A 57994-nucleotide genomic window follows, 5' to 3' on the forward strand; every position below is an offset into this window, starting at 1 on the left:
TGTCTGGCAGGGACATGGGTCCCTGCAACTGCTCAGTGCCAAATTCGAGATGTCTCCACTGTCAGGACCAAGACTCTCATGCCCCCCTGTTTGTTGACATAGAACTTGGCAGCAGTATTGTTGATAGTTATCAGGTCACATTTGCCATGAACTAGAGCTGCAAGAAATTAAAGCATATAATATTGCCCTTAGTTGCAGGAAATTAACATGTAACACGTGCATACTGCAATGTATTCCCCAATCCAATAAGGAAGCATCTGTGAATACCTCTGTCTCATAAGGTTGGGTAACAAACTCCCAGCCACACATGCTAGACTTTTGAGATCACCAAGAGGGAGATCTTAAGTCAGACCTGGGGATAGAAAATTTCTTCTGCTGGGAGTCTTATTGAGCATTAAATCTACAAAGAAACCAATTCTGTAAAGGTCTCATATGTAGGCGGGCAAAGGGAACAAGTGCTGTATTTGATGCCATTAACCCCAAAAACCTTTGAATAGACTTGGAGGATTATTTTGCCACCATGACCTGAATAATACATGCTTTGTCCTTAGGAAGGAAAGCACATCTGGCAACAGAATCTAACCAGGCTCCAATAAAGGTATAGATTGTGTGGGGATTAACTCAGATTTTTATTCATTAACTATGAGGCTCAATGAACATAGAATAGCCAAAGTTAGATTAATATGATCAAACAAGGCTGATTCAGAAGGGGATTCCAAAAGCCAGTTGTCCAAATAAGGATACATTTAGTATACACAGGTGGGCTACCACTACAGTCATACATTTAGTGAACATCCTTGGAGGTGTAACTAAGCCAAAAGGAAGAACAGTGTATTGGTAATGCACTTCACCACTTTGAAAACGCAGGTATTTCTTGTAATTCTCATGAACTGATATGTGGAAATAAGCATCCTTTGGATCAATGACTACAAACCAAGTGTTTTATTCTAAGAGGGAAAGAGCCTCATCCAACATAGCCATCCCAAACCTGGAAACCTTTAAAAACTTATTCAGATATCTGAGGTCCAAAATAGGCTTCTTCCCCCGTCTTTTTTATCTATCAAAACTTACTTTTTTTAGTCCCTGCGGAGGCTGCACCTTGGGAATTTCTAGAGGTGAAGTAGCCAAAATCTCCACTACCTCATCATCAGAGGATGGTGGATTATCTTCCACTCTCAACGGTTGATAGAATGTAAGAGGTGGTGCCAGACAGACAGACCAGCCTTAGAAGGTACCACGTGGGTGAGTTCTTGCCTTTTTGCTTGGACTTTGTCTTCGCCTTCTCAGGTGGTACTTGAAACCAAGGCAGGCCTCTGAGCTGATCAAGGGGCCAGTTTCGAGACCAATACCAAGGGCACTGACCCCATAGGAGTATGGGCCCTTTTCTCTGGATCCGAGATTTTCTTTGTGGATTGTTGGAGCTCCAAATGCTCTTTCTCAAAAAAAAGCTTTTAAACACAAGTCCCGCTCTTGGCAGCAAACATTACAGTTCCCAGCACTGAGGGCCTCCCTCAAACACAAGACACAACTCATGGTCATCTGATTGGGCCATTTTGGTGGCGCACTCTGAACACTTTTTAAGAAGTGCCATGTTGTCTAAGAAAGGAGAGAAGGAACCATGGAAAGATGAGGATATTGTGGTTGCGAGGAGGAGGGGAAAAGGAGATAGTGAGAAGAATGTGATATGGGGGAAGTGAGGAGCCCCCACAAGTCCTTGCAATAGGGCTACCAACTCTGGGCTAGGAAATTCCAGGAGAATTGGGGGTAGAGACCAGGGAGGGTGAGGTTTGGGAGGGACTTCAGCATGGTATAATGCCATAGAGGCCACCCTCCAAGCCCCCCTTTTTTCCAGGGTAACTTATATCTGAAGTCCGTAGATCAATTGTAATTCCACGAGGTCTCCAGGCTCCAACTGCAGGATTCCACAGCTTAGAAGATGCCGTGGTAAAACCCGGAAGGGACTATGTCACTCTTTCATAAAATGCATTATAAGTACAGATAATAATTCTATAGAAACATTTTGTATGTAAAAATAATGTATTGATAATGGATTGTATTTATTGGTAGCTGGAATGTCCAGGTTTATCTTCTGAGGAAGACAAAGAGTTGAAACAGGAACATATGTACCGGAAATCTGTTAAGAGAATAAAGAAAAGATATTAAGAACAAGAGAACAAGTAAAGGAATAATCACAATATGATGAGGACATTCTCTTTGGGCATTCATGTGAATTGTAACTCCTATGGTGGAAAATACAAATGGAACGATCTTCAACAAGGATGTGTTAAAGCCACCTGCAGTAGCATTTGTCCTGCTTACATGCATTGAATAGAATTATTTCCATGAACGGATATTTGTAACTCTGCATGGAATATTGTTGTTTGTTTCATGTGAATCTTAGTTGCAAACACTGTGAGTAACTTTGGAGAATTGGTAACTTTTGTAATATAAGTTCATGTATGTTTAAACACAGCCTGAGTTGTTTGGTTCCAACTGCAGGTTGGCAACCCTAGCTTGTGGATTCCCACCATGCAACTGAGCCCAGCCTAGCAGCTGGCACCACACAACTGTGCCCAGTTTGGCAGCTAGCACCACACAACCGGGACTTAGTTTTACCAGCTAGAGGCTCCAAGGAGAAGGGAAAGTTGGGGGTCAGATAAAGGTAGATTGGCTGGTGGGTGGGAAGGAGAAAAGGAAGCAGGAAAAGGGAGCAGCTATGGGGGGCTCTCAGGGAAGTGAAAAAAATATGGGGAAATTTTAGGGTTGCCAACCTCCAGGTGAGGCCTGGGGATGTCCCAGAATTACAACTGATCTCCAGAAGACAGGGATCAGTTGCCCTGGAGAAAATGGCTTCTTTGGGAGAGGGCATCACACCCTGCAGAGGTCCCTCTGAAATGCCTGAAATTTTTATGTTATTGAAAATGCATTCTTTCACTGAAGAAATGCATTCATTCACTAAAAATGTATTGGAAATGTATTCTCTGATTTGAATTATATTCTTTGTAATCAACAAAGTATACTCTGCACTTATGAATATGCCATACTCAGTGTATCAGAGTTGGCATCTATGATTAAAGTCACACCAAGCACATATATTATGTTAAAGGCCTTGCGTATAAGAGGCCCAGCTTTGCTCGTTAGAAGCTAATTAGAGAATCGTAAGCTGGCTCCCCACTCATAAGGGCCAGCTAGGAAAACTCCCTTAGTTAGCCTTGGCAGCTGCCAGGGCCCAAGATAAGAAGAACTGCAGTAATTTAGGATCAAATAGAGAAGCCCCTAACCATGAGGGTCTTCACTGCTCATTAGTGAGAACGAAATCACCACTTCTGTGTAACGCCTCCAAATCTCTAATAGGGTATTCAAATCCTTAAATATCTATTATTGGTTGTATGTATTGACGCCATGGATTACGTCTTTTGCACCTCCCATTACCAAAGGTTATATCCGTGCTTGCACTCCTTTGATGTTTGTGTGAATTGTCCTGCGCATTTGGGGCAATTTTCACCCGGTGTGTATATATTGGGCCTAATAAACAAACTGCTTTGAACTCTCAACCTCCTACTGTGTTATTCTCACTGGGAATTGATACAATAATGCAGGCATGTCACCTCCCCTCCCCAAACCATGACTTCTGTAGGCTGCAGCCCCAAATCTCTACGAATTTCCCAACCTGGAGTTGGCAACCCTAGGAAATTTAGATGCCCCACATATCCGTGTGAGTCCACACTTGTATCTTTATAAGCACCAGTCCCTTTTTTTGTCGTAATAAAGTATTATGCAAAATTCCCGTTTGGATTTAAAAAAAAAAAACAGGTTGTGTTTATTTATTGATTTGCAGCAGTGCCGTAGAAAATTTTTCTTCCTCGCGATTGTATTACTTTTAAATTTTCTCACAGGCACCTACCCCCCCCCCCCCAAAAAAGGCGGTAAATGCCGTTACGCGCCACCGCGGCGTGTCTAACCTTCCCGCGCAAATTTGGCGCCAAACGGCTCTATCGTTCTATTAAGGCGGGAGGACGGCTGGCAAGACTTGGCCACGGTGGGCCAGCAGGGGGCGCCGCTTCCTCAATCACGACGGCGTCGGCTTGCCCTATGGAGGGGGCGGAGGGGGCGGGGCCTCGTGCAGAAACGGCGTGCGCGTGGGAGGCGGCGGGTGCGCGCGGTTTGTGTTGCTGCTGGAGGCGGCGATGAAGGAGACGTGCGGGTAAGGGGTGGCGGCGGAAGGGGGGAACGGGGTCGTGCTTCCCTGGGTGGTGTTGGTGCAGACCAGAACCAACTGGGGCTCGTTCTCCTATTGCAACCACCCACTTTTTTTTCTTTCTTTTTTTTGGCGTGGGAGACGCTCCCTCTCCTTGGCCATTTATTCATGGAAGGTTTTGCATTGGATTTGTCACGCTATAGATGCACATTTCCCCCATCTGATTTCTCAAAACTCTGCGTGGCGGCTTATTGTTGAGTTTTGAGAATATGGATGGGGGAAAAGTGCATCTAAAGAGTGGCAAATCCAGTGCAAAACCTTCCATGAATAAATGGCCCTTGTCTCCCTGGATAAAAGCAGCGTGGGTTTTTTCTTGGTGGAGGGCTGGGCAGGCCAGCGTTTAGGCAGCCCCCTTCTCTTCCCCCCCCCCCCCCACCGACCCGTTGCTCCCAATTAGGTCTTCGTGGGCAATGGCTTGTCAGTGGGTCCGTTAGTTTCGCATTGCTGCTTTTCCTGTCTGCTGTTGTTGCTGTGTTGGTGGCGCAGCCCTCCTCCGTCCCCTGGAGGGTGGCGCCGGGGTGGTAGCTGTCCCAAAGAGGCACACCCGTCTGGGGCGAGTTTTATTTTGACGGCGAGGCTGGTATCAAAAGGGCCAGGTGGTATCCTCGGGTAGGTTCTGTGGTTCTTTTTTTAGTTTTTTTATTAATAAATTTTTTATTATTTTTCCAAAATTATTAATCACATAGTTTAACAATAACAAACAGTAAAAACAAATAGGTAACATTGGTTCTGTGGTTCTTGACTCCACGTGTGCATGGCGACTTAACCCCCCAGGCTCTGCTCCTCCAAACTGCTTAAAGCTAAACTTTCAGGTGGTCCTGGAGGTGGTTCCCAACCTTTTTTTTGACCAGGGACCACTAGGACTTTTTTGTTCGGTGCAGGGACCCCAAGGTTCAAAATAAAAATTCAAGAATTTGAAAATAAACTATAATCAGAACTGTTAGTTCAACATTAAACTTAGAATAATATTTGAATATATATTTTTATAATAGAGAACTTTTAATTGAAAATATTAATTTATTATGGGTTTATAACTTTGTTTCGCAGACCTTAATTTAGTTCTCGCGAACCCCTGGGTGTCCACGGACCCCCGGTTGGGAACCAGTGTAGGACCAAGTCTGCCTGCTTGGATTCAGGGTTAATGTGCCCTGTTTCTTTCACCACCACTATCATCCCACCTGATTGCTTTTCTTGCAAGCTTGGTATGCTTGCTTTTGCTATCTTGCAGCATTCTTTTTATTGTTTCTTAGCAATTGACAGCAGGAATGTATCTTTGCTACTATCCTGGTAGCCACCCACAATTAAGGGCCCCTCTCCTTTGTTTTGCTTTGGGGGGGGGGTTGCTGCTCAAATTTGATGGAAATTGTACCACTTTGTGTAAAGAAAAAATAAGGATTGCAATCTCTCTCTCTCTTTCTATATATATATATATATATATATATAATATATATATATATAATATATATATATATATATATATATATATATATATATATATATATTAATAAGGTCATAGACAAGCAAAAGTTACAGCAAAGTTCAAAATGGGGGAGAAAAAAGGGAAAAGCATACAATAACGGAGAAATCTAGATCACTTTAACATCTGATCATGTAATTGATATAAAAAATGAAAAGCAATGAGGCCAGAATACAACCTTGTTAGGATTGCTGTATTGTTCTAGTTCTTAATGCAGTTGCTTTTCCTTAAGAAACTTATGCTGCCTCCAAAGGCTTCAATTTCTGCTAGTGTGTGAATTTTTGCAAGCTACCTCAGGAGCTTTTTATACTGAGTCAGTAGGATGAAAATATTTTTTAAAAGTAAAAGGTTGATGGTTTGTTAAAACACTGGTCAGTAAGACTAGATTTTAATCATGGTTTTCTTTGTAAACAGCACTTCTCATGACGATTCATTCGGGCCACCAGGCCTTGCATTTCTTGCAGTGTTTGTATTTTGAATGCATGCATGCCTTATCCATAGGTAGAGGAACTTCATTAGAATATTCCCAAACTGGGTCTCTTTTACAGCTTGCAGCCATTATAGGTTTTCTCCTCCAGTGAGGGAATAATGTGATAAACCTCAGGATATACACACAAAGATCCCAAGACTTCTGGAGAATTCTGCTCAAAAGGTTTCACTATCATTTTTACTGCTTGCCCCTCCCTTGTCACACTTAGTTCCTTGTGCAGATCTATTCCACTCCAGTCAATCTTGTATTCATTGAACTTCTTGAAACTTAGCACTTAAGAGGTAAGGGTGTACATTCGGTGTACATAGATTTGCAAAGAAACAATGTGATTAAAGTCTTTTTCTCAACTCTGTATGTTTATTTTATCACATTTTTGCTGTGAAGAAGAGGCATGTTATCTCCGCAGGCACAAACTCAGTTTTGAGAACTGCAAAACCAGGTATCTGAAAATATCATTTAGATAGAAAAATTGCCCAAAATAATCTTACAGAAACTTCTGGAAGAGCATGACATTGTGAATGGGTTAATGGAATTCATTTACCAAAAAATGTAAACATTGCATCAATATACAGTCTCATGCTACATAATTAAAAACTAATCCTTATTTCATGATGAATAACCTTTGGACTATAATAACCTTTGGAAAGAAAACTATCTTTAGATAGATTTGTCCTCAAAAAGCATTTTATTTTTTTAAAAATCATTTATTTTTATTCACCCTGCTAAGAATTGAAACTTTTGCCTCTAAAGCAGATGCTCCGCCATGGAACAATACCATCCCTCGGGAATGCTTTTTTACTTCACAGCCCTCAAAAACTTGGAGATGGGCTTATACTCATGCTGACAAGTGTTTCTGTGCTTCGTGTTCTCAACACACTAGTTTACATATATGTGGATGTCTTGCAAGAACAGAACAAGAAAACACTTTTAACCTGGGGGAAGAAAGGATTGCCAGCCTCCAGGTGTGGCCTGAAGATCTTCCAGAATTACAGCTGATCCTCCAGGCCATACCGATCAATTAACATATATGGGTATATATGAGAGGTTTGAGCTGAAGTTGTTAGCTAGTGACATGGAAACATGTTATGTGCTTATTCACGTAAAATCTGATAACCACGAAACTAGACAAAAAGCTACTGCTACAGTTGGCCAACTAAGAGTGAAAAGGTTAACCTAACCTGAAAGCCAGATGAAACAGCGTAGCTTTCACTTGTTTTCTGAGTGATTTCATTCAAGAGGACACATGAGCCTCCCTTGGGAAGGAATTTCACAATATTGGTGCTGCCACTAAGAAAGCTCAGTCTGATGTTGCCATCCACCAGACCTTAGATGGTTTGTTGCTCAGATCAGTGACTGAAATGTGGGTTGGAATGTTCAGGTAGGTTCATAGAGTTGGAAGGGACCATACAGGCCATCAAGTCCAACCCCTGCTCAATGCTGGATCAGGCTAGAGCCGTGTTGGCGAACCTATGGCACGGGTGCCACTTCCGGCACTCGTAGCCCTATCTGCCGGCACGCGCGGTTCCTCCAAGCCGCTGGCCTTTCCGGCTCTGCCCTGCCCCGGATGGGGGAGGCTGTAGCCCAGGGGTGGGGAACCTCCGACATCATTGGCGGTGGCCCCCGGACTCTCCCACAGAAGCTGCCGCCATTGCCGCCACTGGAGCGTGCGTGGCCGGCCAGGTGGGTGGGAGAGCGGGGAACAGAAGCCGAGCGCCCACACTCGGCATGGCCGGCGGCTTCTCCGGCGCCCTCTGGGCCTGTGCGGGTGGAGGGGCGTGGCTGGCCGGTGGGTGCGAAGGAGGCGTCCTCTGCCCTACCCTGCTCGCCTCTCACTAGCCTGCCGCCGCCGCCACGCCCCACCGAGTGGCAAATCCAAGGCAAAACCTCCCATGCATAAATGGCCTCTTTCTTTTTCTGTCTCCCTCTGTCCTTTTCTTTCCCTACTTTTCTTTCTCTCCCTTGCTCCATTTCCTTCTCCCTTTCTCTCTCTTTTTCTTTCTTTCTCTCCCTCCCTCCCTTCCCTTTCCTTCTCCCTTCCCTTCTTTCCTTCCTTCCTTCTTTCCCTCCAGCGGCTTCTCCGGCGCCCTCTGGGTCTGTGCGGGCGGAGGGGCGTGCAGTCCTATTCCACCTTTGAAGTGCCCACAAGCCATCCTCCAAACACCTTTCCATTTGTCTTGATATGTAGAGAGAAAACACTAAGGAACTAGTTGCCAATCTCCAGGTACTAGCTGGAGATCTCCTCCTATTACAAGTGATCTCCAACCAATAGAGATCAGTTCCCCTGGAAAAAATTGCCACTTTGGCAATTGGACTCTATGGCACTGAAGTCCTTCCCCAAACCCCGCCCTCCTCAGGCGCAAAAACCTCCCACTCATGGCAAAGAGGAACTTGGCAACCCTAGCCTCTCCCTCTGGGCCCCCTCTGGGGGTGGTATTCAGGTTAAATTGCCGCATTGGCACTCGGCGATAAATAAGTGGGTTTTTGGTTGCAGTTTGGGCACTCGGTCTCTAAAAGGTTCGCCATCACTGGGCTAGAGCATCCCTGACAAGTGCTCATCCAGCCTCTGTTTAAAGACTGCCAGAGAGGGGAAGCTCACTATCTCCCTCCACTGCTGAACTACTGACTGTAAAAAAAATTTTTTCCTAATATCCAGCCAGTTTCTTTTCACATGTAATTTAAACCCATTATTGGGAGTCCTATCTTCTGCCAACAGGAACAGCTCCCTGCCCTCCTCTAAGTGACAGCCTTTCAAATACATAAAGAGAGGAACCATGCCCCCCCCTCAACCTCTTCCAGACTGAACATTCCTAAGTCCCTCAGCCTTTTCTCGTAGGGCTTGGTCTCCAGGCCGCTGATCATCCTCATTGCTCTCCTCTGCACCCTCTGTATTCTGTCCACATCCTTTTTGAAGTGAAGTCTCCAGAAATGCACACAGTACTTCAGGTGCAGCCTGACCGATGTGTACAGCGATTTAGGACATCTTGTGAGTTGGATGTTATGCCCCTGTTGATACACCCCAAGACCGCATTAGCCTTTTTGCCACTGCTTCACACTGAATGCTCATATTCAGCTTACAGTCCACCTGTACCACCTAGATCTTGTTCATATGGGAGAAGGTCTGGTTAATGTGTTGGGCTTGGATCAGGGCAGCCCAAGTTTGAATCTCCATTCTGCCATGGAAGCTTACTGAGTGACTTTGGGCCAGTCATTCACTCTTAGCTTAGTCATTCACTCTTAGCTTAGGATAAAATAGAGTACAGGATAACTGTAAGCTGCTTTGGGTCCCCACTGGGAAATTATATGTTAAGGAAAATTTATGCTGACTTTTTATTAGGAAACTTAGTGTCTTACAATAGGAAAGTACTTTGTGTGTTAACTTCTCTGGTAGCATGCCACTTCAAAGCACAGATGTTAATTGCGATTGCATTAATAGCTTATATTTAGTTACATGTGGCTCGAAACAGAGGTGAATTGTTATTTCAATATATAGCTAGTGAGATGGGAAGAAACTTTCATCCTCATCCCTGTTTTAATGTAACTTATTTATACAGCAGTTCTGTGGTGGAGAACCAGCCACAAAGGCACTACGGAATCTCCTCTCCAATTAGCCTGGCACCTCCAAGGGAAATAGATTACATCTATACACAGAAGTTGATTGAGGCCATGGAGCCGTTTGGTGTATTTGAAGATGAGGAAGCGCTAAATCGAAGGTAATGACAAAAATGTCATGTAGTTGAACCAAACCAGAAAGCTTCAAATAACTAGGATTGCAACAGTAATAATGATATTTGTGTTGGCTTTTAAAATCACAACATACGTTGTAAAACTGTTCCCAAAACATTTTCTCCCTTCCCTTGGCTATTACAGGTTAGTTGTTCTCAGGAAACTGAGTAACTTGGCCAAAGAGTGGATTGTGGAAGTTGCCGAAAAGAAGGTAAGTATTTTGTTGTCAGCATACCATCCCTTTAAAAAAAGGGTCGGCCTGCTTCAGGAGTCCTCAACCTTTTTTGAGTCAATGGGTGCTTTTGGAGGTTTGAGAGGGAAAGTAGTAGATCTTATCGCAGAATGGCTGCCATGGGAGTCGTTTTAAAAGGTTTAAGTCCCAAGACAAGCACCCTCTTACGATAGTTGCAGCTTTTTCTTCGTTGGTGCCCCTGTAGACCCAAAGATGGTGCTTCCTGGTGTCTTCTGAAGCACTTCCTGCTTCAGTGAGGAAGAGGAAAGCCAGGAAACACATCAGTGGGCACCATGGCACCCATGGGCAGCATGTTGGAGATCACTGGTCTGCTTTATCTTCTGTAGTTAGGATTCTTTAGTTCTAGGTGCTGCTTTCTAGATTTCTCTACATCTGCAAAGGTGAGCGTACTGTTGTGGTCATGGCTCTGTCTCTCCAACATACACATCCACTCTCTGCTAGATATCATAGGCGATCAGAATGGGCTTGAAAACATCGTGTATAAGCAGACTTTTGTCTGTGCTTGCAACAAAATGTAGTAGCCCTTAACTGACCTTTTGGTGGCATGAGCCACCATCTGCAATGGTGTCTTTCAGATTTTTTGACATATTGGGTTCCATAAGGGTACATGTGTGAACTCCACTACATGTAAGCATTGATAGATTACTTTTGCAACTACTATTAAAATGACACAGGTTGGTCAACCAAAGACTGTTTTCTACCACCACTACCCTCCACTGCAGAAACCTCCTCATCCTTCACAAGAAGGCCAGAGTCCAGTATAATGCTGGCTCCTTCCTGCTCCTTCAGATGTTGACAGCAGTACAAATATTCGTGCTTCGAGTTGCACAGGAGGGTGGATGGACCATGTGCCTGATGACACACTTGCTGAAACAATACACTAACAAATGGGGCTGTTTTTGCTAAGGGCCAGAAATACCAAATTCTTCTCATCAATTCAATACTCAAGCTTATGGAATGAGATTTCCAAGGTAAAAAATCTTTCTGTATTACAGAACCTCCTGTCTTCAGTCACGTCAAGTTCTGGGGGTAAAATATTTACATTTGGTTCCTATCGGCTTGGCGTCCACACCAAAGGTATGCTGCTCACAACCAGTGTTGATTTTTATTATAAATGTACAAAAATAAACAATACACAACCTATGTATTACAAGCGCACAACGTACTTATTGCTACAAAATACGTTAAATTTGCATTGCTAATCTTACAAAAAATTACGCTTATACATAATTCCAAATGAAAGTATCTTACGTTTGTTATGTTTTGTCCTATTTGTATTTCTTTTTCTTAATGTATTTTCAAATGGTTCCAGTCCAAACACTACATCATATTCAGTACTTCCTTCTTTGCCTCTTCATAGGAAATTTTTATTCCAGAAATAGATAAACATACTGGCGCTGTGCGAATAATTCCAGGGTATTATTCTTTTTACACCCCTGTTTTAATGTTTTGTCCATGTTGATAAAAAAACACATTTTTCTCAACTAGATTTCATAATTTGGCAAACGAGTATGCTTCTAGTACTTTGCTATCAGCATTCTTGCCACTACCAGAAAGTGCAATATTGTGTACCACAGCTTTTGCGGTAGCTTTTCTGAATTATAGCTCAGCAGGCACATACATTAAGGTAGATGTTTTTCTTTAATATTAGATCTATCCCTTTTTTTGGTACCATTTTCCAAACCCCTTGTAGCATTCTGCAGTCCCACCACATATGGAGGTTGGAACCACTGTGTTTCCCCTACTTCCAGCATAGAGCTGAGAGATTTGAAAACATTTTTGCTAACTTTTTTTGGTGTATAGTACCACCTGTAGCATCATTTATTCTTAAGGATCTGAGAAACGTTTAAAAAGATGTTTAACCACATCTTGGGTGTCAGCTCCTTTCTAAGTTTTACTTCCCAGCTTTTTCTGTACTTATGTCTGGGATTTCCATTTTCTTGTACTAGATTATATATATATGAGTCACTGACCCTTTTTTGTTATGGTGGATTATATAAATAACCATTTCTCCATTGTTAATGGCTTATTCAGGCCTTGTCCTCTTGCTGTTTCACTGAGAAATCTTGTGCAAGCAGGTACTGTAGCCACAAAATATTGCCACTGCTGTATTTTCCTGTGTTCACACGTCAGCAAATCTTAAAGTCCAGCCTTTTTCCATTTTGAAAAATCACTTTAAAAGCTAGCTGGACCAAACGTTTCACTGCCTAATAATGGGGTTAATACTGAAAAGTGACCCACTAATTTTTTACCCCACTGACCCCAAACCTGAACTGTTGTCATAGCAATTACATCTCCACTCAACCTTTTTTGATTCTTTTTAAAGTGGCTACTCTTGAGCTACTAACTGGTGCCAATTGTGTATATGTTTGTAGGTGCTGATATAGATGCTCTCTGTGTTGCCCCCAGACATGTGGAAAGGTCAGACTTCTTCCTGTCATTCTTTGACAAGCTAAAGCGGCAAGATGGTATCAGAAACTTGAGAGTAAGTATCTTATCGGGGCAGTTCACATATGTATATTGGGTGGGTGGTATGTGTGCATGATGTTAGTAGCTGCTAGCTAGCCATCTTAGCCTTCAAGGCCCCACTGTATGTGCTACAGCAGGCTAACACAATTTATTCCAGCATCAGCTTTCATGAGTCAGAGCTCACTTCATCTGATAAAGTGAACATTAACTCTCAAAAGCTTACTCTGAAATAAACCTGGTATTTAAGGTACCATTGGATCAGATTGAGGGGCAGTACAGAGAGCACTAGTTACAAGCAGCCGACTTTTCCTGTGGAAAGGCCAGGGAGGCCCAGAGTATGCCAGTGGGTTGGTCCAGCCTGCTTCTTATTTCTTATTTATCTATTTACTTCATTTATACCTTACTTTTCTCCCTAATGGGGCCCTAAGGTGGCTTGTGTAATTCTCCTCTCCTCCATCCTTGCAACAACCCTGTTAGGTAGGCTAGGCTGAGAGTGAGTAACTGGCCCAAGGTCATCCAGCAAGCTTCCATGGCAGAGTAAGGATTTGAACTTGATGCTCTCAGATCCTACTCTGGCACTCTAACCACTGCACCATGCTAGCTCCATCTTCCCCAGTTCTCTTCCCTTCTGTAGTCCCTGTCCCATATGGCTTTTGACCAACCGTGTCCCGTGATTGCCAGCATACCCTTTTTCGGTGGTCAAAGGGAAACCCATATTTCTACCCAATCTACCTTGTTTTTGACTAAGGACTTATTTTATTTTTAAAAAATTCTGTGCTGCTTTTCAACCCAGCTCAGGTTTCCCAAGGTGGTGAACGTTAAAATATGTCAAACATTAAAAAACAACATTTAAAATACTAGTGGACACCCCAAGAAATCGTTGGTCACTTTCATGCTATTTACAGAGCAGCATTAAGAGCGTACATCAGCTCAGGAAACCTACAGCTTATCAGTTGAAAGGCTTAAGAGGCAGAGAATTTTCAGACATGGAGGCAGCAACCGAAAAGGCCGTGTCCTGTCTCTTTGCAAGTCTTATTTGACAGACCTCCCCCTGAGACTCCGGAGAGTTGCTGCTGGTCAAAGGAAGCCGTGGTGACCTTGATAGAGAAAGGGTCTGTCTTGGTATAAGGCAGTTTCATGTGTTCATACCAAACCCAATCTGGGGTTTTGGATTATTTTGTTCAGTGTTGAGGACATTAAATTGTCTGTTCACACATCACAAGTTAAATTACTTTAAATTTTAAATGTAAATAGGGGACATACCCCGGATGTATATGGCTGGCTGGCTTGAGAGAAATACTGGAATCTTGCACTTCTCATGGGGAAGCTTCATCTTTCTAGATAATCCTAATTCTCAGATTAATCTGAATTTACTTGAAATAACCACTTTTCCTCGCCCTGCAGGCAGTAGAAGATACATATGTACCAGTAATCAAGTTTGAATTTGATGATATTGAGGTAAATACTTAATTACTACTGAGCAAGCAAAATATAAAGGTTTTTTTGTGAGTTTATGTGGGTGTGTCTTTGGAGTATGTGCTTATGGATGACTGTTCATTGGAGATGAACAATTTCCAGATGGACAGAGGTAGTTTGCCATCGCCTGCCTCCACTTTTAAAAGAACTAGCTGAAGTAATTTCAGAACCACTGGCAATAATCTTTGAGAATTCATGGAGAACAGGAGAAGTTCCAGCAGACTGGAGGAGGGCAAATGTGGTCCCCATCTTTAAAAAGGGGGGAAAAGAAATCCCAAACAATTATTGCCCAGTCAGCCTGACATCAATACCAGGTAAAATACTAGAGCAGATAATTAAACAGACCATCTGTAAGCACTTAGAAAGAAATGCCTTGCTCACTGACAGTCAACATGGGTTTCTCAAAAACAGGTCATGCCAAACTAATCTCATATCTTTTTTTGAAAGAGTGACGAGTATGGTAGATGAAGGGAATGCTGTAGATGTACTGTACCTTGATTTCAGTAAAGCCTTTGATAAAGTCCCCCATGATCTTCTTGAAACAAAGCTAGTAAAATGTGGGCTGGACACTGCTACTGTTAGGTGGATTGGTAATTGGTTGACCAACCGAATCCAAAGGGTGCTCATTAATGGCACAACTTCATCTTGGAGAGGAGTGACCAGTGGGGTACCACGGGTCTGTCCTGGGACCGGTGCTATTTAATATTTTTATAAATGACTTGGATGATGGAATAGAGAGCATGCTAATCAAATTTACAGATGACACCAAGTTAGGAGGGGTAGTTAATACCCCAGAGGGTAGGGTCAGAGTTCAGAATGACCTCAATAGACTGGAGAGCTGGGCCATAAGCAATAAAATGGATTTCAATAGGGAGAAGTGTAAAGTACTTCACCTAGGCAGAAACAACATAAGGCACAGGTTCAGGATGGGAGATCTGGGAGTCTTAGAGGACCCCAAACTGAACATGAGTAAACTGTGAGATGGCGGCTAAGAAGGCCAATGTAATTCTGGGCTTCATCAATAGGAGTATTGTGTCTAGATCAAGGGAAGTAATACTACCACTGTATTCTGCGTTGGTCAGACCTCACTTGGAATACTGTGTCCAGTTTTGGGCTCCACAATTTAAGAAGAATGTTGACAAGTTGGAGCGTGTCCAGAGGAGGGCGACCAGAATGGTCAAAGGTCTGGAATCCATGCCCTATGAGGAGAGACTTGAAAAGTTGGGTTTGTTTAGTTTGGAGAAGAGAAGGTTGAGGGGAGACATGATAGCCATGTTTAAATATTTGAAGGGATGTCATGTTGATGAGTGAACTAGCTTGTTCTCGGTTGCTCCAGAGACTAGGACACGGAGAATTGGATTTAAACTAATAGAAAAACGATTCCACCTAAACCTTAGAAAGAACTTTCTGACAGTGAGGGCTGTTCGACGGTGGCATGTGCTGCCTTGGAGGGTGGTGGAGTCCCCGTCTTTGAAGGTCTTTAAGCAGAGGCTAGATGGCCATCTGTCGGGAGTGCTTTGATTGTGGGATCCTGCATGGGGGGGGGAGGGTTGGGGTCACTGGGGATGTGGGAGGAGGTAGCTGTTACTTTCCTGCATTATGCAGGGGGTTGGACTAGATGACCCTGGTGGTCCCTTCCAACTCTATGATTCTGTGTCACACCCCTGGACTTGTTTTTTAAGTCTGTCTTGGGCAATACACAGGAAGGTTTCCAAACAATCTGACATGCAGTGGGTGGCCAGGTGGGAGGCAGGGCCTTTTTAGCAGTGGCACTGAAGTTAGGGCACTTCCACCTGTAGTGGTTGCAGGCCATCATTTTTGGCCTTTAGATGTCAGGTGAAAGTGGCCTTGTTTCAGAATGACTCATGTGTGTCTTCGACTTCTTTTAATTCGCTGGTGTTCCCACCATTCTCAATCTCACTGTAAATTGTAGTATGCTCTGTAGTTTTATAGTGATTTTAAAAGATGCCTTCTTATATGGTACAGAGAAGTCTTGGCATAATTTGTTTTGAAAGGCACAAATGTTCTATTAGTTATTTATTTCTGGTCAAGCCTAGCATTGTTTTAAACATTTACAAATTGACTTGCGCTCTTTACCCACCATCATGCTCTTCCCCAGATCAGGAAAAATTGTTTCACGTTGAAATAATCTTGAGAAATAAAGCACTATGGGGTGCACACCTAGCAACTGTGGCATTGAAGTGTCCTCTTCGCATTTTCTCTCTACTCCTGTCTGGAAGTAGTGCTGATCATGACATGTAAAGACTGTTTCTGCTAGAATAAAGTACAGACAGACCCAACCATTTCTCCATAGCCACATGGCAGCTGTGGGGAACTTAATTCCCTAACCTCCACAGGACTTGATTAGGATTGGGACCCAGCTTCAGGGGAGAAGGAGCATCTGTCTCCGCCTCCCACACACACTGTTTTTCTGACTCCAGTAGCTCTGGGGTGTTGTAGCCCTATTGTGGGGCTGCACATGCTCTGAATACTGCATGTGCAACCCTACAATGTAGCTATGCTGTTGGACCTCCTTCCCTGGTACCATGGTCCCAATCCTTATAATTGGGCACTGTGGTGCTTGGGGAATTAAGTTCCTAGCAGCTGCCACTTGGCTGCAGGGAAACTAAGTCAGGTTGAGGAAATCATGACCTGACTCGTGGTCAGATGTATTGTATAGTCTGGCCCTAAAACTGGCTTTGACAACTAAGTTAATTTGGACGCAATGAACAAGAACCACTGTGGTTAACAGTTCAATGTATTGCCGTATGGAGCCTACATGGTTCAGTGCTGTACTTATTTTTATTACTCTGTTATTACTCTTCTGTTAAGCTAAAGATTGGCTCCTAAAGTGACTTATGGTAACTTTCAAATACAGTTATAAGCAAAAAAAAAATGTTAAGGAACATTGTTTTAAAATTGTTTACACATTTCAACGGTGTAAATGCTTAACAATAAATAAAATTCCAGTACTTTGACAGATTAAAAAGTGCAAGAACAGGACAAATTGATGGGAGAAAGGGTCTTATCAAAGCACTCTTTATGTGACTTGTGGGCAAGCGTATATCCTCCTCTGCTGTGCCATTTTGTACAGCAGGTATTAGCGAGGGCTGAGTCCAGGCATGGTAGAAGGACCGGTGTATCTCTGTCTTCCCACGTGGCAATAATTGGCTGTGTTGAGCGCCAATGAGGTATGGGCAGGATATGCTAGTAATCTTTTGGCATCTTTGCAACGTTCTGAAGGTATCTCCATGATCCTTCCACCAGTCTTCACTCCACCTTCCTCTAAATCTAATCCAACCTTTTTAATTATACATAGCCCCGTAGACCAAGTTATGCTAAACGGACCAATGTGCCTGATCTTTGACAATAAGCTCTAACAGCTTTAAGGGTCACTATTGAGAAGATGCTACCTTAACTTCTTTAGATCGACCTTGTGTTCGCAAGGCTTGCACTGCAGTCCATTTCTGACAACCTGGACCTTCGAGATGACTCGCGTTTGAGGAGCCTCGACATAAGATGTATACGGAGCTTAAATGGTAACCTGCTTTTCCAAAGGCTTAAACGTGGCTGCTGAGCATTGCTACACAGTTTTGCTTATTTAGCACATTAACTCTTGAAGCATATGGTCTTATGGTTATGTGAGATTTTGATTAGGTCTGTGCTATAGCTAAGTACTTCTTGGTGTGAGTAATAACACTTCATGTCAGTTTCACACTCTCAAATGTTTAAGGTTTACAGAGATAATACAAAGGTATTAAACATCCTGATAAGGTAGGGCAGAATTATCCCCATATTACTGACAGGTGGGCTGAGGCTCAGGTGGTAATTGCCTAAGGTGCATGCTGAAGACCAGATTCCCTTTGCAGGTGTCCAGAAACTGTGCCCATATATTTTTCCACCTCAAAGCACCGTTATGTTAAAAAAGTTATGTTAAAAAAGGATGAACCCCCCGCTACAAGCGCGGAGTCGCGCTCCTGCTGTCTCGCTGCCGCGGGGAGATCAATCAGCCCCGTGAAATCCGGCAAGCGGCACCCCTCGGAGCAAGAGGGGATGCAGAAATGGGGGCCGGTGGTGGCCCTGTCATCTGAGCGATAGCCGCCAAGAAAACGGCGGCGGTCGCTCTGATGGGGCTCCGCTGAATTGCCGGCGCCATCTTAAAGGAACAGCAGAAGAAAGCGAGGTGGGATCCGATTTTCTTTTATATTTTGGAAAAAAGGCTTTTTTTTTACTTTTAACAACTTAAACTTGGGGTGTGAGGCAAAATTGCTCTTAAAGGACTTAACTCAGTACCATCTATAATTCTGTTACGCTCTGTTGTTTGGACTTTTGGCTTTTTGCCAGTTGAGTGACGCGTTTTAAAAACTTTACCAAAGCAGGAACTTGGAAGTAAGAGAAAGAAGTTGGAGAATAATCAAGTGACATGGAATGAAACTATTTGAGATGTCATAGTGATTGTTTTCTCTAAACTGATTCTCTCATCTGAAATAATTTTCATATAATGAAATAAGAGAAACCTTGTGCCCCCCCCCACTCCCCCTTTTTGGATTACAATCGTCAGTTGTTTTGTCTTCAGCTTGTACAGCTTACAAATGGGAGAAAAAGAGAAACATACCAAGGATATTCTTAAGGATACAAAGCTAGTGGTACCACTTCCTCAGAGAAGGCCCTCTGTGACTCAAATTGCAACTAAACAGACAACCTCTCCAAGTGCACAAACATCTGTTACAGCCAAGATGACTCCAAAAGCAAAGCCTGAAGTAACATTGTCTGCTGTATTTGAACTTTTAACTAAGACTCATCAAGATGTTACTGAAATGAAGCAGGAGTTATCCCAGAATACAGTTACTACATCCAAAATTCTGCTGCAATAGCTACTTTGCAAGATACAATCTCATCTCTGACTATTAGGCAAGATAGGGTTGAAACCAAGTTAAAGAAAAATACACAGGAAATTAAAGAAACTAAGAAGGTGGATACCCTCGAGATGGCAATTGCATCCTCATCTGACAGAGACGAGAAGCAACAAGACCAGATAGCGATGATAGAGCTTAAGATAAAGGAATCTTCTCTTCGTATACGTGGACTGAAAGAAAAAGTTGAAAATAGGGATCTACGTGGATATTTGGCAGTTCTTTTGGCAGACTTTCTACAAGAATCTGAAGAAGTTACTACAGGAATGATTGTGACAGCCTATAGAATGAATTCTGCTTATGCAACCAGAAACAAAGTACCTAGGGATTGCCTGCTTCAATTATTCTTGAGGAGTCATCGGGATTTGATACTTAACACTCATTACAAGACACCACTAAAAGTTGAAGATGAACCTTTGAGATTGATGAAGGAAATACCAACAAGATTGCTGAGGAAAAGGAAAGACTTCATGGAGATTGTTCAAAGTTTAAGGCTCAATGGAATCCAATATAGATGGGAATATCCTCAAGGCATCTCCTTCACTTTTAAAACAAAAAGGTTTAAGTATACAGAAGTGGATAAGGCGGAGCAATTCCTAAGAAGATATGATGCAGAACTGGTGAAACCTACTAAATCAACTAAGCAAGTTCCAATCAGAGAATCCACGGAAGAAGAAAAGGCATCAGAGGCATCTGGAGGGGGAGACTTGCCAGCAGATTCTCCAGAGGACTCTCCAATTGATGAAGCTGAAGACTAAAGATTGGAGGGAAGGGGGCAACAAGATATAAGGTTGTTTAAGTTGTGTATGGAAAAGTATGGGATCTAACTGTTTTTTGATATGTTACAGGTATTATCTTGGAACATCAACGGTTTGAACTCTCCTAACAAAAGGAGGAAAATATTTCACCAGCTACATAAAAGTAATGCTAATATTATTTGCTTACAGGAAACTCATATACTCCCAAAGGATATATTTAGATTGGAACATTCTAGGTTGGGTACACTTTTTACGGCATGTAATAATGGTAGAAAAATTAATGGAATAGCTATGTACATACCTATTTCATTAGAACCAAAAGTTATCTTCCAAGATATGGAGGGAAGAGTTTTGTTAGTTGAAATAACATGTGGCTTTCAGAAGATAATGCTTGTGGGAATATATGCGCCTAATATGAATCAAAAAGTTTTTTATGATAAATTAGCAATATTACTAGCCGAATATGCCACAGAAAAAATGATATGGATGGGGGATTTTAATGGTGTGAAAGTACCTAAGATAGACAGATCTGGAAAAAAGAAGAAAGCAACTAATGAAGGAAAATTACCAGGGGTTTTTGATGCTCTTACTGATCAATGGAATATGTTTGATGTCTGGAGATTGGCACATGGCAATAAGAAAGGATATACTTTTTTTTCTCAGAGACACCTTACATACTCCAGGATAGATATGTTATGGCTATCGAAGGGTTTAATAGAGAAATCAGAAGATTCAGAGATTTTACCTAGGGTTCTATCTGATCATAATGCGGTTTCAGTTAAAATTCAAATGGGAGACAGAAGATATAAACCCTGGAGAATTAATGACTTCCTCTTAAAAAATATTAAAATAGTTACCAAATTGAAGATGGATATACAGAATTATTTTAAAGAAAATACAGATAAGGGTACCCGGGAAGATATAGTTTGGGATGCTGGTAAGGCAGTAATTAGAGGATTGTTAATCCAACAAAACACAAGGTGGTATAGGGACAGGGAAAAAAAGAGAAAACATATATTAGAGGAAATAAGACAAGGTGAAAGATATTTAAGTAGATTGCAAGATAAAGTAGCTAAGCAGGAACAGCAGGTTAAGATTAGAAATTGGCAACAACAATATGAATTCTTAATAGCTGAAGAAATTGAAAGTAAACTTATGTATAATAAACAAAGATTTTTTGAACATGCAAATAAGCCGGGTAAAATGTTAGCTTGGCAACTTAAGCAGAAAGAGAAAAAAATACCAATAACTCAAATTAAAAAGAATGGTAAGATTATAAGAAAAAAAGAGGAGATATTAGAAACATTTGTAGAATTTTATACAAATTTGTATTAAAAAAATGTAGTTTCAGAGGTAGAAATGGATAAGTATTTTATCAAAGGGGATTGGGGAAAAATAACACAGGAAAATAAAGATTTTTTGGACTCAATAATAACTAAAGAGGAGTTAGAAGAAGTAATAAAAAAAGTAAATTAAATAAATCTCCCGGCCCAGATGGATTTAATGCATTTTATTATAAAACATTTAAAGATCAGTTAATTTCTTATTTATTGGAAGTGATGAACCTAGCACTGAAAGAAGGCATTATCCCTCAAACTTGGAAACAAGCAAATATAACAATGCCAAAGGTAAATTCTGATTTACTGGAAGTTAAAAATTTTAGGCCAATTTCATTGTTAAATGCTGATTATAAATTATTTGTAGCAATATTAGCTAATAGATTAAAACAAGTAATACATGAAGACCAAGCTGGTTTTTTACCTGGAAGGTTGATGAGTCAGAATGTGAGGGTGGTAATTGATCTTTTAGAATATGCAGAACAAGAAACAACACCAATAGCGCTGATATTTTTAGATGCTGAAAAAGCTTTTGACAATGTCAATTGGCAGTTTATGTTTAAGATATTAGATCTCATGGATTTTGGTATGAATTTTAAAACAGCTATAGAAGGAATATATACACAACAAACTGCCAATCTGATTATAAATGGGTCATTATCACCAAATATTGAAATACAAAGGGGAACGAGACAGGGATGTCCTCTTTCCCCTTTATTGTTTATTTTAGTATTAGAATTTTTACTGCATAATTTCAGAACAAATGATGATGTAGTTGGTGTACGAATAGGTAAAAATCATTATAAATGTAAAGCATATGCGGATGGTTTAGTTTGTTTTTTGATTGATCCGATTGAACAAATTGACAGATGGAATAAAATGTTGGAGGTTTATGGAAAGCTTTCAGGTTTTAAAATTAATAAAGCTAAAACCAAGATATTAAGTAAGAATATGACTCTTTCACAACAACAAATATTAACAAAAAGGACGGGTTTATTATTGAAAATGAAGTTAAATATTTAGGCATATGGATATCAAATAATAATCTTAATTTATTTCAAGATAACTATGTGAATCAATGGTAACAGATAAAAAAGGATTTGACAAGTTGGGAAAAACTACCATTATCATTGTGGGGAAGAATTTCGGTAGTTAAAATGATGATATTACCTAAAATGCTCTTCTTGTTTCAAAATCTCCCAATAGTTAAGGGTGTACAGATATTTGATGCTTGGAAAAAAGATATGAGATTTCTCTGGGGTAAAGAAAGACACAGGATTGCATATAATAATTTAATTGAATTGAAGGATACGGGAGGATTTGGTTTACCAGATTTAAAAATGTATTATCAAGCAGCATGTTTCACCTGGATCAAACATTGGATTCTCTTAGAGAACCCGAAACTATTAGAATTAGAAGGATTCAAATTGAGATTTGGGTGGCATGTTTACTTGTGGTCCGAAAAGGAGAAAGTAAATAAAGAATTTAATTCTCACATTATTAGGAAAAAATTATTAAAAGTATGGGAGAAATATAAGGATGTTTTTGAAAGTAAAACTCCCGGCTGGATCAATCCTGTAGAAGCATTTTTGAGAAGGGGTATACATTTAAACTTGGATGGTAATAATTATAGAGAACTGATAGAATACAAAGAGGGTATATGGGTACTGAAATCAAAAGAACTTCAGATTAAAGACTGGTTTATGTATTATAAATTAAGAGATGTTTTTAATAAAGATAAGTTGGGGTTTAATCAAACCAAATCGAAATTTGAGATTATATTATCAAAGGGCAATAAAGGATTGATAGGGAGGGTATATAAATTACTTATAGAAATAAACTTAGAACAAGAAAGGATTAAACCGGTGATGTTGAAATGGATGAGAGATTTAGGTTATAATATAGATTTGGAAATATGGGAAAATTTATGGAAAAAGGAATTTAAGTTCACCATTTCAAATGAAATAAGAGAGAATTTATATAAAATGTTTTATAGATGGCATATAACCCCAGTATTGTTAAGTAAAATGAAGAAAGAAGATGAAGCTTTATGTTGGAAATGCGGTATGGAAATAAGTACATTTATGCATGTTTGGTGGTTTTGTAAAAAAATGAGGTTTTGGAGATTAGTTCTGAATGAAACTAATAATTTGATTAAACCAATAATTAAGAGAGACCCCGCCTTTTGCCTATTGGGTATTTCAAAAAAAGATTTAGATAAAGGTGACAGAGTCATATGTCAATATAGTTTTGCAGCAGCAAGAATTGTAATAGCAAAAAAATGGAAGCAAACAAATAAACCTTCAATTAAAGAGTGGAGAGAAAAATTATGGTTGTATATGCGGATGGCCAAAATTACTGCTTCTTTACATTGTAAAGATATGGAGGAATTTAAATCAACATGGTTAAAAGCTACCGCATATTGGGATAAGGTGGCAAAAACAGATTTTAAAAATATAGTTAACGAATTATAGTACAATATTATTTTAAATATGATATAATTATAGATATTATTTTGTAATGTCATAACACTCCATCGGAAGTCCAATGGTGAAGGGCACTGTGGTGGGGGGGTGGGATTTGGATTCAGGGCACGATGGGATTTAGTGATTTGTATACTGTATTAATGGATATGTAGTGCGCTGAACATGTATTTCTTTTTTCTTTTTATATGTATTATTATTATTTTTTCTTTTCTTTTTTTGGTGTGTTTATGTTTTATTATAAAAACAATAAAAAAAAGTTGTTCTTATGGTTAGAGTGACATTCTGTGTTTTAACTGTTGTGAATAAGGACAACAAAATACATCTTTGCCTATTTGGCCTTGCGGACCACAGGAGCAGATGTTCCCAAGACTCTCTTGCATGCAAATCCACTTCCTTGCTGGCCCAGAGCTGAAATCGTTACCACACATTCCATCTTCCTCCCTCTCGTGTAAATGCTGAAAAGCAGCAAATTTCGCTCCAAACACTATGTGCAGCATTCTGCTCTCAGTAAACTATACTGCCAAACCTTACGTTACTTGTACTGCTAACTATGTTTGGGGGAGGGGGCAGCACATAGAAACAACCACTGCTGTCCCACCCTGAAACTTCTTTGGTTGGAATGCTCTTTTATCAATCTTGTGTGATAGTACTTAGTTGTTTGTTTTTGCTCTGCTGTCTGAAGAGTAAACTCACTGCTGGGATCCAAAATGTGTGAGTGCGCACCATCAAGTCACAGCTGACTTATGGCGACCCTGTAGGGTTTCATTGCAAGAGATTCTTGGAGGTGGTTTGCTATTGTCTGCCTCTGTGTCACGACCCTGGTAGTTCTTGGAGATTGCCCGTCCAAATTCTAACCAGGGCTGACCCTGCTTAGCTTCTGAGATCCGACGAGATCAGGCTAGCCTGGGGCTATCCAGGTCAGGTTGGGATCCAAAGACCTACATGAAATCCATGGCAATTATTTGTGCAATCCTAAGTGATGTTGCACCCTAAGTCCATCATTTTAGGATTGCATTGTAAGACTGAGCTGCAAATGAGGGAATTTCTATATTGAATATTATCTTTGCCCTTTACTCATTAGGTGGTCTTAGGCAAGCCATACTTGGCCTCATTTTCCCATCTGTAATATGGGGTTAATAGTGTTCTACCTCACAGGTTTGTTGTAAAACAGGGCAATGCATGTAAAGTATTCTGAAGACTAGAAAGCAATATGCAAATGCTAAGTGTTGAAGGAAGTTTTGAATAGCAGATCCACAGGACATATCAGATTACTTCTAAAACTGCAGGAGTTTGCCATATAGAAATTAGAGTGCATAACCCACTTGGGAATGTGGAACTAGTTTTGTCATTCTCTGGATCTTAGCCAAAGTATGGGATAAGTAACTAGTGCTTTCCTTTGAGATTGTGTCTTGGAGCCTTGCTTTTACAGGGTGATATACTCATGCAAAATTAGCCCTTATTCTATAATGTGTCTTTTCATGTGCTGCAAGCTTGTTGTTTTGCATAGTCTAGAAGGGCTGGTACCTTAACTTTTCATTTTAACACGAAGGCTTAATGTTTGCCGGCAGGCTGCAGAGTTACCGATGAAATACTTCATTTAGTACCAAACAAGGAGAACTTCAGGCTGACGCTGAGAGCAATTAAACTGTGGGCAAAACGTAAGTACTTAATACATCAAATCTTGTGGTCCCGGCCTCTGAGTTTAATAGTCCTTAAAATGACTCTTTAGGCTAAGCCAATAAACTTGCAACATAGGCATGTTGCCTCAGAATCTGCAGAACAGTGATGCCGCTGCAAATCATGAGGATTGTTTTTTAAAAGGTCTGAAGGCTATGAGGATTGTTTTTTAAAAGGTGTAATGATTGCAGAGAAACTTCCGCAAAGGTTTTGCTGAATTGGGGGTCTAGAGGCCAGGCAATGGGGCACCTAAATTTAGCACACAGTAACTCCTTTCCCTTTTTGCTCCAAATATATGAGAGCCCAGTCCTTTCTAATAACAAGGATCTAAAAATCCAGATGCCCTGTAGCCGCTGGCATCTTGAAAACCTGGTTCTAGTGACCGGCACACTTCCTGATTGCTGCAGAGGTTGGGTAGGAGGCTTCATCTTTTTTGGCTCTTAAATTTTGTACCTCTAGTCCAGTGGGCCTTCTCAGTAGTGGCACCAAAACTCTGGAATGCTCTCCCTTGGGAGATTCACATGTCCCCTTCTGTTGCTGTCTTCCACCAGTGCGTGAAGCCTTTTCTATTTCACTTAGCGTTTCCTCAGTGAGCCCTTCTTTCTCCCCCAATGTTTTAACTGTTGTAACAACCTGAGTTTTCTCTGTGAGTTCTGTAAAATACAGGTTTTGAGTGAATACAGGTTATAAAAACATTGGACAAATCCAAAGTCTATAACAGGAATGGTAGCTAAATAGGACCATAGTATATCTCTGAATTCTGTACAGGTTGAATATCCCATATCCAAAAACCAAAATGCTCCAAAATTTGAAAGTTTTTGAGCCGACATGATGTCACATCTCAAAATGCAGGCGTTACTCACAGGCCCCTGGCCCTCAGCAGCACACCAAGCCTCCTGTGTATACAGTGCCCTGCCCACCTCAGCAGCTGCCCTGTGAGTTTGGTGGTAGCCATGTCTCCCTGCCCCTAAAAGGCACTGGCAAGAATATTCCAAAATCTGAAAAACTGAACGCTTCTGGTCCCAAGCATTTTGGATAAGGGATACTCGATGTATATTGCTGATGGTTTTTTCCACTAAAAATGGCTTCCAGTGTGGCTTACATCACTTTAAAAACTAATACAGATACTGATGGAAATAAAAAGGTGTTCTCGGAAGGGGTTCTTGGTAAGGCTTGGGGTTCTGGCACAATACGGTTTGTCTTGCTACTTCCTCTTCTCCCCCCCCCCCCCCATGGCACCTGGGAGGTCAGGGCTCTGAGCTGGTCTCAGGCACATGGTTAGATTGCCTGCTCTGCCTCTAGTAGATGCTGGCGACAAGCAGGCAGCATGGCCCACTTCCTTCAGGAGCAGCTTGTGATATGTTGCTGTGCCATGAATCAAATCACTTAATATATCTGCTAATCATAAAATGTATGCCTGTTAAAAAATGTGCCAGAAAGAGCCAGAAAGTAACTGAAAAGTTCTCATACAAAATAAAGCTTACTCCCAAGTTGGTTTGTTGAGTGTGCCCCTTGCTTCCTTTTTGGGATGTTTGGTTCATTGTGGAGCCTTCATGCATGATTGCCTTGGGCTTGCAGTCAAATGCTCAAGCATTACGAAGATGAATGTCTTCAGACCTTTGCAGGATGCATAAGGGAAAACTTACTGACTTGCAGATGAATGTGAAATAGCTGCCACATGGGGGAGCAATTTCAAAAGCAAAACGTGAGACTTTGTTCAAGCCTGGATGTGGATTTCTGCAGTAGTTCTAAAGATAAATGGTAGTTGGACTTTTTTAGCCATTCTATAAGCTTCAGACTCCATTTCAGACTGATGGGGGATCCTTAAAGATGTAAAACTGAGTCACACTTTTTTTATGGTGAAATGATGGTTAAAGTAAATGATGGTTAAAGTATACATTCTCAAATTGTCTTGCTCTGGAGGATGGGTAAAGTGAAATGCAAAGGAGCAAACATTAATGATGCCATCTCTGTTCTAGGGCGTGGGATTTATTCCAACGTGCTGGGATTTCTTGGTGGCGTTTCTTGGGCTATGTTGGTGGCAAGGGTATGCCAACTATATCCAAATGCTTTAGCATCCACGCTAGTTCACAAGTTCTTCCTAATTTTTTCCAAGTGGTAAGTATCTGATGGACCTGCATAATTCATAGACCATATGTGAATGAAATTATAATGCAGTCAGAACTGTGCTTAGGTCTGTGGCTAACAAAACATTACCACTGAGTTATGACTGGCAAAGTAACCATGAAATTGCACATTCTGCCAATGTGATGATCTTGAAATCTGTCCTAGGGAGTTGGGGGCTGGTTGATGTACTATAGTCTCGATGGATTGCCTTGAGGGCCTGTTTTGCTCAGATATTCCTGACTTTAGTGTTTCTATTTTTAGCTTGCAGATAGTTAACCATATATGGCTCCTAGTTAGCCTTTTGATTTCTTCGGTGGTAGAAAGTGTTGTCAAGTCACAGCTGACACATGGGTGACCCCCTTAGGGTTTAAGGCAGGAGAAGTTCAGAGGTGGTTTGCCATTGCCTGCCTCTGCATAGCAACCCTGGACTTACTTTGTGGTCTTCCGCCCAGGTACTAACCAGAGCCAACCCTGTTTAGCTTCTGAGATCTGATGAGATCAAGCTAGCCTGTGCTTTGGCTTTTCAGCAAATATTATAAACATTTGCAAGTTGCATGTTGGTCAGTTGACTGCCTATTTGATCATTTTTGAATATTGCACAAACCCAAAAGTGCTACTGTGTAGGTGGTGGCTTATTTTTTGTAAAAATTTCATTATAGCATCTTTTTGTTAGTAGGACCACAGTGCGGGCAGCTGGCCGCTTGGCACTGCAGCCGATAGGGGCAAACCTAGTAGTGTAGCCTTGAGACTCCTACTGCTACCTGCTGTAACTGCAGGAATTCCCAAGCATGAAGGATTGTGTTTTGAAACCGTCATCCTACCCTGGTGTTCCAGAGTAAAAAAAATCAGTATTGTTCAGTAAATCATTAACGTTTATAGAAACCTTTAACTAGTTCATTCCATTTTTTTAGAGTTGGTGTTTCACAATAACTTATCAAATTTGTTTCTGTAACTAATATAGTATCAAACCTGTTGATTAAAATATCTTTGTGTAGTGAGAGGCAGTACCTGACCAATATTTGATCAGATCTTCTTAAATGTGATATGCCAGCCTTAAAATACTGAGATAAAAATTCCAGTTGGTTTCCCTTTTCTTTGTTTATCGGGATGAATATGTTCTCTATGCCCCTTCCCTTGCTGCTGGGAGAGAAGTGAATTCCAAGATTGGGAACATGCAACTTGGGAGAGAGTAAGTGGCTGGATGTCCTGCATTTGCATTTAGTCCTTACAAAGGGACTCTGAAACCCAATTTCAAATTATTACTGGAGCGTAGAATACTAATATTCCAGCATATACATACCTGGGCTGTTGTCACTGGGGTTCTTTGTCACTGCAGGGAATGGCCCAATCCTGTTTTACTGAAACCGCCTGAAGAGAGTAACCTCAACTTGCCTATCTGGGACCCCAGGGTATGTACACCAAGTGGGTTTTTGTAATGATCCAGCCTTCCTCGGCAATTATGATGGCAGAGTTGCATGAGGCTGCTGCCTTTTCTGAGAGGAAGGGAGATCTCCTCCTGTTCCCTCTGACAAAATTGTTGTCTACTTCTGATACCATTGATAAGTGTAGCTGAGATCTGTATGGTGTTGAATACCAGCTGCACCCAAAGGAGTAGTTACAATGGAAGCAAAACCGTTCTCTGCCTCAGATGCTGGGTGACTGTCTTATGCTGAACAGGGATTGGGTTGGAGAGGGGATGTATCATCATGCGCCAGAAGCCTAATATTTATCGGTCCCCCAGCTTGTTGAAACAGTGTACACTTCTGGAATTTTAAGAGGTAAAGGACACAATCACAAAATGGCTGCCATGGGGGGGGCACCACATTGAGGGTCACTGGTCTAATGGTGCCTTGAAGGATAACATTTTTATTAGGGCATATATTTTTGTGGACTCAAGCCCATATCAGATGCTGGGAGCTAAAGCTTTATGCCATAATATGTCAGCCTTCAAGGTATTCCTAGTGTATTTCTAAAGTTGTTGCATGCATGCTCTCAGTAATCCTTCTGCCAACCTTGTAAAGGAGGTCTATGCTAACCCCCTGTTACAAACCTGAATGTCAACCCAGTGTTCGGCTGCTGTAAAAAAGGCAAATTCCAATAGAGAATAACACTGCTGATATCATACTGCCCTTGTACAAATCTATGTGAGACCACACTTGGAATACTGTGTACAGGTGTGGTCACCACACCTAAAAAAAGGATATTACAGAGCTTGAGAAGGTGCAGGAAAGAGCAACCAAAATGATTAGGGGACTAGAGCAACTGCCCTATGAAGTGCTGTTAAAACACTTAGGGCTGTTTAGCTTGGAAAGAAGGCGGCTAAGGGGAGATATGATAGAGGTCTATAAAATTATGCATGGTTTGGAGAGAGTGGACAGGGAGAAGCTTTTCTCCCTCTCATAATACTCTTAGAATGCAGGATCATCTGCTGAAGCTGGAGGGTGAGAAATTCAAAACAGATAAAAGGAAGTATTTTTTCACACAATGCATAGTTAAATTGTGGAACTCCCTGCCCCAAAATGTGGTGATGGCTGCCAACTTGGAAGACTTTAAGAGAGGACTGGACATGTTCATGGAGGAAAGGGGTATTCATGGCTACTAGTTAAAATGGATAGTAGTCATGATGCATACCTGTTCTCTCCAGGATCAGAGGAGAATGCCTATTATCTTGGGTGCTGTGGAACACAGGCAAGATGGTGCTGCAGTCGTCTTGTTTGTGGCTTCCTAGAGGCACCTGGTTGGCCACTGTGTGAACAGACTGCTGGACTTGATGGGCCTTGGTCTGATCCAGTAGGGCTTTTCTTATGTTCTTATGAGTGCTTGTGTGTGGGTAGACAAAGGCTAGTACAAAGCTGAGATTATTTGAAAATAGAGAATGCATCCAGTTCATGTAGTTCAAGTGAACTGTATCATAGTCTCTCCCTTAAATGCATCTATTCAAATGCCATAGGTAAATCCATCTGACAGGAATCATCTCATGCCCATAATCACTCCAGCCTATCCACAGCAAAACTCCACATATAATGTGTCAACATCAACCCGAGCAGTCATGGTAGAAGAATTCAAACAAGGTAATTCTTGTCTGTTTCACACAGTATCCTGTCCTTAAATATGCTGTCTGGCTTATAGATGGCAGGCCAGTAACCATGAATGTATCCTGGCAAAACTCTGAAACAATGCTCATGTCTGAAAATTGTTTTTCTGTTTCATTCTAGCTATGTATAAAACCTGACCCCAAATCAACTTTTGACTTCAATTGACGAACAATTGTTTGCTGGCCTGTAAACTCGCACACACTCTTTAGTATTTCTTCTGTTCATTTTTTCATTACTTTCTAACCTTTTTTACAGGGAGTCTTTATATTTTCTTCGATAGTATTTTTGACTCCTCAAATTTATTCATTTTCTCTTCAAAACCATGGGGTGATGTAACATCTCGACATTTACTAGGCAGACTATGTTTACAGGGTGAGTTGTCATTGCCTTCCCCAGTCATCTACACTTTACCCCTAGCAAGCTGGGTATTCATTTTACCGACCTCAGAAGGATGGAAGGCTGAGTCAACCTTGAGCCGGCTACCTGAAACCGACTTCCGCTGAGATTGAACTCAGGTTGTGAGCAGAGCTTTTGACTGCAGTACTGCAGCTGACCACTCTGCGCCACGGGGCTCTATACTCAGATCTTCTACAGAAACTTAAAGCAAAAATCTTACATAGTGGCTCCATATTTCAACAGGTCTTACTGTTACAGAAGAGATTCTCCAAGGAAAACTGGAGTGGTTGAAGCTGCTTGAACCACCAAACTTTTTCCAGAAGTACAAGTATGTAAGGCTACCTTGGTTTCCAAAATCTTTGGTGACTGACACCCCCCCACACACCTTGTTTCCTCTAGTAAGAATTCTGACACAAACTCTTTCCAAATGGAAATTACCTGTCATATGAAGAAATCAAAACTGACTATTCTTTATTGCTAACAGAACTAAAGCTGTAGATTTGTAGTGGGTTGACTGAAAAACTTCATTGTTTCTCTTCTCTAAACAAGAGAATCTACCTTTTATGCCTCTCGTGATCAAAGAATTAATGCATGACCTCTTACAACAAATTAGCTTCTGTACTCGTAAGATGTTTGCTAGTATTTCAAAGCTTTCAAGGTTAACTACCACCAGTACTACTACTGTGTTATGTGGTCTGCAGGAGAAATTCATCACCTGCACCATGGATTCTATAATCTAGTGAACAGGGCCAGAAACAAGAGAGGCAGATCCTTAAAGCGCTTCCAAAGTAGTTGGCAGTGAGACTTGGAAAGGCTGTGTGAGAGACGTGTGTGAAGGAAGGGCTTAAGACAGAGAATTTTGGCTAGCTTTTGGAAAGATTTTGTACTGTCAGCTATCAAAACTGATTGGGTGTTGGCAATCTACATTCTTTTCAGGCATTACATTGTGTTGACGGCCAGTTCTTCAACTGAAGAGCACCATTTGGAATGGTGAGTCTCTACAAATCATCACTGTATCTAGTAAAAAAAAAGTGGCTGGCCCCCTTAACCATCACGGAAGCAGCAAAATAGGCCACCCGCAGAAAAGATGAGTCTGAATCTAATCTGGTGACTTTATAGATATGCAGGGAAATGTTACTTTCATTGCCATCCTAAACCGAGTTATACCCTTCTAAGTCCTTTCCCATCATCAGATGATGCCTGGAGAAGCTTTGAATGTTGACAGCAGTTGTACAGTTAAAAGAAAAAGGTGGTGGTAGGGAGAAGATTGGCGTACATAATCTCCTGAGAGCACATAGAATGCTTAAGAGGGGGGAGAGCCAATGTGGTATAGTGGGTAGAACAGTGGAGTAGGATACAGGGGTGACCTAGGGCCCATCACAAACTCTCAACTTGGCCTATCTCACAGGGTGGTTGTTGTGAGGGAAAGGAGTAGGGGAGCACGATGTTCTCAAAGCCGCTTTGAGTCCAAACTGGGGAGAAAAAGCAGGATGTAAATAAATACATGCAAAGGAAATCTCAGAGGATGGAATTTCCAAATCATTCCCTCTTCCTCTTGGGACCTCCAGCTTGTTACTTCTAATTACACACTTCATGGTAGAGTGCCTGTTACAAAACAGGGAACAGAGCCCACCCATAGAAAATGTTTCTGCACACTTAAGAGGTGGCCGTGTGGGAAGACTTGCATCAGGAGCCACGTGCTGCATCCAATGCGAGCGTCAGCCAGGCAAACTGAAATAGTCGGTTTAAAGGCAGAGGTGCTGCAGGCCGGTTCGAACACTGTGTTCCACTTGCTGATATGTTCCCCCACAGTGATCTTGGCAACTTGCGAGGATCAGCAACATCCCACTGCAGTGGTGAATGAGATTTCCCAGGCATGTCTGGCTCCTGGCGTGAGGACAGAGCCAGTCTTTTTGCCTGTCTATCTAGTACTTCTCTTACAGCTATAGCCTTGAGCCAGTCTTTTTGTCAACCAAATAAGTTGATCAAGGGGAAGAGCAGTATAATTCATCTGTTTGGCCACCAGAGGGCCCCTTGCGACTAATAATATCTCCTTTGGCATCCTTTCCTTAAATAACACTATCTTCTTTAGACGTTAGTGAGTGAATCAAGGGGGAAAAACACTAAAAACTGCAAAGTAGTATACATGCCCTCCTATCAAAGATAGGACATTTTGGAGGACTTTCATTCATAGGGTCGCCATGAGTCGGAAGCGACTTGACGGCACTTAACACACAACACAGTATATATGCAGGGCCTCATGCTCTATCTGCCTCTGATTTCTCCTCCCTTCCAAAAGCTCTCATAGATAATGAGATACAGCTTCCCCCCCCCACCCGTCCCCAGGCCTCTTCAGAACTTAGCTCTTTCTTCAGCAGCCATCTTCTGCATCTGTTTTATTTATTTATTTTTCACATTTTTAGCCCGTCCTCCCCCGGCGAGCCGGGCTCAGGGCAGGTTACAACAGTAAAAATTAAATATAACAACCACAGTAAAATATATAAAATGTAAACTATAAAACCGTAAACAGCCCAATTAATTAAAAAAGATGGTCGCCGTGTTTAAGCACTTACTGTAGCAGGTAAGGCCGACTATAGTATGTTGTCGATTCGGCTAACCACCCTCACTAGATCGTAAGCAGGGGGTGGTGAGTAGGGAGGCCAGTACAGATCTTGCTTGAGCTCACCTGCGGCCGTCCTCAACCGTAGGCCTGGCGGAATAGCTCTGTCTTACAGGCCCTGCGGAACTCCTTCAGGTCCCGCAGGGCCCTGATGTTATTCGGCAGAGCACTCCACCAGGCTGGGGCCAGGACAAAAAAAGCCCTGGCCCTGGTCGAGGACAGCCGCACATCTCTCGGGCCAGGGACCACCAACAGATTTTTATCTATTGAGCGTAATGCTCTTCGGTGGGTATACTAGGAGAGGCGGTCCCAAAGATACGAGGGTCCCAGGCCGTTTTAACAGAGACTTGTTGAAACAATTTAATCTTAATCTCTGGATTCCACAGAGCCAGTGTAGTGTAGAGGTTAAGAGTGGCGGACTCTAATCTGGAGAACCGGGTTTGTTTTCCCCGCTCTTCCACGTGAAGCCTGCTGGGTGACGTTGGGCTTGTCACAGTTCTCCCTGAACTCTCTCAGCCCTGCCTACCACACAAGGTGTCTGTTGTGGGTGGGGGGAGGGAAGGAGATTGTAAGCTGCTCAGAGACTCCTTATGGTAGAGAGAAGAAGGGTATATTGTTCAGGCTCATATTGTTCTATTGCCCAGGTCATGGTCAATAGCACACATACTTTCATACTCAACACCATGCAACACCTTCTGGACATAGGGATCGTAGATCCTGTGCCATCCTTGCAAATGGGCTGTGGTAATTACTGTTCCTGTGCTTAAAATGAACATGGATTGGCAGGTAATCTTGACCTCAAGCAGCTGAACATACAAGTTTAATGAGACCATCAAGACCATGGTGGACACCATAATCAACATGGGTTTTAGATTCCTTAGACATCATGGAGGCATGTCTGTGTGTACCAATTCACCTACTACTTGCCTCTTAAGTGGATTGTCTCAGCCTCCAAGACCAAGGTCCAGCTGAGTGGGAGCTTAGCCCCAAGGTCTTCAGAACCACGTAGAAGAGATTTTGGTTCCCTTCCCTAGACCTCTGCACCAAACCGTAAGGTCTCTAAGTCTTACTCCTGTTTCCCCTTGGAATATGCAGAGGAAGCAGATGCTCAGCCCTCACTGGCCACTGAATCTTTATGTGTTACCACCCAAACCTCTTCTGGCAAGAGCCCTGAGGAAAATTAGATCTGTGAGTGGGTCATCCTAGTGGTTCCTAGCTGGTCTTGGAGGCAGTGGACTTTGACCCTTAATCAGGTAGCTCCTTATCCACCTTTTCTATGATCTTCTCTACCCAGATCCAGGTTTGCCTTACCAGTCATCCATAAAATCTTACCGTGTTGGTGAGATGGTGTCCAAAAACTTGGGTATTACTCCCCATGCTGACTAGTTAGACATTGTACCACAGACAGGACTATATTAGGCAAGTGGGAGGAGTAACTGGTCCTGAATTTCTTCTGTCCACTGTCAAAAAGGATTCTCCATGGAAACTTCTTTGCTCCCTACTTGAGGGTTTTGGCAAGAAGCCATGTTTTTCTGCAAAAACATTGTTTTGGAAATGGTAACTTTTAAAAACGTTGCCTGTGCACTTTATCGTCTTTGAATTCTGAAGGAACCTTAATTGAGAATGTCTGCCTCTTACGCTGGTCAGTCAAATGTTGTCAACAGTTGACCCCTGCTATTGAACTGAACTTTCACTTGGAGATGCAGGGAACCAGAGCAGTTCTTCAGACTCTTTCAAGTGTTCTCATTAAGATTACTCAACACACTTAAACTATTAAAAGATTTCAACTAGTTGAGATGAATTGTTATATTCTGAGCTTACGAAACTAGGATACAAAAAATTAAGTACAGACTATGCGCTAAATAGCAAAGCAGGTGTATTCAGTTTGAATCGTAGGCTAAATGATGTTTCTTACATTTATTGTGTTACTACTCACTTGGGCCACATGGTCTCATTTCTGCTAGTTGTCAGAAATACCTGGTCATCTTTCAGCAAAATATTAATTGAACCTTATGTTTTTTAATTTATTTCATAGGGTTGGCCTGGTGGAATCTAAAATTCGTGTGCTTGTTGGGAACTTGGAGCGGAATGAATTTATAACAATTGCACATGTAAATCCACAGTCCTTCCCTGGGACCAGAGAACAATACAAAGAGTGAGTTAAAAGTTTTGTGAGTTTCTTCATCCATGAGGCATGCAGCAGTACTGGGGCCGAATTCCATATTGGGCAATGTGCTTTTGGCGTGTTAACTTAGGCCATTCATGCATGGCTGTTTCCTCGCGGTAACTCCACCGACTACTTTTGGGTTTTGCTTTGATTATGCATGCATTTTCCAACCGTTAGAAGTCGCCTCGCATTTCTGTGCATTTTGCTCGCGTTTTCTGGATTTCTGTTTAGCCAGCATCCAGAAAATGTGGACAGAATCCGCAGGGAGAGCGAGGCAACCTCTGATGGTCAGAAAATGCATGCATAATCAAGGCAAAGCCCTGAAGTAGTTGGCGGGGTGACCGCAAGGAAACAGCCATGCATAAATGGCCTCAGTTGAAGAGGAGGGTTAGCTGAAGGGTAGGATGCTTAATCTTTCTTACAACTGTTGATTGTCCCCTGAAAATGTCCCCTGCTGTGTCATCCCGTCATTGCCAGGCCTCTTCCAGTGTCAGAGCCCAGGTGGGGGAAAGGTAGTAATAGGAAATATTGTTTTAGAGGGAGGCATTTGTGTATATGTTTGGGGGAGAGAAGATTAAGCACCTCCTTCCAATTCTCCAGTACAAATAGACCCCAGTTGTGTTAGGTGAGCCGGAATACTGGACTGCAACCCCCCCCCCCCATGTTGCCTTCATAAAGTATAGTTCTCAGTGTAATAACCCCCAGAGATCTCAGTGTAATAACCCCCAGAGATCTGGCAAGAAGACCATCATTATGCGTAAGTAATACTAAAGCTAACTTTCGTTAATCTTACTCTTAAAACTGTAATGCTGGCACTGCCTAAACAGTCACTATTGATTTACATGCAGTCCTGGGTCATACTGTCATTTCAGGAGCAACTATGTATCCATGTGGTTCCTTGGAGTAATTTTTAAGAAAGTGGAGAATTCAGAGAGCGTGAACATCGACTTAACCTATGATATCCAGTCATTCACAGATACAGGTAATTTTTTTTTCTAAATCCTGCTCTGGACAGCATAAGATTGTCCACTAAAAGGACTCTGTTTATATGGATCTATGTATAAACTAGTGACTGTGCTAAATTGGTGGGCCAAGTCCTACAGAGATTATGGGGAGATGCCTGCATAATGTCCAATTTTAATGTCAAATTTAAGTGTTCTCTAAAGTAGCCTCTGTCAAACTTGTGAAAGATAGGAAGGAGCAATTCTTCAGAACAGCTAAATGCTGGTAATGTTTATTGTGTGCTTGCTTAGTTGATTGTGCTGTAGTAATCTGGCAATAACATTATAATCTATTGCAATAATATAGTAATTCCCAAGTTTTATTTGGGCTGGGAGGGGGGAGTCAGTACTTGTTTTTGCTGTGGAAGAGATGCGTAGACTGTACTTGTTTCCTTATAAATCAGTGAAAAGGCTCTATTGTTAAAATGAAAGCTGGAAACTAGTACGTGATTGGTATAGCAAAATAGTGTTATGATCTGATTACAGCTTTAAAACAAAAGCCCTTCTTTGGGGGTGGGGGTGGTTAATGTGAGGAACATGGCACTGATGTGGTTGGGTCTTGCAAAAATGCATGCTTTCCCATCAATATAGTTCCCAGAGGTGCTTTTACAGCAGTATTTCCTAAAAGATCATACCAAACCTGGTTTGGGAAACAGTATGGGGAAAAAACACAGAAACAAAGTGAATAGAAGATCTGTTCCATGCTGAAAGTAAGTCTTGGATCAGAGATGCATATGGCTCCCCCAATCTCCATGCTTATTTGTGACTACATAAAACAAGGCTTAATGGTCCAGATTACTCTGACCTACTTTGTAATTCCATTTTCTGCATGCCTGATATGTTCTCGCATGACCTCTAACTTCTCTAATCCTAGTCCTGTTGTATTAGGTATCTTGTGCTATTTGATTCCGTTGTATTACACTGTAATTTGCCTTGAGTCTCAGGTGGTTTCCACGCGGGGATGGGCTTGTGTGGTTTCCCCATTGCTGGTGCAGCTACAGATAAAGCACAGCAGCAGCAGAGCTTCCATGTGGCAGGTTTCCATGCCCTCTCCCTCACCTGTACCATTGGGGCTTTTGCAATTTAAAAAAATCTACACTAAAATAAATCGCTGTACCATCATAGCCACACGTGTAACACGTTCTGTGAATTGCCTGCTTTCATTTTTTTTTAAAGTCCCTAACTGTTTCCGTTGCAAAGATATTCCTTATTTCCACAAGGGAAGCTAGAAACTGACTTATTTAAAATGAACACTGAGATTTCAGAGAACCTGTCATATGAATTGTTACAATCGTATAACAAATATTCAAGTGCTGATTTTTTTTAAAAGCCCCCCTGGTTGTGGAGGAGGAAACGGTGACTACAGGGAGATGGAAAATGACTGCAGTGTTGATGGGAAAACCTGAGTTTTCCCACCCACTCAGCAGCCACCTAAGCTTTACTGCGCTATTTCCCAAAACTTCTGAGCAGAGCTAAGGGAACCAGGGAGATGTACGGATGCCCCATGATACTGTGTGGAAGCTGGAAGAAAAACTCCCTTCCCAAGAGCATTAAACCTGGAACAGATAACCCATGCGGAAATGGCCCCAGTGAGAAAAGTAGGCTTATAAACTGAACTAAGGGTGCATTATCCTAATGGCCATTGGAGCTGTTTGAGAACTAAAGCTTTGGTGCTAATGTACATGTGTTGCCATAAAGTAGAAGAGTTGGTTTTTATATGCTGACTTTCTATACCTTTTAAGGAAAATCAAACCGGTTTACAATCTTCTTCCCTTCCTCTCCTCACAACAGACACCTTGTGAGGTAGGTAGGTGAGGCTGAGAGAGTTCTGAGAGAACTGTGACTAGCCCAAGCTCATCCAGCAGGCTTCATGTGTAGGAGTGGGGAAACCAACCAGGTTCACCGGATTAGAGTCCGCCGCTCATGGGAAGGAGCACGGAATCAAACCTGGTTCTCCAGATTAGAGCCCACTGCTCTTAACCGCTACACCACACTGAGTTTTAACATAGGGGCAGAGCTACATAGCTTTGTCTAGCTGCAGCAGAAGGGATGACTGTATTGCAGGGCGTGTTTCACTTGAGTTGCAGAACAGCTCTTGAATTTTTTGGGCATTTAGTTTACAGGCAGGCAAACAACATCAACATGTTGAAAGAAGGTATGAAAATCGAAGCTACTCATGTGAAGAAGAAACAGCTTCATTATTACTTGCCCACAGACATCTTGCAAAGGAGGAAAAAGGTATAATTAAACCTTTGGCTTACCTGTTTCCTTAAACACTTAAAAGTTCAGATATGCAATCAAGTGCTAAGCCAAACTTTTCCCAGCAGAGCATGCCAGATATCGGTCAGAACGCTTGTGGGCTTGTGTTGAAAAGGGCCTCTGTGGATGAAGGCTGCCTGGACAGTTACAGGAACACAGATGTTGGGACGCAATACAGAGCTGCTCCATTGTTCAACCGGGTTGCTGAACTCTGCAATACTTCTGCTTTGAGAGAAACTGAAAGGTAGGCCAGCTTCAAAGTGCTGTATAAGAGTCACAGTAAGACCTTTTGGAGCAAGGTTGAGGAGTTTCCCATGTTGGGAACCACTGGTCTTGTGGTGCCTTGAAGGTTGGCATATTAGAAATATGGGTTGCCATGTTGGAAGACTCAGTTCTAGGCCTTTTCTGCATGCATCACTTACCCCAGATTTTTCACATGGTCATAGAATGCTTGGAATCACATTCTACAGGTTTTGTCCGCAGGCCTCCCTTTGCAATGTTGTTTTCTGTTTTCTTACCCTGTCCGCACTTTCCCCTAAATGCGATGTTTTCTGGTGGAGAGCATTGCGTTGTTTGTGATATGGTGGATGATCGCGCTGGACGCTCCCCCCACTTACTCCTAATTTTTTTAATGTTTTTGTGCATGCACTCTAGAGCTGTTGCACACCACCATTAAAAAGAAGTGGTGGGAAAATCTTGCTCAAAATGGATGCCCCACACTGAAACACAATCCACAATTAGGGACATCTGCATGTCCCCCCCAGAAAACAAGTAGAGTCAACACGTTGATGTAGTTTGCTTTGCACTCAAACACCAGAGAGATCCCAACAACACCATCTTCAGCTGCATAAGAGGGGGGTTGTTTAAAATTTGTCATTTTCAGAAAGGTACCTTCCGCCTCTCGTTTCAGTTTAAGTCTAGCCTTCCCTCTCCTCGCCAAGCTTTCCCTGTGTGTTAATGCGCAAATCCCCCCCTTTTCTTTCAAAACTCAATTTCTTTGAGCAGCTAAGTTTTGATGCCACAGGAAAAATGGAAGAGTGCTTGAAACGCAGCTAAGAGCAGGACCCTGCTCCCTTCCTCCCCCCCACCTACATTGTAAAAAATTTGAATGCTCAGATTAGCGATTTAACGCTTGATTGAATGGACGATAGATCAATGCAACATTAAATTGCTAATCTGAGCATTCAAAAAAAAATTAAGTAGGCGGTGGGGGGGAAGGGAGAGGGCCCTGCTCTAGCTGCTTGTATCAGGCATTATTCCCTTTTTCCTGTGGCATCAAAACTTAGCTGTTTAAAGAAATTGGGTTTTGAAAGAAAAGGGGAGGGGAATCTGGGCATTAACAAACACAAAAGTTGGCAAAGAGAGGGAAGGCTATGCTTTCTCAAATTGAAATGAGAGGAGGAAGCCACAAAGACGAGAATCCTGCCCCTTTTGATTGGATGTGGGGGGGGATTCTCCCATCCTCTATTATTGATGATAAGATAGCATAAGAGTGGAGCTTAAGACCCAAGGAGTCTGGCCTGTCACTAACATGATCTTTGCTTAAGGTGGGAGAGGTCCTGGGCTCCTATTCTAGATTAGTCCTGCCTGGTTACAAGGTTGTGGGATGGCTGCATATTTACAGAGGGTCATAACTGAGCACACATTTTTGCATGTGTGAACTTCCAGGTACAGTCGCTGGCAGGATAGTTTTGCACTGGAAATGAGTACATCATGTGTGTCAGACTTAAGGCCCCTTGAGAGCTCTTATCCTGCCCGCGAGCCAGCCAAGGCAGCCACCCCCACTCTCAATCTGGGCTGGCGAGGCATGGCCCAGCCTGACCAAGTGACATTTATGACATATCCAGCCCTCGTAACAATTAAGTTCAACACCCTGGAGTAGATGATGTTGGGGAAAATACCTTGGCTTATTCAAGCGGGAGGCTACTGGGCTTTCATGACTCAATGGCGAAGCATCTTCTTTGCATAAAGTAGGTCTCAGTTAAAAGAATCGGGTGGGAGATGAAGTGAAAGACCTCTACCTTGAGGCTCTGGAGATGCGCTGTCAGAGTAAACAATAAATCTTTGATCTGGTTTTAGTAATCATTTTATGGTGGCATCACGCAAATCCTGCAGAGCAGACTGTAATTCGATGAGTCTTGCCTTTAACAGGAATGCTGCTCTTCAAAGAACCACAGCCTTCACAAGTCGAGAGAAACCATCAGATGTCACTCGGCCTTTGCTGCCTGTACCAGGGCCGTCGATTCCATTGACTGGTTCTCGTACGTATAAAAGGAAACAGTGAGGATTTTCGTTCACAAGTCTGTAAGTGAGTCTTCAGTGTGGCTCATTTATTTTTGGCAGGGTTGGATTCCACAGTCGTGATGGAAGTGGCTCCACATCCGAGTGCCTGCAGCATCTCCACAGTTGCAGGGCAAAATATTGTTCCTCCAGTAATTACTTCTGCTCACAAGAGAAGCCACTCGCCTTGTTCAGAAGAATGCTTTAAAAAGCTGAAAGACAGGGAAAAGGTAAGGAGTTCTTGGCACTTAAAAGTGCAGACGGCTTGCTTTGCAGTGTGGAGGTTCCAGTTCAGAGGGGTGCTGGGAAATGACCCTTGCCTGAAAAGCCACTGCCCTTCAGGACAAAGGCCACTCCATCCCTCCTTCAAACAAAGGGGGAAGGAGGGTGCAGGGTTTGCTTGCTGGTGGGAAGGGATAGCCAGTCTTCAGTCACGCCAGGGGCCAGACATAGAACTAGGGGTGGCCCAAGGAAGGGCCATATATGGGCCTTCTTCAGGCTGTTCCTCCCTCCCAGAGCAGTGCAAGAAAATGTGTCTTCAGTGGTTCGTGGTATAACTCAAGGGAGCACACTGAAGCATGAGTATGGAAGATAAAGGGGTAACCCTCAAACCAGAAGCCTGGTGCCTTTCAGGGACCTGGGACAGGAAGCCCTTGAGGGATGCCACTATCCTTGACCTGTAGACCTCGCTGCTAAGAGAACTGGACATGGTGCACCTCCTTCGAGCACTAAAGAAGGCTTGGCGAGGAGTATGAGCCCATATCCACATGGTGGCTCACGCTCAGAGTCAGGGTGGCCTCACCCATAAGATCTGGGATGCACAAAACAGGAGGCCTGACTCTTGTGCATCCCACCAATTGCCTGCACTGCAGTTATCACTGGAGTTTTGTTCTGTGTGTGCTGCAGGCCTCTCATGAGCAATTACAATAAAGTTGGCCCTTTGATTATCTCGGTTTATGGTGTTGGCTTTCCTTATTCCGTGGACAAAAAAACAACAACAGTTAGATGGACCAGAGGTGTTCTCATATCAAAATAAGTTAGCAGGACTGGAGAAAGCCTGGGCCATCTTTCAGGATTCTAAGCTAAACACTATGGTCGTTTATGCATGGGTACTTTTACTCACATTCGTCCCCGGTCTGTCTCAGTTGTTCCTTTGAGTTATACATGAGTTTTCTGTCCATTAGAGATGGCCTTGCTGCCAGCCCTCACAAATCCCGGGACTTCCTGTTCCTCTATTAACCCGATTCTTTGATCTCTCCTGAGATCATCCCAGTTGAAATACCCATGTATAAGGCAAAGCACAGGACACAAAAGCTTGGAGTGACGTTTCTCTCACAGAAAGCACTACAGCCAATTACAAAGCAGCATGTCAAGAGGCAGGGATTCAAATGCAATGAGAATGCAAAACTACACAGAGCCTCAGACATTTTTCTTCCCCCCACCCGCAAGTCCCGAAATATTTCTTTCTTAGCACTAACTGAGCTTGTAGACGCTAACAGTTACAGTCCTATGCAGACTGACTTTGAGAATAAGGACTAAATACTATCTTTTTCAATGAGCTTTTTCATGAGTTTCCCCTGACCTGACTCTCATTGCCCTCACTCAAATGGCAGATGCTGGAAATTAATTGCCCAAACACCTCAGGTCCCTGATTCTGCTTGGGACCATGGCATGGGAAGAAGAGGGGCTTCAGCCTCTACCCTGTGCTGTTTTCCCAATTTCAAATAGCCCAGGGGGGTGTCTACCCCATTATGGGGTTGCACATGTACTGTGGGCAACTTATAAAAAGTCTGATGTCTGGTTTGCCGCTGTGCCCAATTGAACGTCAGAATTTCTGCAAAACGGATGCGCACAGAATAGTGCTTTAAGACTTCAAAAAGATAGAAAAAATATAACCTCATACCTCTGCTTGTAAAGCCATTCATTTCAGACAGTAATTCAGCTGTTCAATTAATTTGTTCATTGTTCCTTGCATTGAATTGCAAAGTAACATTTTTTTTGTCTTTTTTCCTTCAGTGTAGCCATGAAGATGGCATTCCTGTTCCACCTTCTGACACATTGAGGTCACGGGTACTGTCTGAACCCATGTTTATCCTTTTTGTTAAAAAGAATGAGATGTGGTTTTTTAAAGTTGTTCCTGGAGCCTAAATGTACCTTGCTTGGCTGTTAATGTAGAATCAAATGTTTCCAGTAAAATTTGCGCAAACTGTATCAGTTCCACACTGATAGGTGTCAAGAAACCAGTATCTCAGCTTTGTGGAGGGACTTTTGGTTATTTCTCCATTACCAGTGTATCAGCACAATGCTTTTTCGCAAAGTTTTTCTGTGGTGTCAGGTGGCTGAAGATGTCAACCCAGAAAATGTACGGGCTCTTTTTCTGCAGTGAATCTTGCAGATAAAATTGCTTGCATCCACTGTGACTAGAATGCCATGGTTGGGATAGTTCAGTCTTGGGGTGCTATTGGAGCTATGCTGTATGAATGACTTTCAGTGGGTGAGGCTTGACGAAGCTGACAAGCTGTTCAGAAGTGTGCAGCTCGCCACACTGAAGCTTGATACTTGCCCTAGCTGGGCAGGTTGGTCATGTGGGTATGGGAGGTGGCCAGTGCCTCTCAGAGAGGGCACAGTCCTGGCCACTTGGAAAGAAGCAGTCATGAGAGACACCTCAGAGAAGGCATATCTAGACCTGAATGGCAAAATTAAGTAGCACCTGACGGCTAGCATTTTATTTTGGGGCAGGGGCTTCAAACAGGTGGTGGCTACAGAGCTTCAAGTGGTCTTGGAGGAGGCAGGTTATGTAGCCCCTATTTCTGGGGACATTAGCTGGGTTGGGACTGGGGGAAGGTTGTACTTTAATGCTGCTGCCATTACGTTGCTGGCTAGTTACAGGAAGTGCTGCTGGGAACTACTGCTCAGCCTGAGTGTGTATGTGTGTGACTTATGGCGACTCTAGGGTTTTCAAGGCAAGAGGCATTCGACGGTGGTTTGCCATTGCCTGCCTCTGCATTATGACCCTCGCAGTCCTTGGAGGTTGCCCATCCAAATTCTAACTAGGACTACCCTTGCTTGGCTTCTGATGAGATCAGGCTAGCCGGGGCTATCCAGGTCAAGGCTGCTGCTCAGCCTAGTGGCATTTATTCTGTGGGGTCCCATGGGGAGTCCATCTTGGCCCCTTTGCTATTTAACTTCTACACAGAATCATTGGAGAGTGAATGTCCTTGGATTAACTGGGGTGCCACTGATATGCAGGTAATGTCCAACAGCTGGATAGAACGTCTATCTTATATTGTCAGCCCACCAGTTAATGCCCTGATCTCTGTGCTTCCACCTGCAGAGGTTAAGCTGGTAGAACTGGTGGTGGTTCCTCACCTTCCTACTTGAAATGCCTTCCTACTTGAAGCTCACCTACCCTATTGTCAATTAGGCACCAGGTCGAAGCATTTCTCACTGCCCAGATTTTTAATTGAAGTTTTATTTTGTGTTTTTCAGTTGTGGTTTTGTGCCCTGAATAGTATTTTTATGATCTGATGTTTTATGAGCACTGCTTTTATGCTATTCATTCACCTTCATAGGCCATAAATAATTTTACTGCTGGCTTTTGGTGGTTTTCTAAATCTTGTTTTAATGCTTTTACTTTTAGCCATGTTGAACAGGTCTCTAGAGAAGTGGCCTATAAATGTGTAAAAGAAAGAAAGAAACCCTTACTGGCCCACATCTATTTTGATCTGCTATTACAATTAAATTCCACAATGCTTTGTTTAACACTTGCATTTTCCTTCTATAGCGACTTTCCAGTAAAGAGTTGCCAGATTCATCCTCTCCAATTCCTGCAAATAGTGTTCGTGTAATTAAAAACTCCATCAGACTGACTCTTAACCGGTAACGATGCCTCTCCAGGTAACAGTAGTAGTGTTGTGGCATGCAGTTGCCATGAAAAAGATCTCTATTTCATGAACCTACCTGGGATTAAATTATTATAATGAGAGCCAGAGTGGTGTAGTGATTAGAGTGTCTAACTAGGATCTGAGAGACCTGGGGATGAATCTCCACTCTGCCACGGATGCTTACTGTAAGATGGAGGTGGAGAGAACAATATTATAAGCTGCCATAAGTCCCCTTTGGGGAGAAAATTGTGGTATAAATGTCTAAATAAAAATTATTTGTGTGATAGCTATGGCAACGAGCTTTGTCTCATAGACCTGCCTGGAATTAAATTACTATAGTCATACTCATTGCCACTGTGTGATTGGAGTGGTAGGGTTATGGCTCAATTGCAGAGCATCTGCTTGGCATGCAGAAGGTCCCAGGTTAGGAAAGACTTGTGCCTGAAACTTGGGAGAGCTGCTGCCAGTCAGCATAAGCCATGCTAGACTTAGTGTTGTTGTTTTTTTGCTTTGATTGCAAAAGATTCTGGGTTCAATCTCCAGACATCCATCTGTACCATCCATAAAGATTCATAGCTCAATAATGGAGCACTTATGTTGTCTGCAAAAAGTTCCACACATTGAGTTCCAAGGATCTTGGGTAGCAATGTTGGGGCAACCTTTGCTTGAGATCTTGGAGAGGTGCTGGGAGTTAGAGTAACAGTACTGGGCTAGGTAGGTCACTAGCCTTGCTTTGTGTTAAGGATTTGTCGCTGCATAAGCTAGCCATTGCTGTCCCAAGTGTTAATTTTCTATAAATGTCTTTCCCTGCAGGACCTGTGCTGTCGGAACTGCTGCAGGATTTACAAGCTGCTCTCCACAACATACCATGGCCTTTGCGTATGCCTCTAATATGGATACTTGTTTTCTTGGACTGAGTCAACCTCATTTTCACTGTGCAGATGCACAGCTTTATTTTAAGTCTTGTGTTTGAATTGTTTGTCTAGAGTAGAACTTCTTTGTTACAGAAAAAATACAAAAAAATTGTCTTGTGCCTATTTTCCTAAAAGGGCGTAGGAAACACCATTTTGCTGTGCTGTAATCCCATTCACTTCAGTAGTAGTCGGGGGCTAACAGTCAAAAGGTTTCCCTACACGTTACAAGGCCCTCTGGTCCATGAGGACTCTCATGTGTGCATGGGGATCTTTGTGCCCCCGGAAGCATGCTGGCCACTTCCAGTTGTGACTATGATGCGCAGGGAGAAGCGGCTTCAACCCCACCCCCCACCCCCAGTGCCGTCTTTACATCCTCAACTTGCCACGGAGCCTGTGTTGTAATTTTCACAATAGAACAATGTAGCCCTATAAGTAATCTGGTTTCCTGACAGAGTCAATAGTGGCTCCATGGAGTGGTTTGAAGACAGGAAGGTGTCATGGGGGGGGCGGGTGCTGAAGGTGCTTCCTGTGCACCACGTGCTCAAGCAGGAAAGGGCCGGCATATACCTGAGAGGCACAAAGCTCCCATTAAGCATCTGCTTCCTCATATCCATTCCAAGAACTTTGACTTTCTAACATCGCCCTGACTTTTCTTGTTCTGACCCTGTTGCTGTCATCTGAGAATCCGTAATTTATGAGACAGGAGGCTGGTCTGCAAAACTGATCGTCAAAGATGGGCTTCATATGGTGGTTCTTATGAACGTAAAGATCTGTGTGTTTGTGTTGAGTCTGTTCCTTTCCAAAGGCAATCCCATTACAGAACATGGCACTTATGCACTATATAAATGTCGCAAAAGCTGTCTCCTATGGAGGCCCATGAAATAGAGTGCAATCCAGGTCCAGTTAAGCACTTCTAAGTTCCGTTCACTTAAATGGAACATGAATATAGTAGAACTCAAAATGCTTTATTTTTGGCTGGGTTATATTCTAGGTTCCATAACTGAAAACTCAACCTGACACTAAAATCCACAACAATACAGAAGTGCAAATTGATGTCATTTGAAATTAGGAGCCATAAAGGATTGAGGCTGTAATTCAGGCTTCTATGTCCTCTGCTTTTAAAAATCGCTCAAAACAATACTCCACATCTTTTCCTCAATATGTACGTTCTTGACCTACTCCTAGTCAGCTTTTTCTGTTACCTGCGGCTAGAGATTTTGGCTTCTGTAGAACTTTGGGTAACTTAACTAATTGGCCAGTTCAAAATCATCACATTGTTCTGAAGAAGGGATTGTTTGTGGAAAAGAAAACACTGTTCTTGACATTTCTAGCAGCCATTTTGGCAAAAACAAAAAAAACCACTTAGATTATTATTTTGTATCTCATAGTAATAGCTGAAATGTATTTTGTAAAAAAAATTATGTGTATTTAAAGTATTTTTGTATGTATTGAAAAAAGTCATATTTTCAAAGAAGCTTAAAAAACATCTGTAGGTTGTTTTGTTTATGTGGTTGTTCCTAGTACAGAAATGTTTCTAGCAGGAAATTCATTTGAGGCATGCTGGTGTCCACGGATTAAGTGTGGAGACTTCAAGGTAGAAGTTTCTTGGGTGCATTACAGTATGCTTTCCTTCTGTAAGACCTTTTTAGTGTGGGGTGGGCAGGTCATTCAGGAGTGACCATTCACTCTCCATGCAATTACAATAGCTCTCTGCCCCTCTTCCAGTGCATCAATCACTTCCTTATCCTTGCTTTTAAAACTATTGCAGCAGCTTCTCTCCTTTCTTTTCCTTGCAATGGAGACGACACGTACCTTTGCTGTGGATGGGGAAAATGAAAGTATCAGCATTCTTTCCCATCCACCTTTCTTCTTCCTTCACCTGCACACGTGTGCACCCTTGCTCTGGGCAGGAAAGAAGCAAGCTTTCCCTCCCCCTTCATGAAAGCTGCTGTTTGCTTCTTCAAGGAGAAATGTAGAGTTAACTATATATTTTTCTGTGAGGCAAGTTACAGTTTGAGGCAGTGGTGGTTTTCTTTGGGGAAAATAGAGGAAAGGCCTTCAGGCCTGCTCTGAACTGCTAGGAAATCCCTAGTTTCTTCAAACGGCATTTTAGGGAACCCATGGTAATATACGGGTAATACTAGCCTACCTTAAAAAGCTGTTGGTATTTATTTATAAAATTTTTAACCCACCCTTTCCCAACCAGGGTCAGGCTCAAGTGGCTTACATTCAAGGCATAATTTCAATAACATTCCTGTTAAAATACAACCATCATACAATAAATATCATTAAAACCTATAACGTATTTTAACAGTTCAACACGCTAAAAGCAAGACATGAACAATTTTAACATTAGTGCTGTAACCAGGTGAAAAGGTGGAAGTAAGTGATATAGAAAACGGAGCAGGGAGCACAGGGAGGCCAGCCGTGATGGAACTGTCACCGCCCTCAACCATAGGCCTGGCTCAACATCTGTCTTGCAGGCCCCGTGGAATTTAGCTAGGTCCGACAGGGCCCAGGTCTCATTCAGCAGGGTTCCACCAGGCTAGTATACACAGGTGTGTGTGTTAAGTGCTGTCAAGAAGCTTCTGACTCATGGCTACCCTATGAATTTGGTACAGAATGGTCATTTGCCATTGCTTGCCTCTGCATCACGATCCTGGTATTCCTTGGAGATCTTCCATCCAAAATACCAGCCAGGGTCAGGGCTAAGAGTGTTTCTGGCCCAAGGTCACCCAGCAAGCTTCCATGGCGCGAGTGAGGATTTGAACTTGGGTTCCCCAGATCCTAGTCTGACACCTTAACCACTATACCATGCTGGCTCTTTCTCCGACTGCCATATTCTTTGGGCAGAATCCTTTGAGTCACTTCTGTGCAGAAGTTTGTGGGGTGCCCTTTTGATGCTGCAGAAGCTGCATGTGCACAGAACAGAAGAATAACGAATAGGTGGAAGAGTAATATTTTATTTACATTATAGTCTGACTTTCTCACAGGGGCTCAAGGCAGATTGCACATAATGAGTCAGTGCAATTGACAAAATGGGACAGTCAATAACCAATGCATGAGGATTTTAGAAGTCTGGAACCATCAGAACTGAAGCAGAGATGAGAGCAGACAGTGGACTGATGCCGAAGACATGCTTGTAAATCCAAGGTAGAATTTTGAATCCAAGTTCAGTACGATGCCTAGAACCAAGCTTACTTTTCAGTAAAAGGACGCTCAAGGCTAGAAACAGCGATCCAACTCTATCTTGGAACTTGGAAGCAAGTTCTGCAATTCATTGGGGTGTGTTAATAGGCGTACAAGAATTGCAGTCTAAGGGGAGGTGACTAATCAATGCTCGTGCCCTAAACACAGGTGTTATTGTAAAGTCTTCATTGCAATGGGGTTGAGCCTAGACTGGCTTCCCTTTGTTAACAGTGCAAATGTGACTTGAGAGGTCACAAGACGAGTGCATGTACGCTGAGGGAAATGAAAGCTGTACCTACCACCTATATCTTAAAATAGTAACTGCTTACATCATTGTCTCTTTACATTGTGCCACTGTATCATAAATAAGTGGGGTATTTCCATTGTTAAGATACAGCTTGTGAATTCAAGACAAGCTGTCATGCCTACTATTTATAATGGGAAGTATATAGTATCCTCATCTATTTCCATGTTCCTTTCTATTAAGGAAGATTTCTTCATTGTGGAGGTCAAATAGGAGAAAGGTGGGATTTAAATTTTGTGCAATAAAAAATAGATCCTAAGGAAATCATTCATGGGGGAGGGAGGAGACTATCTATATAAATATACTAACAGCCCATTCCTGAAATGACGGCATAGGGGAATGGTGGGGAAGAGGCGCAGCAGCACCTCTTCCTAAGCAGTTTCGCCTACGCTGTTAAACAAAAAAAAGCCATTTCACGGCTTTTTTTTTTGGTCCAACTGGGGCTTCTCGCCCCATTGAAAACAGCAAGGCTGTGCCTGCTAAATAGGTGCAGCAACGCTGTTCCGGCCGCCGGCGCAAGTGGCCAAAAGGGGATTGAAAGCCGACTAGCTGCTGGCTCCTCCCCCAGGCCCGCCCCCAAAATGCCCCCCCTGCACCGGCGCCACCTCACCACGCCATTGCCGGCACCATGGAGAGGCCACGCCGGCGGAGGGGGGAGGCGCAGTTCTGCGGCTCTCAGCCGCCACGTGATTACACTTATTTACACCGGCGGCAAGGTCGTGCCGCCTCCTATGGAGTTTCAGACGGATTTTCAGGAATGGGCTGTTAGAATAGTAGCTATAGTATGACAAAGCAGGGGAGGTATCTAGCATTGATAATCCAGTGTTAATTCCTTCAGTGTGTTGCTGATTTCTCATGTCTTATGTATGTACTCTGGGAAGTGAGACTTTAAAAAGACGTAAAAAAACGAATGGTGAACACAGCCTTGCCTAAACTGCTGCATCTATTTGGAATAGTCATTGTGGTGTTAGTTGAAAGTATTCATGTCAGTCCTGGTCATCTCTGTCCGCACATGATGGTGGGAGTTTCACAATCAGATGTTAAAAGATAGATGTTCTGGTACAAGTTGGGCAAACAGCAGTTCCCCTGAGAGGTTTCAGGTTGGGAAAACAGCATAAAGGGGAGGGAGGTTTGTTTAATGTGTCCAAGATGTTGGGAACGCAGGTACCTATGTGTCTTCTAGCATACACACTCCCTTTGTGCAATTTCTATAATATAGCAGTAGCCCTGTACAATTTCTATAATATAGCAGTAGCTACAAAGAATCTCTGTCCGGATCCGGCAGTAGGCTCTTCAACCTCATCGCAAGGTCAGTCGGTTGAACCCGGGCCCTCGTCCAAAATGTCGAAAATCTCCAAACGGTCGGCAGGAGGGACTTCCAAGCGGGACAAACCTTCCTCGGTGGTCGTCCAACCCGCTAAATTTATCGTGCCGCTAGCACAAGATGGCCGCGGTCGGGGCTCCTCTCGCCGCTGTTCTCACTCTAGATCTCCACACCACAAGTCGCCTTCACAGTCCCCGAGGTCGAGCCGACGTCGCTCCCAATCCACTTCACCTCGCCGCCAAACTCAGACCAAGTCTCCGCATCCACTGGCTTCCCTTGCCGCCGACGTCGCTGGGCGCCAGCCCGTTACCATCGAGGACTCATCTCATTCCCTGGCTACCCCCTTGGCTCCGACTCCGAGCAGGGCCCAGGAGGTTAAAGTCTTTATGGAGCAACACCTCATCAAGCTCTACAAGGACATGCCTATGGTGGCCAACGAATCGGTGGTGCGGCCCAATACCGATACCGGCTATGTGTCGAGAGCTCATGTCGGAGCCGATCGGCCCGTCGAAGTCGTTCCGCCTCCATACATAGGTCAACAAGTAGTGGTCGCTCTCCTGCCTCCCGTCGACACCGAGATTCTCCTCAGAGCCGGTCTTCCTCTCGACGTCGAGACAGCCGTCGACGTTCGCCTACCCCTTCCATGTATTTGGAGGTTTCGGCTGGTCGCCGCAGTCGTCGATCGGGCACCCGCTCAAGGTCGAGGGACTCCCATCGACGTCGACATGTCTACAGGGATGATCGTGGCTCTTCCAGACACAGCTCACGATTTCATCTGAGTCCAGAGACACCTCGGTGTCATATTCCAAACGTGCAATGTCTTTCGAGTTTCACTTACCTGTAAGTGTTGTTCATCGGGTGGATCTTCTATGCAGTATCACATCCCTCCCTCCTTCCCCGCTGTGGGACCTCTCCGCTTCATGTGGTTGTTGGTTCCGTGGCGGCAGGTTGGAGAACTGGAGGGAAGATTGCTCCCTCCCCCTGGGTCATGTGACCGCTGAGCGGGAAGGCTGCATGCCCCGAGGGGAGGGGGAGCACTCTCTTTTTAGATTTTGCTAGAAGCTGACAAATCTTATCCGTGGCTGGCCTGCGCAGTCCCCAATGTTTTACTGCATAGAAGATCCACCAGATGAACAACAGTTACAGGTAAGTGAAACTCTGTTTTTCCTTCTCACTGAGGCCTAGACCTCAATGATCAGTCCCACAAGCCGAATGTATGATGGCTGAATTCAGATGTCACAACATAACTGAAACGAGTTTGTAAGGGCTAAACACAAACACAGCTTGCTCGCTATGCTTACACATTCTTATTATTGTGTGAATATGTCCTACTACTTGAACTGAGCCCATAAAATAGTCTTGGAGAATCCATGCAGGGAAACTGCCTCCCTTCCACAGCTGCTCACAGTTGCTAGCCTGGATTTTAGCACAGGCCCAGAATCTCCTTGGGAAGTATAGTGTTAAAGCCTTCCCAAGATCTTGATTGGTCTGAACTGGCATTTAGCCCCACACCTTTAAATGGGGATCTTTGACAGGGTGACAAAAGAGTTACTGCAAAACGTCAATGGGTAAAAGAACATAAGGACCCCTATAGAGTCATAATAAAAAACAAAGTTCATTGAAAGGAAGTAGCATGAATCAACAGGTGGCGGGGGGGGGGTCAGCTTATCTGAGCAAGAGGATAATATCACCCCCAGAGGGTGCAGGAGAAGAGGGCAGGTGGGAGGAACGGTGCTTCCAATTTGGCTTAGGTCAGCGGTGCTGTGAGGTCAGAACAGAAAAAGTCATTTATGCATGGGTACTTTCACTCACATTCGCTCACGGTCTGTCTTGGTTGCCCCTTGGAGTTAAGCATGAGTTTTCCGTCCATTAGAGAGGACCCCGCAAGTTTCTGGATTCGTGCTTAGCCAGCATCCAAAAAAATGAATGGAAGCATGCGGGGAGAGTGAAGCTACCTCTGATGGTCAGAAAATTCAAGCATTATCAAAGCAAAGCCCCAAAGCAGGCGGCAGGGTGACTGCGAGGAAACAGCCATGCGTAAATGGCCAAAGACTACATTGAAAGCCTGGAGCCCTCATTCCTAAAGCATAATTTTCAGAGAGGAACAAGTTAACGAAAAAAAGACTCTATAATTGCCTGTTATGATATGGTCAGCAAGAACATGGAGAAAAATCCAGCCAAAATCAAGCACTTTCTAAACTAGGGCAGGAATCCTGAAAGTGTGTCAGATTGTCCAGAAACTCTCTTAAGCACACCTATTCTGCTGGATACCTGATATAATTAAATAGCAGGTGTTGCCTTTTCCTTCTATGGGAGGTGGGGGCAGCTGACTACATCATGTCCAATCCATCATGAGGACTTAACTATCAGATGTGTGCTGCAGAGGTCTAATTGGGACTGGGACCACAGCACACTGGGAGAGGTGCTTAACCTCCCCCACCCCCATGCACACACAGTCTTGCCCAGGTGATAACAATTCAAAAATGTCTCAAGAGACCGCTGCAAACCACTGGATCGGAACTCCTGTTTTAATAAATAAACAAATGTGTACAAACCACAGGCAGAAACAGATATTGGGCTACGTGATCCGTTTCAACCTGGCAGCATCTGCGTGATGCAGGAAACAGGTGTTGGAGCGAATATATGAAAAGCAATAATTTAAGTCTTTAAATATAGCAATTCCCTCCCATCTAGAAGAAGGTACAGGGGTTTCTTTAGCACAAGAGATTCTAAAAAGCCAATTTTATGAAGAGCTAAAATGTTGGGAAATCCTTTTCCACTACTGATAATATAATGAATTCACCAAATTGTTCTGCAACCGGTTTTTTTTTTGGGGGGGGGGTAGCAAGGTCTAGAGGCCTGCTTTGGGATACGTTTGAAGATACATTGTGGAGGAGGAAAACAGATGTAACCTTTCAATGCAAGTTTTTCATGCTTGCTCTCCCCCTCCTCCCCCAATTCTTTGTGTGTTTGACATGCAAGGTTTATGTCATAGTTTAGAAGAATATTGAATTGGGTCTGGAAAATGGTGAAGGTTGAAAATTTATATGCTCCCTTCCCTCACACCGGCCCGTGATCCTGATTCAAATCCATTCCCTGCCTACCTGGTATTTATAGAGAAGAAAACAAAACAAAATGGGAACTTCATCCATGGAACTGTTAGCATCATGAAGTATGGCCCTGAGTGTGTTGATTAAAGAGATATTCTTAAGGGAAAATTACATAACAAACAAGGAAGGGGGGAGTCTCTTCCAGATTGCTTAATGGCACCAATGGAGACACATTTAGGCGATATATTGCCACTGGGTTCCAATGTATTTCTGTTCCCGATCCATGGTTCTGCTTTTGATCTAAACAGATTTGTGTTGCGATATCCGAAGGATCACCCATTCCATATATTGAGATCTGTATTGGAGAACCTGCTTTGGATGGTCCTTCCTTCCAGGATTAATTGGGAGGGGGAAGGCAAAGGGCTTATGATTGTGCCTCCATTGTGGGATTCTCTCCCCAGGGAATTTATGTATGGGGCCTTAAAAATATATCTATTACAAGCTTTAGAGAATAAAGCACTCTTCATCAGGCTTCTAAAACCTAACATAACTTTTACTGGTATGTGTTCGTGATTTTATTTCACTGTCTTATGTTTTACCTGATTATTTAAACTCTTGAATATATATTTCCATAGCACGTTTTTGAGGCGGGCCTACTGTCTGTTTTTTTAAAATGATTACCAATGATAGTCCGTCTCCACAAAGTTTTCAGTATATTCCAGTTGTCAAAGATTAAATATCTAACTAAATATTTAAGCTTTCTCCAGCAGTGTTCCTTCTCAGCTTCATCTGTACCTTCCTAGATGCCCTGCTGGCATAATATTTGCCATCTGGGCACCATCAGAAATACTGTACTATTGGTCTGCAAGATGGCCGGGCAGCCTATCTCCCAACTGACAGCTTCTTATGGGCCTCACCATTCCTGTCATGGGCCTGACCGTAATGCATAGCTGCTTTGCATGGGTAGCAGCAGCCAGCTAAACGATATCCCATGGGTGAGTTCTTTTGCCTTAAGCAGTGCAACATTTCAATCACAGACAGCAGAGCAGAATGAGGCGGCAGAATGGGGTGTATTTATTTGCATTTTTAAAATTCTGCCCTTCCTGCAAGGGGCTCCGGGCAGCAAACATGGTTCTCCTCTCTTCTGTCATAGCCTCGCCGCAACCTAGTGAAGTTGGTTAGGGTGAGAGAGGATGACCGGCCCAAAGGGATGTAGTAAGTTCTATTGTGAATATTTGAACCAGGGCCTTCCTGATCCTAATCCAACACACTCAACCAATGTGCCAGTGTGTGTGTGTTTGTGTAAAGGGCTGTCAAGTCGCAGCCAATTTAAGGCGACCTCATAGGGCTCTCAAGGTGCCTCATACTGAATCAGACCCTTTGTCTATCGAAGTTAGTATTGTCTACTCAGACTGGCAGCAGCTCGCCACGATTTCAGGCAGAGTTCAAAAGCAAAAAGCAGGGAATGAGTGAATGGAACTTCTAGTTGGGCATTCAGAGAGAGGTGGTACCTTATTCTGTGTAACACTGCAAAGCATTTATCTTTCAGATCCTGTCCTGCTTCCTTGGCCTCTCTAAAGCAGTGCTGCCCCCCAGCAACCCATAAAATTGTGTGTGCAGTCAGGCCAGCTTTGCAGGTAACCCCATCCTGTTTATTACCACAAAGAGGAACTTAGCATAGTGGCTAAGACTGAGATGTGAATCTGGGTCTTCCTGGTTTGAATTGCATCTATGCTATGAATACACCAGAGAACATTAGGCAAGCCATTGCTTTTCTGCCTTGGCACCCCTTCTCTCTCCCTATCAAAATAAATGTTTCTTGTAAGGATTACACAATAATGTATTCCAGAAAGTTAGCTGTATTCGTTTGCTGCTGCTGTTTTCATGAGGCAGAGCCCTGCTTGTCAAATGGCAGAGAAATTTCTATCCAGAGCTACAAACAGCAGAGGATGGGGGAGCGGTGTTACAAAGAGGCCAGAAGGCCCAGTTTCTTAGGATAAGGCACAATACATGCATTATGTTGTACTGGGGCAGACTTAGCCAATGGGCAACCGAGACAGTTGCCCTGGGCCCTACGCTGGGTGACAACTGCCTATGGCCCCACTCCCCAAATGGGGAGAAGAAGACAGGCTCTTGTTTCAGCAGCAGCTGTCCACCACCACCTAGGATTGCCAGGTCCAACTTTGCCACTAGTGGAAGGTTTTGGGGGCAGAGCCTGAGGAGGGCGGAGTTTGGGGAGGGACTTCAATGCCATAGACTCCAATTGCCAAAGTGGGCATTTTCTCCAGGTGAACTGATCTCTATCGGCTGGAGATAAGTTGTAATAGCAGTAGATATCCAGCTAGTATCTGGAGGTTGGCAATCCTGCCATCACCCCATCCAGGGCTCGGGGAGCCGGCTCAGGAGGACTGACTCTTGCTTAGCCCCAGTGGGGGGCAATGGGGCGGGGTTGCAGGGATTCTGGGGCCCCATCCTGGACATTTGCCCAAGCCCCCAGAATTACTAAGACTACCCCTGGTTGTAGAGCGCAGGTGAAAAGATTGAGTCAAAAACTTAAATTACCTGTCTATGCACGTGATGGTCTATGATCGTAACAATAAACTAATCTAATTCAATTACCTGTTATATGTGGACTGCTGCCAACTGTTGGTAACTTGGCAAAGTAGGTTGAATCTGAATAATGTATACAACCCTATAAGTAGAAACAATTATGGTGTATGTGAAGCAGTGTGAATATTAAAAAATTGGTTTTATAAATGCTAAGTTCCATGCGTTGAAAAACAGCACATGGTAGTATGCACTAGATAAAGCCCTCCTGCCGCTCTACCTTTTCAACTTGCAGGAGAGTGGAGTTGGGGGGGAGTTACATGTTTATAAAAAACACTGCTCGTATCTCGGTAGTACATCTGGAAGAAGGCTAGGCTGGAACATTTTCTGTGATCTTGCTAGTGTTCCTAAGGCAGGGAGGGGTTTTGGGGGGAGGGGTCAGACATGCATCCTGACAGGGTACAGAACTGTAACACGGGTGTCAAACATAAGGCCCGCAGACCAGACCCGGCCCCTGAAGAGCTCTTATCCGGCCTGTGAGCCAGCCGAGGCAGCCACCCCCCCACAGTACCAATTTGGGCTGGCAAGGCATGGCCCGGCCCGAACAAGTGACATTTATGTTATATCCAGCCCTCGTAACAATTGAGTTTGACACCCCTACCGTCAAATGTGTGTGGCTTTTCCAGTGACTGACTCCTACAATGACAATTTTTCACCAGGAAAGCATCTGGGCACCAGCACTGGGCCTGTCCTTGCTAGAACTGTACTATTTGGTTTGATCCAAACCTGAGCATGGTCCTTTCCAGTGAGCCAGTAACGTAGGCCCAAAGAGATGGCTGGCAGTGAGTGTTCCAGCTTTCTTCACGCTCACTGAAAAATAGCCTGGCTCTCAAAAGAGAGCCAGCATGGTGTAGTGGTTAAGAGCGGGGGTTTGGAGTGGTGGACTCTGATCTGGAGAACCGGGTTTGATTCCCCACTCCTCCGCATGAGTGGCGGAGGCTAATCTGGTGAGCTGGATTTGTTTCCCCGCTCCTCCACATGAAGCCAACTAGGTGACCTTGGGCTAGTCATAGTTCTCTTAGCCCCACTCACCTCACAGGGTGTCTGTTGTGGGGAGGGGAAGGGGAGGTGATTCTAAGCCGGTTTGGGTCTCCCTTAAGTGGTAGAGAACTCGGCATAGAAAAACCAACTCTTCTTCTTAAAATGGTCTGGCTGGACCCATGGCTCAAAAGCAAGGTTCTGCATTTCACTTGAGTGGGGTTTAGGATTCATGTGCCTTGTCCCTGTGAGCAAAAGATAATGTCTGTCCTGCCGTTTTGGCTCCCTGCCCTATCATCATCGCCGTCATATTTTTCTTCTTTATGCTGCCTCTTCAGATCAAGGGTTTGAACTGAGGATGGATCCCTCCCACATCACAACTGATCTTTGAGTGCACTGTGGTTTGTGAGCAAATTTGCAGTCATGGAAACGTCAGAGAAGTGTGAAAATGTCAAGCTATGGTCATATTTCTCTCTCCATAT

General features: G+C 43.1%; 1 protein-coding gene across 1 annotated transcript; it reads left to right on the top strand.

The window, feature by feature from the left end:
• The first annotated feature begins 4187 nt into the window (after positions 1 to 4187).
• PAPOLG (poly(A) polymerase gamma) lies at positions 4188 to 45145 on the top strand. The gene is made up of 21 exons (XM_056853400.1): positions 4188 to 4204; positions 9777 to 9935; positions 10093 to 10159; positions 11197 to 11278; positions 12577 to 12686; positions 14075 to 14128; positions 17574 to 17685; positions 25209 to 25298; positions 27297 to 27435; positions 28781 to 28853; positions 30395 to 30515; positions 31179 to 31263; positions 31872 to 31925; positions 35591 to 35710; positions 36595 to 36704; positions 38840 to 38961; positions 39048 to 39226; positions 41134 to 41243; positions 41326 to 41492; positions 43279 to 43332; positions 45047 to 45145. Exons 1-21 carry the CDS (start codon positions 4188 to 4190, stop codon positions 45143 to 45145), a joined length of 2124 nt encoding a protein of 707 aa, XP_056709378.1.
• The last annotated feature ends 12849 nt before the right edge of the window (positions 45146 to 57994 follow it).

Source organism: Euleptes europaea, chromosome 7 (genome assembly GCF_029931775.1).
Source record: "Euleptes europaea isolate rEulEur1 chromosome 7, rEulEur1.hap1, whole genome shotgun sequence".
In the NCBI taxonomy this organism is placed as follows: domain Eukaryota; kingdom Metazoa; phylum Chordata; class Lepidosauria; order Squamata; family Sphaerodactylidae; genus Euleptes; species Euleptes europaea.

What these genes read in the sequence shown, in the direction of transcription:
- PAPOLG (XM_056853400.1), top strand. An exon ending in AACTTTTTCCAGAAGTACAA is followed by an intron (nt 31,264 to 31,871) that starts GTATGTAAGGCT and finishes CATTCTTTTCAG; the next exon opens with GCATTACATTGTGTTGACGG. An exon ending in CCAGTCATTCACAGATACAG is followed by an intron (nt 36,705 to 38,839) that starts GTAATTTTTTTT and finishes TTGGGCATTTAG; the next exon opens with TTTACAGGCAGGCAAACAAC.